This window comes from Mya arenaria, chromosome 15 (genome assembly GCF_026914265.1).
Source record: "Mya arenaria isolate MELC-2E11 chromosome 15, ASM2691426v1".
In the NCBI taxonomy this organism is placed as follows: Eukaryota; Metazoa; Mollusca; class Bivalvia; order Myida; family Myidae; genus Mya; species Mya arenaria.
In genome coordinates, this window is record NC_069136.1 from 34180149 (window position 1) to 34252237 (window position 72089).

A 72089-nucleotide genomic window follows, 5' to 3' on the forward strand; every position below is an offset into this window, starting at 1 on the left:
TTTATAAGTGACAATATCAACATTTAATGATTAGTTCTCTTATTAGTTGTTTTCTTTTTAATAATCACAGTCATACCACACACGACACATTACAGTCATGCCACATACAAAACAACATAGTCATACCACATACAAAACAACACAGTCATACCACATACAGAACAATACAGTCATAACACATACGACACAACACAGTCATACCACATACATATCAACACAGTCATACCACATACAAAACAACACAGTCATACCACATACGACACAACACAGTCATACCACATACGACACAACACAGTCATACCACATACAAAACAACACAGTCATACCACATACACAACAACACAGTCATACCACATACAAAACAACACAGTCATACCACATACATTTCAACACAGTCATACCACATACAAAACAACAAAGTAAAACCACATACAAAACAACACAGTCATACCACATACAAAACAACACAGTCATACCACATACATATCAACACAGTCATACCACATACAAAACAACACAGTCATACCACATACATAACAACACAGTCATACAACATACAAAACAACACAGTCATACCACATACAAAACAACACAGTCATACCACATACAAAACAATACAGTTATATCACATACAAAACAACACAGTCATACCACATACATATCAGCACAGTCAAACGACATACATATCAACACAGTCATATCACATACAAAACAATACAGTCATACCACATACAGAACACTACAGTCATACCACATACAAAACAACACAGTCATACCACATACGACACAACACAGTCATACCACATACAAAACAAAACAGTCATACAACATACATATCAACACAGTCAGACCATATAAGACACAACACAGTCATACCACATACAAAACAATACAGTCATACCACATACAAAACAACACAGTCATACCACATACAGAACAATACAGTCATACCACATACGACACAACACAGTCGTACCACATACATATCACCACAGTCATACCACATACATATCAACACAGTCATACCACATACATATCAACACAGTCATACCACATACATAACAGCACAGTCATACAACATACATAACCAAACAGTCTACCACTTACATAACCAAACAGTCATACCACATATATAACCATACAGTCATACCGCATACAAAACAACACAGTTTTACCACATACAGAACAATACACACATACCACATACGACACAACACAGTCATACCACATACAAAACAACACAGTCATACCACATACATATCAACACAGTCATACCACATACGAAACAACAGAGTCATACCACATACAAAACAACACCGTCATACCACATACGACACAACACAGTCATACCATATACGACAAAACACAGTCATACCACATACAAAACAACACAGTCATACCACATACAAAACAACACAGTAATACCACATACAAAACAACACAGTCATGCCACATACATATCAACACAGTCATACCACATACATATCAACACAGTCATACCACATACGACACAACACAGTCATACCACATACGACACAACACAGTCATACCACATACGACACAACAGAGTCATACCACATACGACACAACACAGTCATACCACATACATATCAACACAGTCATACCACATACATATCAAAACAGTAGTACCACATACGACACAACACAGTCATACCACATACATATCAACACAGTCATACCACATACGACACAACACAGTCATACCACATACAAAACAACACAGTCATACCACATACGACACAACATAGTCATACCACATACGACACAACACAGTCATACCACATACAAAACAACACAGTCATACCCAATACAAAACAAAACGGTCAAACCACATACATAACAACACAGGTACCCCACATACAAAACCACAGAGTCATACCATATAAATAACAGCACAGTCATACCACATTCAAAACATCACAGTCATTTTACACACAAAACAACACAGTCATAAAACATATGAAACAACACAATAAAAACACATATGAAACAACACAGTCATACAACATACAAAACAACACAGTCATAACACATACGACACAACTCAGTCATACCACATACAAAACAACACAGTCTGCCACATACGAAACAACACAGTAATACCACATACATAACCACAAAGTCATACCACACACAAAACAACACAATTATACCACATACAAAACAACACAGTAGTACCACATACAAAACAACATGCTAATACCACAATTATAACAACAAAGTCATACCACATACAAAACAACACAGTCATACCACATAAAAAACAACACAGTCATACCGCATAAAAAACAACACTGGCATACCACATACATAACCACACAGTCATACCGTATAGAAAACAAAACAGTCATATCACATACATAATCACACAGTCATACCACATACATAACAACAAAGTCATACCGCATATATAACAACACAGTCATACCGCATACAAAACAACACTATCATACCACATACATAACCACACAGTCATACCGCATAGAAAACAACACAGTCATACCACATACATAATCACACAGTCATACCACATACATAACAACACAGTCATACCACATACATAACATCACAGTCATACCACATACATAACAACACAGTCATACCGCATATATAACAACACATTCATACAACACACATACCCACACAGTCATACCACATAGATAACCACACAATAATACCGCATACAAAACAACACAGTCATGCCGCATACATAACCATTGAGTCATACCTTATAGATAACAACACAATCATACCACATACATAACCACACAGTCATACCACATACAATACAACACAGTTTTATCACATACATAACCATACAGTCTTACAGTATACATAACCACACAGTCATACCCCATAGAAAACAGCAAAGACATACCACATACATAACAACACAATCATACCACATACAAAACCACACAGTCATACCTCATACATAATCACTCAGTCATACCACATACAAAACAACACAGTTATACCACATACGTAACAACACAGTCATCCCACATACATAACCACAGAGTCATACCACATACATAACCAAACAGTCTACCACATACATAACCACACAGTCATACCACATACATAATCATATAGTCATACCGCATACAAAACAACACAGTTTTAACACATATATAACAACACAGTCATACCACATACAAAACCACACAGTCATACCGCATACATAATCACACAGTCATACCACATACAAAACAACACAGTTATACCACATACGTAACAACACAGTCATCCCACATACATAACAACAGAGTCATACCACATACATAACCAAACAGTCTACCACTTACATAACCACACAGTCATACCGTATATATAACCATACAGTCATACCGCATACAAAACAACACAGTTTTACCACATATATAACAACACAGCCATACCACATACATAACAACACATCCATACCACATACATAACCACACAGTAATACCCCACATACATAACAACACAGTCATACCACATACAAAACAACACAGTTTTTCCACATCTATAACAACACAGTCATACCACATACATAACCACACAGTCACACCACATAAAAAAACAACACAGGTTTTCCACATTTATAACAACACAGTCATACCGCATACATAACCAAACAGTCATAACACATACATAACCACACAGTAATACCACATACATAACAACACTGCCATACCACATATAAAACAACACAGTCATACTACATACAAAACAACACAGTCCTACCACAAACATAACCACACAGTAATACCACATACAAAACAACACAGCCATACCACATACATAACAACACAGTAATATCACATACAAAACAACACATCCATACCATATATAAAACAACACAGCCATACTACATACAAAACATTATCAGTTATATGACATATCCTTCATTATTCCAAAAAATCTTGTTTTTAAATCCATTTGAAATCATTGAGAAATGACCAAACATATGTATTATACAGGATAATACATGGTTGACATATATTGTCCCAACGTTAGGAATGTGGAGATTCCTCAACGTTATTACAGCGTTAGTTTGACAATGAAAGCACAACATTCATGTAACCTTGTAACAAGCATTGGGTGCGGAAAACAAACCGAAAACAAAACGCTTGTCAAATGCAGTCGTAACAATGAAATAACACACATAGCTGATAATGTATTTTACTGTTTTATTGCTCGTTTGGTAGATGATTTATTCTACTACAACTCTGGTAAGACGCATATGTCAAACACGCTCGGCAAATAATAGGGTGCGTGATTAAGAATGCTAGATTATTATTATTTACTTTTCTATCCTCTAAGCAAACAACTTGTTTTAATATCATTATATAGTAATTACATTCATGTTATACAATATTCTATTAAAACAACAAATCGAGAGTATTTACTCATATGTTGTTGTTTTTTTATTCTTAACTGCGTCTATTAAAGGGACCAGGACAAGGTTGTCAGCACGATTTTTTAAAGTTAAGGGAATCAGCGAAAACATGACCTTGAATTTTTTTTTGATTACTCATCGATCATTTTAACAATAGTTGGTGGAAAATATGTACACATTATTGTGGCACTAACGTTTTGACATAGTTACTACAACGTTATAAAATAACATTAACATGACACAAACTCCACACAAAGTAAAACTAACTATATTTGTATACTGAACTAGCAGCGTCCTCCTTAGTCGCCATCAAGAAATAAAAACAAGTAGCGCGAGGCCATCAATTGATATCTTGTATGGGAGGTTTAAGGCTAGCAAGATTGGCAAACACATTTTCTATACACCGCTTTGCCGGGGTGCATGAAAACTTGTATCATAATCCAATAAACACGCTCATCAATCTGTTCAGCCCATAGTACCCTTATCTCATTGCGACTTTACGTAAACAAATTTATTTAGAAAATCCGTTTTTATTTTCCTGTTTGACATCTTGACATCCATCGTGACCGTAGCTCTTTGGAATATAATAATTAATCACTTAGATTGACAATGGGGAAAACATCGAAAAAAGTTATCCTTTTTTAATCGTACATGAAAGAATTTAATTTCATTGGTTTTAATCGAGAACTAGTCCTACATGGGCATCTGTTTTAATAACAACGTACAAAAAATGTACATAAAGGAACTATTATTACAACACAGTTTGAATAATGATATTCGAATACATATTTGCATCAACTTCATTCATGAAAACCATGACTATTTCTACAACACCAATATTGTGGGTCCAAGAGACATAACGTGCGCATTTATTTTATTGCATGTGGGAGAATGTTTATCGTTTGTCCCACATTAAATATATATATATACTATCATCCTGGTGATCAAAGTTATTGAGTGGGATCCCATTGGGTTTCTAAACATATCTTTATATAGCACGGGCTTGGTCATCAATCGTAATCTTGAATAACAGTTTAACGTCTACCAAAGTAAACAAATACATTTTCTATACTCCACTGCGCAGGGTTATCAAATTGGGCTGACAGACTACTTATATTACAAACACGATCAGTTCATGATTAGACTAAACCTAATGATAGTTGTTTCGTTATGTAATCCTTATTTATACACCTTCTTAATCGTCACCGTTGCCTGTTGGGATACAATCTTTAATTTATTCAGATATGGGAAAAGCACAGGGTAACCGTGCCAGTAAGTGTTTTATTTTACTAATGCAACTTTTGTTATTTTAATTGAAAGCTATTCCTATATAGGCATTTGTTTTATTTACAACTACTAAACGCATGCACGCAAAGGAACATAAATATTATTTTAACTAGGTTTAAACAATGATATTCGAATACATATTTGTATGAACTTGATTCAAGAAAAACAGCAGCAACAATAAGTTCACTTTTAAGTATTTTAATATGAATTCCGAGATTTACTTACTTATATTTAAATTTATTTTGAATATGTCTATTATTTGTCAACGAGTTTAAATACTACTTTTCTTCACAGTAAAGCGGTTTTTGTATTTTCTGGAAACTGAAATTCGATGGGATCCAGTTGTTTTCTACATATTTCTATTTATAGCACGGGCTTTGAAACTGGGTATTGATGAATCGTTTAATAATGTGAAGTTATTTTTATGAATTCACACATGGGATTTTTTTTTGTGGTTGTATTGGCAAACAAATTACCAATTAAAATCCCGTTCAAACAATTATTACGTAAGATATAAACACTTAAACAAGTTTAGAGCTACGGCCCCAGGGTTCCAGTGTTTGACACACTCCGACTTCTTTTATTTTCATATTTCATGGTCCGCTTCGACTGATTTGTATGTTCTTTTAACTTTATCTTTTCTATTTCTTTTGATCTAGGTCGTTCCGTTCGCAAACGAAAGTCAGGATGCAAGGGAAAAGAGAAAAAAGGTAAGAACTGTTAAAACCAAAAGTACTTTTTATAAATTGTTTCAGTGTTAGTGAATCAAATCGTTTAACAATCAAACTCAAAAAGGACGGTCTAGTGGTATTAGTATCTGCCTCTCATTCAAATGGTTCGAGCCACATCAGGGACGTTCCTTTGGCCTATAAATATGGGGCATGTTTCTATCAAGAAAACGGACCGGAGGTTGATTGATATCAAATGATAGATTGGTCACACACAAGCTGAGCGTCATACGATAACAGATTCAAAACAGAGATGAAGAAAAAGAGAAGAAAAACCAGCAGGCATATTATGTTAAATAGTCCAAGTTAAATTGCTATTTGAGCTTAACGATATAATGAAAAAAACATAAGATTTCCATGGACTATCAAATAAATAGTCAATTTCAGAATAATCGTTGTTTCAGCGGAAACCACACAGGTCAATATTCATATTTTTCAGGGACATTCAAATCCGATGCTTTCCAGAAAAAAATCAGGTTGGGAGTAAGCACTAAAGATGAATTTAGATGGAAAGCGAAACGGTACATAAACGCTTTAATTTATATCTATATATTAAGACTGTGTTTTAATAGTAACTTAGTATATGAAAGCCTGATGGATACATGATGCAAAGACACATTAATAGTGAATTATACTAAAATAAAAAACAGCGAACCTTACAAAGTCTTCTTTAAATTTTAATGTGCTATAGTATTAATTAAGGGCACACCTTTAAAATATTATTATAATATGTTCAGTTTAAAATATTGAGGTGATTAGATTTATCGGAGCAAACACCAGTCCAAGGCGACGACCAATATATATTATCTCATTAACTCCTTTATACCCGCATACAGAATTATTTAACTCTTGAGATACATAAATCTCATTCAGACATACCGTAAATAGGTGTCCCGGTAAATCATTTTTTATTTATATATGCATATATATATAAATACTCTTATTCTTGACCGTTGCCTTGTTGAATTGTAGCGTTTACACTAGTCTGATTGGAATTTTAGGTGTACAACAACGAAACGCAAACTATCTGAAAGAATTAGGTATGGAGGTGGAAGGTCCGAGAAGAAAAAAGGTAGGGACAGTTAACATCAGAATTATTAGTATATAGTCACAACACTAAGCAAGTTGAAACTAAGCAATAACTAAAAAAGTTGTCTAGTGGTATGAGTGTCTGCCTCACAAACAAAAAGCTTTAGCCTAACCTCTGTATAAGTTTCTACTAAGGAAACGGCCCGGAAGGTGGTAAATACCTATCAGCATATAGATCAACACATTCAAGCTGAAACAAGCTAATTTTAAGTCTAAAACAACAACTTAATTTTAGAATTCACATTTTTCATTTTCTCATATACCACGAATTAATGCTACTTGTAGTTAACGACTTCACGATAAAAATAATCAGATTTTCATGGACTATGAAATAAAGGAGGTTTTGAAATAAACAATGTTTCTGTCGACATAATACATATTATATAATTCAATTTTTACATATTACAGAGTCCCACAAAGGGTATGCACGACCATTTAGACCCAGGTCAGGCCCTCAGCCTGTGCCGATTGACAATTTTCGGGGCGGAGTTTCACGTCCATGGACTAGTCTACCGAAAGCGAACTTACCGACATCGTTCGGAGGTTTCCGGTTAAGTTTAAATTAATATATCCAATAACAAGTTCTTTAATGAATGTTTAAAAGTGAAACAAAATCATATCAATCACTTAAGGATGTGTCTTTCTGCAAAATAATTGAGAGTACAGGTATGTCAGCCACTTGAATATACAATGTTTTGTTTATTACCTTGTACATACATATTGACATATTTCATTTAATATATTTTATGAGTAATTATCGATGTACAATGTATAAGTCGGAAATAAACATTTTGTCATGTGATCAATGTAATGGTGTTGGTTGGTTATTTGACTGCGTCGGCCCCAATGGGAGTATCAGTGTTGTTTGGTTGTCAAGCATAATTCACAGACAGAATACTGGTATGAGCTACACTGGTTCATTAACGTGTCGTATTGTATAACGTTGACACACGAGACCTTCATTTAATATCCCTCCGGTACGGTTAGAGGCAAGCCCTGGGTCGAGACATAATTGTTCTGTTACTGGACCAAGGATCCTACAGATGGCCGGATGTGCGTAAGTAAGCTCTATATTGGTTCTTCTAGTATTTTTGGTTCGAAACAAGACAATCAAACTTACACGGGAAAACAGAAGGCTTGGTTTCTTTCGGGCAATAAATATTTTTGAACATACCTCCCCTAATGCCCGGTATAACTGAGACTTCGTTGATTCATATGGAAACGCTGTCAATGCCAAACAGCACTGGCCTCAGTATTAAAAGATGAAGTAAAGTTCAACGACATCGAAGAACCATCATTGCGGACCTTAACGCCCCTGCAATATACGTTTTCGCAAGATTTGTTAAAGATAAACAGCACGGTAAATGCAGTTACCATCTTGGATAAAAGTACTTCAAACCAACTAAAGCATCCAACGTATGAAACAGCAGCCTCTGTGTAATCTAAACTGTTTATTGTACCCAGTGGTAAGTGCAGAACTGACCACGCCCGCTAGTGTATACAGCAGAAGCCTCGGTTTGATCGAGACAAATCATTGTCTTCAAGAATAAGTAATACATTGACCACGCCCGCTCGTGCATGAAACTGCAGTTGTAGTTTAATCGAGACAGTTCATTGTCCGCAAGGATAAGTGCTGCACTGACTACGCCCGCTAGTGTATGAAACTGTAGTTTTAGTTAAATGGAAACAGTTCATTGTCCGCAAGGATAAGTGCTGCACTGACCACGCCCGCTAGTGTATGAAAAAGTAGTTTAGTTTAATTGAGATTGTTAATTGTCCACAATGGTAAGTGCAGCACTGACCACGCCCGCTAGTGTATGAAACAGCAGTTTTAGTTTAATCGAGACAGTTCATTGACCGCAATGGTAAGTGCTGCATTGACCACGCCCGTTCTTGTATGAAACAGCAGCTTTGGTTTTATCGAGACTGTTCATTGTCCACAAAGGTAATGGAAGCATTGTCCACTCCGGCTTTCAGGCTAGCATCGGCTTTCGCGTTTATCTATACGAGCCGAAATAAGTAACCGGGCATCAAACAATAACTGGTGAGAGTAGCCAACAGAAATATCATTATAAACAATTACCATTCAAATTACACATTAATTACTACACATGTGATTTAAAGGATTATGTCCAATTAAACTATCACTCACAGTTGCTATATATTCCGATTTGTATAAGTCTGAGAATATCTTAGTCGTAAACCACACGGTGTTTAAGAGCGTAAAGGTACGGGCAGAACGTGTTAAGTTCATACATTTTCTTGAAACGCAGGGGCGTAACGCCTAGAAATATACGACCATACATACAATCTGTATTCAAAAGGATGTACATGAAGTTAGCGGCCTAGCGCTCAAGCGGCCAAGCGACATAAAGTTAGCGGCCTAGCGGCCTTGCAGCCTGGCGGCGTGAGGTTAAAGGCCTAACGGCCTATCGGCCTAGCGGCATGATCTTGGCGGTCTTGCGGCCTAGCAGCTATTTTTTTCTCTATTTCAAAGCAATTGCTAATGCATTTTCTTTGAAAACAATGGTATATCAACGTGTTTTAATAAATTAGCATAGCGGCCTTAAATTGTTCTCTTTACCAGAGCATTTCTCTTCTAAAAAATAATAAATGTACTGCTTTAATACACAAATTATCAATCTGAAGTGATTTTAAACATTTTTTTTCAAAACAGTCGATCAAGCACTTAAGCACTTCACAATGGCTAGTACATTACGCCTGGAAATTAACGATCAGAAGCCTTAACATCTGTATTGAAACGGGGCCCAGCACGGTTACTTTACTTTGCTGGTATCATTTAAGTAGAAGCGAAGTTATAGTAAATGATCCTGAAATGTCACAGGAACCAGACTTATTAAAAAAATGCATAAATATCGAAAGTAAAAATGAACTCTTATATTGATGCAAGCCACACTTATAATATAAGAAATATTAGAATATATCTTTTAATAATGATAATAATTATATTTATGAGCTTTTGCAGAGCAAACGCCATTCTTAGTCGACGGACAAATATACTTAAGTACGGCAGCCAAATAAGGTATTTCAACTAGACCTTGCATGGCGGTGAATAGAAAATGTTCTGGTAGCCTAGACCTTCTTATACAATAATCCGATTGAAGACCTCGCGCCCCCTTTGGTGATTTATTTCATATTAAAGATGGTGTCCAAGATGACCGCCGAGTTTTACGAATTCCACAATATACATTGAATTGTGTGTTAATGATTTCCTTTTTTCCAAATCTATAATTGATATATATGAACCAATACATTCTCATTAAATCTAACATATTTCAGCCGTCTAAATAAGCAAAACTGACATATTAGTTTGGTGTTGTTGCTAATACCGTTTTTAATGGAAAGTCAGTTTTTTGTAAACATTTATAGCCCATTGTTACACTACTTGCATATAAATGATATCGGCTATAAATAAACCAAAATGGTGTCCAAGAAAAACACCCACATAACCTTAGAGTAAATAAAACGTGCACTATCATTCTGTTTTGCATCGAAAACCATGCCAGTATATTATGATGTTTGAATTGAGAGCTATAGCATATAATTCATCGAAGACAACTTGATAATATTTGCTACTATTCTGTATCTTTAATGCCCTAATTGTATGCCTTTTTGTAAGATCTTATGAATTTATTAGATTGCGTTGATAAACATATAAGTATTCGAACATTATTTTGGAAGTAATAAAGTTTAAAATGGTATCCAAGGATAAGGATGAACACCGAAGGTACGATTATTTAAAATTATATCAACTGATTTAAGACTTAATGCGATGTCAACGTTTCCATCAAGTTCTTATGAATATTTACGTATCTCTCACAGACAACGTAGATTCAAACTTAAGTTTATAGGTTAATGTTTGTCTCTAAATAAAAATCATCACTTCACATTTTTCTACGCATTAAGCACGTTTTTAAAAGTCGTTCAGGGCTTTTCTTGAGACGCGATTTAATACGACAATTAATTTGACTACTTTATCAATACCCAGCTACTTGACGATATATGACGATGCCTTCACGGTTAATCATGGCCTTTCCATAGCAGAAACGTACCGTTAGAACATCAGTCCAGATTTTGAGCGATTCGAGACACTTTCTTGATCCTGTAAAACATTATCATTTGAACATTATCGTAGTAGCAAATACGTAAAAACGTATCAGTAGCAGCGTTGTCGATCGTGCTAATAGTCGTAGCTGATCATTTATTAGTTTGTATATTCAAGATAAATTTCATAGTAGACAAATCTGAGGTCGCGTCTTAACCTTAGCCAAACGTTGTACAGCGTTTGAATCTGTCTTTGTGCTCTAACAATACGTAACAAAACGTATTTCATTTGTAGTTATTCAAACTTTATTGTGACAAGGATATCAGGCACAATTGCCACTGAAGACAACGAAGGTGGTATATTTCAGGTCATATTATTTGCTTATTTGTACTTCTTTTCAGTTTGGTCAAAATCAGTTTGTTACAGCCACGGCTAATTTGAAGAGAAAAACAACAACAGATTGATGGCCCCTCGAGATATGAATTGGCTCGTATCCATTAGTGATCAATACACGTGACATTAGGCGTAGCAAGTTTCCTCGATCATGGATCCCATTATTATTCTACGAAGAGTGTACGATTAATGCGGATACTAACGACTTCTGTTCGCGTACCGATCTATTTTGCCCATATATTGGCCTAGCATGACTCTGTTATGGAGTTGTTTCGTTAACTCCACAGTTATAGACGTCGAATAGTCGTTGTTTGTCATGTATTGTTGGGACTTGAACTCTCATCGTATAATGGAAGGGGGCCATTGTCGTGACATATTAATAGTCGTTTATATATTGATGTTATTCGCATTATCGTCGAGGATAAACCTCCTGCTATAAATGACATGTTCTTCCTATTTCACCTTATAAACACCTCACTGCAATTGTGTCGCTAGTGTGGCGACGATCGATCCTATTCTGGTATTTTCTCACACGATCTTATCGTAAAGAAGCAAATCGTTACTTCAAATGTGACGGCATGCCATCACTATGAATCTTCTGCAGTCTTTTCAAATCATGAAATATCAACATTGCTCGTAAATTTTAAAATATCTTCAGAAAGGCTGTCACTCGGGGCCAATCGAGGCAAAATCTGTACAGTGTGAGTCATGCTTAAAAGTTCAACAAAGTACAATGAACTTATGCCAGTCTTTCTTTATATCACCATACTATCTTCTTGTTGCCATCTTACCATTTTCATTGCAAAATTATAATAACTTTAATATGTCATCTCTTAAAGGTTCACACTGAAGCTTGTTACATTTTTTTATTATTTGATTGCATTATTATTTTCAACTCATTTGGCTTTAATGATCAAAGCAAAAAAAATGTGTAATGTCGTATTAGAGCGTCTCGGTTACCTAGATATGCAAACTCATTACACCGCTGCAGGGTTCTTAACTTCGGCTGCCGGACTATTAGCATATTCCCATTTAAACGCAAAAACTCTTATCTGCTAATAATACCCCAATCACATTACGACAATACGTAAATATAGCTTTTTGGAAAATCCTTATTATTTTCCTGTTTCACATCTTTTTAATAAGTTTACATATTTCACATGTTTCGTTGCTTGTTAAATTATAGTTTTAATCTAATCATATGGATTTATAGCTGTTTCCCAAACATGGGAAAAACAACCAAACGAGGTAACCTTTCTAATTATAACTTTAAGTATTTTATTTTGCTGGTGCAGTGTTTTCTTGTTTTAAACGAAAACTACTCCTAAACGGGCATCACTTTTAATAACAACATACAAAATAGCATGAACAATAAAGGAACACAAGTAATTTAACACAAGTTAAAGAACGATATTTGGATTAAACTTAACATTACTCATCATTTAGTTATATGTGGTAGAAGGTTTATTATTGCCCCAATATATACATATACTACATTCTTTGCGGTGATCAAAGTTTATACATTTTCTGAAAACGTAAATTTTGTGGGATCCCATTGGGTTTCTACACACATCTTTTTATAGCACAGGCTTGAAAATGAACATTGATGATTCTTCATAGTTAATTTAATGAATTTATACACGGTTTCTTGGGGGGGATGGGGGGAGGGTGGCCAAGCATTAAAATACCGGGTTAAATATTAAAATCAATCTGCATTAGTGCCAGTATTGCAATTCCAGTTCAAACTATGATTTTGTATAGTATCGATATTTAGCATTCTAAAAGTTAGGGACTACGATTTAAGGATCAAATGTTGGAAGCGTTCCGACTACATGGTATATTTTATATTTCGAGATTTCCGCTCCGATAACATTGTTTGTTTTTCAACTTTATTTTTATTTCTTTTAGATCCAGGTTGATCCGTACGCAAAAAGCTACCTAAATCAGGGAGCAAGACTGATAAGAAAAGAACAGGTAAATCAAACAGTTTAAGCCAACATGATTTTTAAAATATTGTAATAAAATGGATAATTGCTTTTTCCCGTGGAAGATCGTAATCTATTTCACCAAGTGAGCACCAACAATTTTTAAACTCGAGGTGAAAAATATTGCAATCTTACATTGATACTAACTTGATTTTATTATATGCCTAAAATAGGAGTAAAAAGTCATTTACTTACACTTTAAGAAAAAAAACAACAAGCACCAGTTATCCATGCACACATAACGGCATTTATGAAATGACGTCGTTGAAATTGTACCAGAGCCCTTTGCATGGTGACGTTTTGATTTGGAACTGAATGCAGGATAAAATTTCAAAACATGGAACAATGTCAATTCGATATTTTCACTGTTTCAATCTTTGAAATATCAATTCTATTTTACTGATGAATCTATATAAACCACAGAAAAACATATAATAAATTATTATTATATTTTAAGTTTACAGCGTGAAATTGTCAAATATTCAAACCCAGAAGGGTGATCTAGTGTTATAAGTGTCTACCTCTCATTCAATAGTCTCGAACCGTACCAGGGACATTCTCCTTGGCCACTAAATAAGGTCAGCTTAAAACTGGTTTCTACCAAGAAAACGGACTTTAGGTTCTGCAAGCTAAATGATGGTTCCATTCGAGCTGAAATATTTAGTATAAAAAGTATACAGTTCCAAAATGAAGGAAAACGAGGTTCGTGAACACCAGTATGCAGATTGTGTTGAACATTCCAAGTCGAATAGAATTTCTGTTGAACGATATCAGGATAAAATCCGATTTTCATGGGCAATCCATTAAAGCCGGTTTTAAAACATATAAGGTTTCAGAGTCCACTGCACATATCATCTTAGCCAATGTTCAAATATTTCAGGGACCAACAAATCTGATGCGGTCCCGAAGCGACCCAGGTCTGGTGCTGAACATGTTCCCTCTGCCGATAAATCAAGACGAAGATCAAAACGGTATATTGAAAAGTTTTGAATGGTTACTTTGATCCAGGAGTATAAAATGAAAAACAAATGTATGCATGAGGCAATGACGAATAAATGAAGAATTCTGCCAAAATTATATCCAATCCTATATACCTTACCCTTTCTCTCTGCAGTGCATGCAGTTACAGGAACAAGAGTTATTTCCCTTTTGGCCTCTAAAATTAAAGTAAATGTTTTCATTATATTCATGTCGGACACACTTTTATAAAATCATATATTTTAATAATTATAATATGTATAAGTTTTATCGGAGCAAACACCAGCTTAAGTCTACGATTAATATACTTCTATCATAAACAAATATAAACGTGTATACGTGCGACACGCAAAGATAGCTTTATGGGAAATCGTTATTTATATAGTATATACATTTTCACCATTGACCATTTGATTGTATAAAATAGTGTTCACATAATCAAATTTGTTTTAGGTTTGTTCCAACTATTGAAAAGAAAACCGCAAAACGAGTTGTCCTTTCTGGTCGTAAGTATTTTATTTACATGTACAGACTTTGTTGGATATACTGAATGCATTCCAAACAGATTCAATTCTATTTAAGATCCATGCCCTAATGGAATCAGTTTTAAAACCATTGTTCAAAATCAGCCAAAAGGAATATGTACATTTCAACACAGTTTAAAGAATGATACAATTTGCATCAAGTCGTAAAAACACCAATATTCTGAGAAGAAATCGGAATTTTCAGTGACGTTACACACACATTGCGTATTAAAGAAGAAAAGCGCGTTCAAAAAGTATAAAGTAGATACTGAGATGAATATTTACTTGTCGTTTAATTTTATCTGAGAGTATGTTTATTATTTGTCTCAGATTATATATACCACATTCCTTCACGGGAATCAAAGTTGATAAATTTTCTGAATGGGATCTCGTTTGGTTACAACACATATATATTTGAATCACGGGTTTCGAAATAAACGTGGATTAGCATAAGCATAGATACGCTCCGAGTGAATGTAATTTGTGATTTGCGATGTGTATGGCAAAAAAAAAATATATCAAAATAAATCTTAAGATAAATCTATGTTATTGCCAACAACTTTAACTCTAATTAAAACAATCATTTTGAAAAATATCAAAATTCCAAATACTAAAAGTTAGGGACTTCTCCAAAGAACGCTCTCTCTTGCACCAAGTCCCGGAAACGCTCCGACTACTTTGTTTATTAAAAATCAGATCATCAGTTCATCTAACTGTTTTAGATGAAGGTCGTTCCGTACGCGAAACACAGTTCGCGTTAAGGCACGAAAGGGACAAAACGACTGAGTCAAATTATAAAAACACGAAAAGGTTGTTTTGTGATACACTTGTCAGTCTCTCACTCGAGATGTTCGAGACATACTTTTTTGGCTTCTGTGAGGACACCTCGGTACTGGGGTGGTATTCAATACACGACATAAGTTGATCTTATGGTCACACATAATTGACTTAATTCACACAGTTGGTCAGTTATTGAAAATATTTACTCCGATTACCTACATCGTTCTTAGATCCAATTAGGACCAATAATGAATACCAGTCCAGACTTCTACTAAAACAACGGGCCCGAAAGCGATTCATATCAGCCTGTATATGGCTTACAATCGAACTGAACTGAATTAATACATAAATATAGTAAACAACAACCAAAAACTCATTCAGCCATGCACATTTTGATAATATAAGTTTCCATTGATTTTCGTGCTTAGTGAAGTCATATAAAACTATCCGATTTTCAAGGTATGTAAATTAATGGAGGTTTGAAAATCATCCATGTTTCAGAAACATCAGACAAATCATAATAGTCAACGTCCACACATTTCAGGAGACAAAAAATGTGATGCGACCCAGAAGAGTCCCCTGTTGCTTGAGTTTGTTTCCCCAGTCGACAAAAGAAGAAAAGTCAAACGGAAAACGTAAGAGCTGACAGTGTATTAATAGTAACTTTGTATGCAAATCTAATGAACGCATCAAAAAGCACGTAAATTAAAAAGATATATTGCAACTGTACTTAAAACTACTATTCTTTTTCTGACATGAACACGAACCAGATTGTTTTACCTGAATCATGAGGAAATCTCTTATGTAAATGTATGACATAATTATATAATATATTTTAAGCTTGGATTGAGTACATACCAGTAATTTCATTTTAAATAATATCATATTTTGTGGTATAAGTATAAGCATTTGCCCCATCATCACCATTGGATTGTAGGAATACAGTTATTTATTTGTTATTGATTGGGTTTTAGCAGTTCAGTAACCACGCAAGGCAAAAAGTCTCAACGGAAGGGAGGTAAGTATTTTTTTTTACTGGTGCAGATTTTGTTGGATAAACATGACGTCTAAAAGGTTTAAGTTAAAATCAAGAACTAGACAACCGTTTTGAAAACAAAGTTCTGAAAGCCATGAACGCACAGGAACATTAGTATAACAACACCGTTTAAAATGATGTTCAGAGGCACATTTACATCAACTATCACGACAACACAAATATTTTTACAATAACAATTGAAGTATAACACAACATGTGCATGAAGTAAAAGACACGTTTAAATGGTATAACTTGTATAATGAGGAAGAACTTAATGAACTTGGTGGGAGGTTATGGTCCAAGGGTACTACATCCCTTACGTCAAATCCCAGAACCACCCCTACTGCCTTGTTCATGTTTACATTTCGCGTTGTTTTTGATTGATTTAGGCCAGTCTCCCTTCTTTACGGCGTTTGCTGAGATGTTCAAATCAGAGCACCAACAGCACAAGAAAAAGAAAGGTAGGAACAGTTAAAACCAGAATTACGTCAAATATATTGTTCAATTGTTAAGATGGTGTACAATCAAAGCCCCAAAAGGTGGTATATTGGTCTTTATAAAGGGTTGAGTCGTACCAGGGAGGTTATCAAGACCTCTATATATGACCACACTGTACCGGTTACTACCAGAAACAAACCCGAGAGTGACGCTTATCAGCCTATAGATGGCACAAAATCGCGTGGAAAAAAAAAATCATCCGATTTTCATAAAATATTACATAAAGCAGTTTATTAAATAATCAATGTTTCAGGCGACAACAAAACATTTAATGCTTGTCAACGTTCACACATTTCAGGGACTAAATCTTATGCGGTCCAGAAGAGTTCCCTGTTGCTTGAGTTTGTTTCCCCTGTCGAAGAAAGAAGAAGGCAAGTCAAACAGTATACATAAATTTGAAGCTGATAGTGTTTAAAAAGTAATTTAGAATGGAAAAAATAATGCATGTTTCATGCAAGAGCACCTTCATAAAATTGTACACTGATATTTGCCTAAATACTACATTTTTGCCATGTACAGGACACAGATTTAGTTTTTTTTCCTTAATCATGACAACAAAAGTTTGATATAGGTGTAGAACACAATAATATATATAGTTTGATCAGAAAGTATTGAGAATTACAAGGGGGAGTCAATAAGTTCGTGAACGACCACTTTTTGTCGCTTATTGTACATCTTTTTTTTCTTGAATTGTTTTTAACATCATAGTTCACATGTGATTTAATAAATATGGAAATTAATTACTAACTTATTTCATATTTTAAATATTTTATATTGATTTATTATTACACACTGTCAACAACGCGGCGCACTTTGAAATGGCGCTGTATCTAACATAACAATGTTATATAAAGTACGTCATTTTTGCGGGAAAAGAGCGTGTGATTCAGGCGAGACTTTTACTGACGTCACTTTGACTTTGACGTATATACGAAGTTTTGACGTCATACCATAAACGACAACGGTGCGCTGACCTTTTAAAATACCCACACTAGGATTATCTTCAAGTAAATGACGTCAATGGATAACGTTGAGAAGCGGGCTGTCATTAAGCATGGCGTTAGAGTCGGAATGACGCCCACCGACAAGCTCAAGTTCATGAATCGGACCCTCTTCACCGCCACCAAAAAAAGCAAAGGTCATCAAGTCAGCGAAAAAAGTGATGTTCCTCGTCTTCATGGATCACCGGGGCATACTCCTGTCACATGCCATCCCCACTGACAAGACCGTCAACGCGGGTTATTATCAGAAGGTAAACAGTATTAAAAGTCTAAAAATATTGTTTTATTAGTTGGATTTAAATATTATATTTTAAATAAATGCTTATTTACAAAAATAATAAAGTGTTTCATGTTTGTTTCTTTTATGATTAATTCCCTAATTTTATTTTACAGGGTCTGCGCCGTGATCTCGTTCACGCCATCCAGAAGAAGCGCCCGGATCTTGAGATCGAGAATCTCATCTTTCACCAAGATAACGCCCCTGCCCACCGTGCACAGGAAACACTGATGACGATTGACTTTATAGGATTTGAGCGTCTCAATCATTCGCCGTACTCACCTGACCTCGCCCCTATGGACTTCGCGATTTTTCCAAGACTGAAGGCCGATCTTCGCGGGAGACGTTTCGAATGTCTGGCAGAGCTCGGCAGCGCAGTCCAGTCATCGTTCGCGTCCCTGTCCGAGACATGGTTTACAGAGGTGCACCGGAAATGGGTCGTCCACCATCAGAAATGTGTCCAAGAGAGTGGAGAGTATTTTGAGAAACAGTAACGCCCATAACGTAAACGTCATGACATTGTTTCGAAGTGCGCCGCCGTATTGCAGATGGGTATTTTGTATTTTTTATTTATATTAGTAATTGTTATTGTATTCACATTTATTTTTTGTACATGTTTTGAAAACATATTTGTTATTGTGTATATTAAATTTCATTACACGCAAACGCGCATTTGTTTTTGTTTTAAACGCTCGTTCACGAACTTATTGACTCCCCCTCATATGTTTTTGTACATAAAACTAGAACCGAATATAGCATCAATTATTTGTTTATATCATGATATTGAACATATATTCACAATATAAAATCACCAGCTTTCAATATTTTGTAAGTCCGCCTTCCTGAGTAATACATGCTTCAATCCTCCTGGGCATACTCCCTATCAAAGAAGTTATCAAATAAGGGTCCATAGTGTCCCAGAAACTGACTACCTCTTGCTTCATAGCATCTATGGTAGTTAGGTTTTTCTGGTTGATATTGTTCTTCATTAACCCCCAAATGTTCTCAATAGGATTCAGATCAGGACAGTAGCTTGGCCACTCCAAAACGTTGACATTTTCCGCTAAATACCAGGATTGTGCATGTTTGGCAGTATGTTTTGGATCATTATCTTGTTGCAAAATCCATTCATGTCCATACAAAACCTGGGCTGTTGGAACAAATGTCCATGAAGAATGTCTGTATACCGCTCACTGGTAAGATTACCCTCGAAAACACACAGTGGCGTCACTCCAAAGAGACATACCCCCCCCCACATGGAACTTGGGACTGTGTTCTGGTCGCTGGTAAAGTGGAGATTTGTCGTCTTTAGTCATGGTGATAATTAAAGAAGTCCAACTTCAACACAAATTATTTAATTTAAATAAATAAATTTATTTATTTATGAAACAACGTTTCGGCCATTCGGCCTTCATCAGGTTGTATGTATATAATGAACAGGAAATGACGTCAACATCAAATGACGTCAACGTTGATAACGTCAAAATATAGCATACATATTTGCGCAAAATAATGTCTTATAGGATCTAAAGAGATACAATTATACTGGTAAAATGCAATATAAATATTAATAAATATAATATCTCGTCTTTAGTCCACGTTTTCATACCATTTTGGGTAGAGCCAGAAAGAGCTTTCATCAGAGAATATCACATTATCCCAGTTAAAGTCTCTGTGACGCAAACACTAATCCAATCTCTTCTGTTTTTGCTCTGGCCTCATGAGTGAGGATGGCGTTGCATTATTTTTCCCAGCCTATGGAATGGAGCTCTTTCCTCATGGTCTCCTTGGATACTGGCACAGTCCCTCTGTGAATCATTTCACCTCTGATTTTGGAAATACTCCATCTCCTGTTTTGGGACTACACCCAACCTCCTCCGATCACCAACTGTCAAACTTCGAGGCCTTCCTGCTCCCTTCTTATGCTCTATTCCCTGTCCATTCTCAATATTTCTAAAAACCCTGTATACAGTGGATAGAGGAATGTCTACAGTTTCCGAAATGGTGCTTGTAGTTGTAATTCCATCACTCTAAAGCTCATTAACAATCTTTCTTTTCTCAGAAGTTCATTTCAACACTCAACTTTCAAGGACGTCTGCTCAAATGTAAAGGGAGATCACTCTAAAAGACTACTGGAAAATTTAAGGAAATAGTTTCATCCCCTTATATAAAAAGAAGTTAATTGATGTTGAGCACAAAACAAATATGTTGCCACATCAAAGTTGTTAATAAAATTCTCAATAATTTCTGGTCAAACTATACATTAAGATATTTTTAAGATTTTTTAGTAAACCCTTATAAATGCACATAAGTATGATATTTCTACCAGTCTGAAGGTGAAACTTTATGGTACAGAAAACTCCTTAAAACAATTCGTTAAATTTGCTGTTGGGGAAATCCTTATTCATATACACGCAATCGTAAACAAATGATAGATGAATTATAGTAATAAACTTAGTCAGATTGTATTTCCAGCAGTTCAGGACCCAATCGGGCCAAAATGTCTCCACAAGTTTCTTCTGATTGTAAGTATTTATTTTACTGATGCAGATTTAGTTGATATACTTTTATTCTGAACAGTTTCACATTTAAGCAATAGCTTGACTCATACGGCCATCAGTGATAATAGCAAACATGCACCAATTTAATGGAACCTGATTATTACAAACAGTTTTAATAATATTCCGATACAGCTTGCATCAGCTTGATTCGTGAAAAACACCAATACAGGTAAGGAAACCTCAGTACTGGTTACTATCAAGAAAATGGTATCTAAGAGTGATTGATTAGCATATACATGGCTCAGAATCATCGAGCTTTAGCCATGTAATGATTAAACTTCTACTTCTATGAACTATTACATATGGCTTGTTCTAAAATTAAAAAAAGGTTCAAAAGGACACCACGTATTTCATGTTAGTCAATGTTCACATATTTCAGGGACGCATGTAAACGATGCGGTTCTGGAGATACCTAAATTCAATGCTGAGCCTAGTCCCTCTGGGGAAAGACGAATGGTCACACGGTATGCATTTAAGCTGATTTAATGGTAACTTATTGCGTGAAGTGTCAAATGAAAAACTAATGCACACATTAGGCAAATAATTAATTATAATGAAAAATAAATGGTATTCTTCTAATAACTTCTTTTTCTTTAGGCATGAATAGGAACAAAACATAATTATTTCCTTGATATTAATCATAAACGTAAAAACATACTTAAGTTTGATATTAATATAAATAATAATATCAAGTAGTTATAAACTTTTTGGAACAAAACCCATTTCTTTGTAGACAGCAACAATATTTATATAATATATTAAAGCCTTATAAATGCGTATACATCTAATCAACTCATGATAGAGACATCTATTGAGACAACATTCGTATTTATATATGTTAATATCTTCACCATCGTGACCATTGGGTTGTTGAAATGTAGTGTTTAATTTACTATTAGTCTGTTTGGTGTTTTAACAGTTCAGCAACCAGGAAAAACAGAACGGGTGGACTAGTTTGCGTTTGTGATGGTAAGTATTTTATTTTACGAATGCAGATTTTGTTGGATATACATGTATTCTTAACAATTTCAGTTTAAAGGAAGAACTAAGTCTTAAATGGGCACAATTTTTAATATCAAAGTACAAAAAGGCATTGACACAAAGGCAAATAAGTACATGTATAACAATACCGTAAAAAGAATAGTATTAATTCGGATACATCTCTGCATCAATTTTATCCATGAAAACCTCAAATATTTTTACAACAACTAGGACTTCAAGATAAATATTTCACACCCTGAGCACTAAATGGAAGTAGGCTTTTAAATGGTATATCATGTATATCGAGATAAACTTACTTTTCATATAAATAAGTCCGGGGGTATGTTTTTATAGGTCAAAGGTTATATACTCACCAAGGCGACCCGGGTTCGATTCCCGGGCGCATGTGAGTTTGATTTATGATCACCAAGTCGGACAAGTGGGTCTCCTCCGGTTAGTCAAGACTCCCTTACAACACAAGACCACAATCTCGCGCAAGATCGTGCCGACGAGAGTGATTAATAAATATTGCAAAAGCTTGTTTCACAATCGTTGTAGAATAAAAAAGTTTAAACTAAAAAATAAACTATTGTTTTCAAAGTTTATTCAAGTTTACTTGGCCGTACTTTGATAAGATTCAGTTTTTTTATATAACTTAGGATGTTCGTCTTTATAGCATGAACTTTGAAGTCCACTTTGATAAAATCGTTTAATAATGTAAATTATGATTTCATAAATTTCGCACGCGCTCAATGGGAGTATGAATAGGGGACGGGCGCATAAACTATATTTGATTGATTATCTAGATATTTCTGGAAAAGTGTGATACTTTAAATTCAAGTTCAAACTATAATTTCGTAGAATATCAAAATTTCAAATTATTCTCACGGTTAAGGGCTACGGTTCAAGGGTACGCACTCCCTTACGTCGTTTCTCTGAGCCGCTGACTACTTATTCATTTTAAGATTTGTTTATTGAATTGTTTTCGATCCAGATGATTTCTTTATGGTCGGGGCTGGGTGGCAAAAGCCATCGGACGCAAAGGACAAGAAAACAATAGGTATAAACAAGGCAATCCAGAATTGTTTATAATATTGATATATTGATAGTATACTGAGTCAATTCAAGTTGTAAAATAAACACTCACTTAAGGTGTGGTCTAGTGGTATAAGTGTCCGCTTCTCACTCAGGCGGTTCGAACCGTACCAGGGTCGATCTCATGGTTTCTCAATAGTGACTCCTCAGTATCCAGTAAACGGATCCGAGAGTGATTAATATCAGCCTACAGGTACTCTCAATCGAGCTGAAATAAAGAAACTACTGGTAAAAATAATAAAGAAACATTCAACAATGCATATCATGTTTAATTTTCCAAGAGTTATTGCTATTTGATTTTAACGCTATAATAATAAAAAGGAGCCATATTTCAGGGACCTCTGATGCGCACCCAGACGAACCGAGATCAGCCGTTCAGCCTGTTCCAGCTGACGAAATGCCTGACGGAGTAGATCAGCCGGCAGACCTTCCAGATCCAAACTACCGTTCACTCGAACAAAAACTATCTTGAATACAGCTAATTCAGACTTTTTTAAGTTTGTTCAAACACAAACTGAACAATTAAAAAACGGCTCGATCTTACTAACAGCCTGAAAGTAGAGCGTGAATTTAAAGAAAAGGAAGATTTTATCAAGATTGGAAAACGGCCATATTATATTTCCAACAGAAATGGAAATTTTATTCAAATATGTGTTAATGTCGTTATAAATTGGCAATCAATATTATTGTTTTTCAAATATGCTTAAAGTTTGTATGATATAAAAATATGTTTGGTTTTTTTTTCAATTACGAAGATGAGTTCCAACTATCTTATACTTTTGCATGTCATTAAAATAAATCACAACCTTAGGCGCACATTATGCTTAAAAAACAAAGGAAAACACAATCAGGCGCACATTATGTTTTAAAATAAATCACACACTGAGGTGCTAATTATGTTTTCAAATAAATCACACCTTGAGGCAAACATTAAGTTTTAAAATGAATCACACCCAGAGTAAAGCATTATGTTTTAATATAAATCAAATCTCCCAGACGCATATTATGTTACCTGAGACGCACATTATAATCGATGTCGGTTCTGATAACATACCGAGGTATCAAAGAGAAAATGTTCCATCTGCTTTCACCCTTCCACTTGGTATCTCCAGGAATTATCTAATAAAGAGGCGGGCTCATACCCCCGCAAACTTCCATACATGTACAATTTACATTCAATTCATTTAAATAAATCACACCTTAGACACAGGTTATGAATTCAACTCGTAGGGAGAAGGCCAAAATATTTCCATCTGTTTTCAACCCTCCTCCTGCTATCACCAGGAACCCACTAATGAAGAGTTGGGCTCATACTCACACAAAGCATACATTCAGGTTCAGTTTATTTTCATTTGACCTATGAAATCGGACTTTGAGCCGCACATAATGTTTTAAGTCTGTTGTGACACTTAGTTAGTGTAAACATAAGTAAACCAAGTGGCATACACGGTAATTTAACGACGCTACTGGCTGTTCCGTCTTCGTTGGTTGCTATGGTAATTGAAACGCGGTCAATGCCTAACACAATTGGCCTAAGTAGTAACAATACAGACATATAAATAAAGTCCAATAACATCAAATGTCCAGAATCATATACATGTACTTACATTGTGGACGTTAACGCCCCTGCAATATCATTTTTGCCAGATTTATAAATATATTTTTAAAAAAACATGGTCAAAACGATGTACATTCTGGATAAGAGATCACCTGATCCCATTTATGCATCAAAAGTATAAACCAGCAGCCTCGGTTTGATGAAGACTGTTCTTTGTCCACAATGGTTAGTGCGGTACTGACCACACCTGAGTGTGTATCAAACAGCAGCCTTGGTTTAATCGAGACTGTAAATTTAACGCAATGATAAGTGCAGCACTGACCACGCCCGCTATTGTATAAAACAGTAGCCTTGGTTTAAACGAGACTGTTAATTGACCGCAATGGTAAGTGCAGTACTGATCACGCCCGCTAGTGTATAAAACAACACCCATTGTTTAATCGAGACTGTAAATTGACCGCAATGATAAGTGCAGCACTGACCACTGCCGCTAGTGTATAAAACAGCAGCGTTGCTTTGTTCGAGACTGCTGTATGTCCTCAATGGTAAGTGCAGTACTGACCACGCCCGCTAGTGTATAAAACAGTAGCCTTGGTTTAAACGAGACTGTTGCTTGAATGCAATGATAAGTGAAGTACGGACCAAGCCCGCTAGTGTATTAAACAGCAGCCTTGGTTTTAACGAGACTGTTAATTGACCGCAATGATAAGTGCAGCACTGACCACGCCCGCTAGTGTATAAAACAGTAGCATTGGTTTAAACGAGACTGTTAATTGACCGCAAGGGTAAGTGCAGTACTGACCACGCCCCCTAGTGTATACAACAGCAGCCATGGTTTAATCGAGACTGTAAATTGACCGCAATGATTAGTGCAGCATTGACCACGCCCGCTAGTGTATAAAACAGCAGCGTTGCTATGTTCGAGACTGTTGTATGTCCACAATGGTAAGTGCAATACTGACCACGCCGCTAGGGTTTAGAACAGTAGCCTTGGTTTAAACCAGACTGTTGATTGACTGCAATGATAAGTGAAGTACGGACCACGCCCGCTGGTGTATAAAACAGTAGCCTTGGTTTTAACTTTAAACGAGAATGTTAATTGACCGCAATGATAAGTGTAGTACTATCCACGCCCGCTAGTGTATAAAACAGTAGCCTTGGTTTGAACGTAACTGTTAATTGACCGCAATGATAAGTGCGATACTGACTACGCCCGCTAGTGTATAAAAAAGCAGCCTTGGTTTCATGGAGCATGCAAATTGACCGCAATGATAAGTGCAGCACTGACTATGCCCGCTAGTATAATTATAAAATAGCAGCGTTGCTATGTTCGAGACTGTTCACAATGGTAAGTGCAGTACTGACCACGCCCCCTAGTGTATAAAACAGTAGCCTTGGTTTAAAAGAGACTGTTTATTGACCGCAATGATAAGTGCGGTATTGACCACGCCCGCTAGTGTATAAAACAGCAGCCTCGGTTTGATCGAGACTGTTCATTGACCGCAATGATAAGTGAATTACTGACCAAGCCTGCTTGTGTATAAAACAGCAGCCTCGGTGTGATTGAGACTGTTCGTTTTCCACAATAGTAAGTACAGTAATGACCACACCCGCTAGTGTATAAAACAGCAGCCTCGGTTTGATCGAGACTGTACATTGTCCACAATGGAAAGTGAAGTACTGACTACGCCTGCTAGTGTATGAAATAACAGCCTCGGTTTGATCGAGACTGCTGATTGACCACAATGTTAAGTGCAGTACTGACCACAACTGCTAGTGTATAAACAGCAGGCTCGGTTTGATCGAGACTGTACATTGTCCACAATGGTAAGTGCGGTACTAACCACGCCTGCTAGTGTATGCAATAGAAGCCTCGGTTTGATCGAGACTGTTGATTGACCTCATTTGTAAGTGCAGTACTGACTACGCCCGCTAGTGAAGTAAACAGCAGGCTTTGTTTGACCGAAACTGTTGATTGACCACAATGGTAAGTGCAGTACTGACTACGCCCGCTAGTGTAGTAAACAACACCTTTGTTTGACCGAGATTGTTGATTGACCACAATGGTAAGTGCAGTACTGTCTACGCCCGCTAGTGTAGTAAACAGCACCTTTGTTTGACCGAGACTGTTGATTGACCACAATGGTAAGTGCAGTACTGACTACGCCCGCTAGTTTAGTAAACAGCACCTTTGTTTGATCGAGACTGTTGATTGACCACAATGGTAAGTGCAGTACTGACTACGCCCGCTAGTTTAGTAAACAGCACCTTTGTTTGATCGAGACTGTTGATTGACCACAATGGTAAGTGCAGTACTGACTACGCCCGCTAGTGAAGTAAACAGCAGGCTTTGTTTGACCGAGACTGTTCATTGACCATAATGGTAAGTGCAGTACTGATCACGCCCTCTAGTGTATTAAACAGCAGCCTCGGTTTGATCGAGACTGTTAATTGACCACAATAGTAAGTGCAGTCCTGACTACGCCCACTTGTGTATAAAACAGCAGCATTTGTTTGATCGAGACTGTTGATTGACCACAATGGTAAGTGCAGTACTGATCACGCCCGCTAGTGAAGTAAACAGCAGGCTTTGTTTGACCGAGAATGTTCATTGACCACAATGGTAAGTGCAGTACTGACTACGCCCGCTAGTGAAGTAAACAACATGCTTTCTTTGACCAAGACTGTTGATTGACCACAATGGTAAGTGCAGTATTGACTACGCTCGCTAGTGAAGTAAACAACATGCTTTGTTTGACCAAGACTGTTCATTGACCACAATGGTCAGTGCAGTACTGAGCACGCCCGTTAGTGTATATAATAGCAGCTTCGAGTTGATCGTGTGTTATTTTGTAAAGCTGCTTGTAAATATTGCTTGTCGTTGTTACATACAGAAGGGAACTAAAATAAGGAGTGAATCTACTTGGCAAGTCTTCTTTAAATGTTTGTCTGCCAATCATATACATGAATGTACAAAATTATGCCTATAATGAAGGAGCTATGCTCCTTATGTTCCTTCTTGTGATTTCTTTGCTGTATCAATTCTTTAACAATATCAATAACATTTTTTATGTATGTACACATTATCCGTAAACAAAGCAACATTCTACCATGGGCGCCATACATTGTCTTTGGACACTTTACGGACTGCATCATCATTACTTCGGCCAAATGAAAAACAATCATCTGACCCCAAAGATTCAAATCGAGTTTGGGATTGACTGTCAGTGGACATGTCGAAATCTGAAAATACAGAATCGCTACTCTCGAATCTCAAACCGGAGGTGATTGAATAATGTATGGTGGCCTTTTGTCATCCGCGAGATCGGCGAACACTCTAGAATACTCATAGAGGATATTGTACTTTGACTAGTTTATCAACTCAACCGTTCGTCCGATCTTCTCGTCGTTGATATGAACACGGTCTATATTAGGTTGTGGCCTTGATGGCTATATGTATAAGGCGCCCGATCCTCTATATGCGGTAAACGATTCTCAAATTCCTAAATCCGTCCTTCAGAAGCACCACTGCTAATCTGCTTCTATTAATAGACGCTCCTCAAATGTCCACTCACATTTGTCGCAACTACCGGATCCCAAGCGCCGTTTGCAGCTATGTATGTGATCGCCTCCCATTTGCAATCCCGGAAACCGCTGTTGTAGGACGTTGCGAAGGAGGCTTTTTCTGTGGCTTAAGTGGAATCTGCTGATGCTGAAGTGCGATGGAACGCGGTGAGCTCCAGGATGTCCGTTTTGTCAACAAGCGTCATTGGTGACACCTAAAATAGAATATAATCTTTAATTTTTAAAAACCTGACATTACATGATGAGGTTTTAGACTTATTCCACTTTTCTTATTGTTATATTTAGGTCATCTTAATTAGCAATGTAAATAAATAGGACGCATACAATGCATTTTGTCGAACTAAATTGGAATTGAAAGTGCTAGCAGATGTAACAGATGAAACACTAACAGTAAACTACATTAAATAAAATCATTACAATATGGATTTGTAATAGAAACAGTGCAATATCAGATTGTTTAATCGCTTTTAAAACATTTCATGTCGAGGCGGTACCTGTTGTCGAATGGTTTCCGTGATAAGGAGCTTGAGGCGGTCAATGCTTGCGTTCATCCTCTCACGGCGTTGACGCTCAACTAGGGGCTTGCTTACCTACAAGGGACACAAAATGAAATGAGAAATACATGTAGGTATATAATTATATATAATGTAAGACACGATATGTTCATTCTCACCAGGCGTTGTTGGTACATTTAGACGGCTTAGGCTATCGGTGATTATATTCTTCACTTTTACAAACTTTGAATGTTCTTGAAAGTATTAATAAATATTTTTCTTTAATTTTATCATTCATTTTTATTTGTGTTGATGAAACTTACGCATGAGTTAATGTAACTTATTAAAACTCAATTATGTTATTTTGATTACGTTTAAAAGTAAGCTTTGAGATATCTCTTGTTGGGATTAACTTAGAAGAGACTAAAGCAAATATGCAAAGACGCATATTTCATCTTCAAGAACATGCTTTAGATAATAAACTGATATAAACAAATATATGATGCCATTCAGCAAAATTTTGATATGAAAGTAATTATGCTTTCTGTTTTATTCATGTAATAAAAAATACAAGTTCTTACATTAACTATAGATAAAAAGGAAAAAGACACAACAAACTAACCATTCTCAGGTATGAAGCAACGTCCCCTAAAGAATTTTGCACGTCTAGATCTATTGAACAAAATATGTTCTCCGTTCTTGCAAAATGTAAGGGTCAAATGAATCAACTCCTTGTATTTGTGAGAGTAATTGTTTAGGGCTTATGTCTAACGGTTGGAGAGTTTTGCGTGTATATAAAGCTTGGGTTACACGTGTCATTTGGCACGAGATCGTAATTATATCTTCACGTGGACATCCTTAATTGACGCGATTTTTGAGTGAACTGGTGTACAACTTTAAGTAACTGTCAATCTAATTGTTATATTATTATTATTTGATATTTAATTTACCTCATGTGCCCATGCATTAATTGGAATGAGTGAATAAAGGAAATTAGGCTGACACTATTTGTCCATTATGTAATTTACGCTGCAGCCAATTGTATAAACAATGGTAAATAATTACCTCGGTAAGTAAAACCACCGGTAAATTCCGTGGTAATATTACCATGGCGGTAAATGCGTTGTATAAAAGAAATTACCAAGGCGGTAAATTTACCAGGGTAAATTTTACCAAAATGTCCCATAATGCAATAGAGTGACGTCATTTTCCCGCACAGCTGTCAGATTGGAGGTATCTTTTTTATAAAAAAAATAATGTCCACATTCCATTTTTATAAAAAAATATATCTAAAAGGCAGGTTAATGACAAAATTCATTAAATCGGCCCAAGAAGTATTCAACAAAACAGTACAAAGTATTATAAGCTACTCCCGTGGCTGATCAATAAAACACATGTATGCAACACTGCAAGGAGTAGGTTTATTCTGAATTCAGGGGTGTTACTCTTTACTTCATACAAAACGGTCAACGAATACCGCAGAAAAATGCGAACATTATTGCAATGATTTGCAAGTCATAATGACACAATATATCTGAATAATTTAAAAACAGAAATTAACTGACAATAAATTATACTTGCTAACACAAAATTCAAAAAAATATCTTTGAATGGCATCTTCCTTTTTTCTCACGCTGACACCTAAGGAATTTATAGTCAGTTTCAACTTGTCATAGAAATGATGCACTGAGTTTCATAGAATTGATTCTCATTAAAGTGATCAATAATTCATATCTTTAATCTAATATGTACCATTGTTTCAGTATTCCATGTATTTGTTAATTAAAGCTGGGGGTCCATTGTTATATTTTAAACTGAATTATTGCTGAAATTAAGAATATATGTAAGAAAACACCACTGATTCTTTTTTTGTGTCAATACAGACACATATTATAAATGTACTTGATATTTTCTATATCTTCTATGTGAAATGTCATTTCTTGAAGAATTCCATTTATTAAATGCTGCATCCAACCACTTTGCAAATTCATAAGATTGTTAAACTACATGCGACATTTGTATAATATATCAGTTATGTTTATTATTAATGACCAAATGATCTTGAATCTTTTTCTTTGATCTGGTTTGTAACATATATATATATATATATATATATACATATGTTTGTATAATTATGTCCCTACCCATAGGCTTGCAGTAACCTCAACTTGGCACTAAAAATGCAATCATGTATAATTAACTTAATGAACTTATTTTTAGTGTCTGCTTATTTATGTCATAATTGTTTCTGTTTAAAATAGAATGTTACATGATCTCTTCAGTTATTGTCAGCACTATTTAATAATATTTTTTAACTATTTAAAAACTAATCTGTCCCATTGTGGATGTCAAATTGAAGTGTTAGAAGTACTTACTCATATAGTCACCATATTTTCATTTTACAGGAACATATTAAAAGTCAATATACAAGGAGTGTAACATTTATTTTCTATTTTCATTTAACTATAAATGGTCTTAAATTCAAAATCAAAGTCGATTCTTATGTATATACCAATAACCAGAATCAGCAATGTTAAACAGCATATAATTCACTAGCGGCTCCATGAAGTTCATGTTGTGATGTTTTCTTGACGGCACATTTGTCATATAACCTTGGTCTTCCACTGGTAGCAATCTAAAGATAAGTAAAATTATTTTGTAATCTTTAAAATTATATGTTGTCTGTGAAAATCAGCTTCATATCTTAAATGGCTGATTAATGAATATTGGATGCGGATATGGAAATATGCATATGAGGGGGTGGGGGGTGGTGGTGGTAGGGGGGGGGGGGTGACGGCGTTCCCTAGAGGCCAATGTTTCTATAAATTTGAAAGGTAAGTTAACAAGATCGTCGGTAAGAGATGATGGCTTTCACAATAAACAAACAAGTTAATGATATTTTGCTTTCATTCAAATGACAGTACACTGTTAATTTACAGAAGAAAAAAAAACAACCTTATTTTTACCTCACTGCTCTTGGTGTCTTTAATCATGTGCCTGTTATATGTTCTATCATCACACTGGCTCTGCTGGCTTTCGCTGATGAAAAGCCTAAAATGATTATAATATTCATTATCACAATTATGAAATGGTTGTGTACAATTGAACATAAACGTGCTAATCACAGAACTGTATATGTAACAGTATAATTTATATACATTTTAACAAACTCAAAAAATCATACTTGGGTATGTTGTCATACCACAGCTGTTCAAGTTGTTTTTATCAAATATACAGTAAACTTTTATATTATCAAGGCACTTCACAGTATTTGGTTAGCAGTCACCCCATTGTGTGCCTCTATATAAAAGAAAACTGTGGAAATAGACTATAGACTGAGGTATATTTCATAGAAAATGACGTCATAGCTGTCATTTACAGTATTGTTCAATGTTTACAGGCGGTTCAATTTGATTGTAAATATTTATGTGCAAAATACTCAAAAAATGTGCAAATTGGGATACATTTCAACAAAGTAAGGTCGAGACCTGCAATCAAGTGTTGGTCTCGAACCATTGCATTGAGCTTTGAAAGATTTTGGAATCATTTAAACGCGAAACAAGGTAAATAACTTTCTTAAACTTCAGATTTCTTGTGTCACTGTGTTTGTACATGAAATTTGTTCGTTGGAATATTTATAATGCATTTATTTGTTCACACAGTGAGTTATTGGCGATTTCTTACCTCTGTATTCCTGTCTTCTATTGATATGGACGTAATGGAACAGTTTTCTAAGCACGAAGTTTCAGTTTGTCTTTAAAAGCGACAAAATGAGTTGTGAATCGAGCGTTTGTTTATGTCTGGTCGGCCATCTTGATTCTGGTAACTGAGACGGTAAATCAATTTACCCACCTCTTGGAGGAGGGTAAATATTACCGCGGTAAATAGCTTGGTAAAATCTTAATTTTGTTTTATACAATTGATTACCGCCAATTTACCAGGAAAATTACCGCCGGTAAAATATTACCCTGGGTAAATCTGTTTATACAATTGGCTGCAGAACGCATTGTGTATTAATGGCAAATCGCTAATAAATGATATTTACTAAAACTAAGCTCATATTCATATCAAAAAAGAAATATTGAAAAATAATTAGCGGCAAAACAGCGTATCGATGGTCAGTGCCCAAAAGTTAAGTATGTTTATGTAACGAGCGTTTTGATCGGTCGAAGATGATATCAGGAAAATGACCTATTTATAGTTTTGCACTCGATTTTGCAAAGAATGAATCAGAGGTAATATTTAATATTATCAAACATTTGATTATGAGAATGGACTTCGGCTGCCGTAAAGAAGACGTATAAACATATGGAAGGGCATAGAAGAAAAAATACATCTTGACTTACTGATTATACATCGTGCATTCTGAGGTGAACATCTTGCATTTTGATTTGTACATCTTGATTCCTTACATGTACATCGTGCTTAATTGCATCCTTGTTGTTTGATATATTTATAGCAGTTGATATTTTAAACCTAATATCAAGTTTTTTTGTGTTAAAATTCGCGTAAAATATGATATCGATTAACAATTCCTAGCCAAAACTTCGTTTCATTTGGGCGAAAGTTCGGAAAGTCGTACAGAAATAAACGGAAGGTTTCGACATAATATGACAATCGGAACTCCTCGGTCAAAATAAATTTATTCCGAAGTTTGCTGGAGATGGCTGAGTTGTTACGATTGATAAAACCTATTTTTTAGAAACTCACAGAAATGACCGACACTGTAAGCTTATTTTAAGCGTATGGCTATGTGGAATTCGTCCTGGCTTGCTGACATTTTTTATTAGTCATACTTAGGTTTGAGAAACAAAGCCAACAAAAACAGTAAGCCAAAAAGTAAGCTACAAATGTATAAAGACAGTAAGACTTATAGATAGCTTAAACACGATAATAATGGAGATTAATAAATAAACATTCACCAAGCTAGCAATGCAGTTGCTCGGATAACGTATTCAGGGTGTAATGGAAAGAAGTACAAGTAAGGAAGCAGGATGTACAAGTCAAAACGCAAGGTGTATCATTTGCTTTAATGTCCTTCAATATAATATTAACGCACATAAATGTTATCAGCTCGTCATACCCTTATCTCATTGCGACTAAAGGTAAACAATGCTTTTTGTAAAATCGTTATTTAAATTCCTGTTGAACATTTTGTCAATCTAGACAATTGCTAGTTAAAATATAATCTTTAATTTATTAAGATTGGATTATAGCTGTTTCTAAATTATGGAAGAAACATCCAAACGAGGTGACCTTTCTAATCATACTAGTAAGTGTTTTATTACTGATGCAATATTCCTATATCGATCTGATAACAACGTAAGCAAACACAAGAACACAAAGGCACGTTAATATTACAACACAGTTTTAAAGAATGATATTTGGATACATATTAGCTTTAACTTTATTCATAAAAACCACGAATATTTTTACAACAACTGGGGATCGTTCGTCGTATAACACACACTGAACATTACACAAAAGTACGTTTTTAGATATTTAACATTACTACTGAAAGGAATTTATTTATCAATTAATCATACGTGGGAGTATGTATATTGTTTGTTAAAGATTATTGTATACTTCATTTCTTAACGTAAGTCAAATTTGATTCATTTTCTAAAACTCATTCCGGTTTTCTACACACATCTTTTAATTGCAGAATCTTTGCAATGAACATTGATGATTAAATAATTAATTTCAAGTTACTTTTATAAACTCACACACGCTCGTTGTGAGGATGATTTGTTATGGCAAGTTGTAATACCAAGTTAAATATCTAAAACCATTTCTAATAGCTCGATCAGTTTAAATCCCTGTTAAAACTATATAGCAATCTATCGACATTTAACATTTAAAATGTTGAGGGCTACGGTCCCAAGGGATGACCCCCTTAGGACAAATTCATGAACCACTCGAGTGCCTTGTTTATTTTTCATATTTCATTTTATCCGCTCCTACTGCAAAATTTAAAACTTTTTTGATCAAGGTTGTTCCGTAAACGAAGAGAAGTCTGCGTCAGAGCGCGAGAGGGGCAAGAAAAGAAAAGGTAGGAACCTTTAAACCCAGAATTTATGTTTAAATAAACAGACCCGAAAGTAATTCTTATCACATTGTTGATGACTTACACTCGAGCTAAGATAAATAAGTTTATAAACTTAAACATAATTTTATCATGCACATTGTGCAAAATTAACCACGTTTTCTTGCTATTTGCATTTAGAGAATAATGGTAACACATCCGATGTTCATGGACTTCAGACGACATCACACTTATCATGTTTGTCAAAGTTTACGCAAATACACACTTGAAGCAAAGGCGCATTAGTATTAATATGGAAACCTTACACTATTCTCCTGAAATTAATAATAATACAGTTTATTAGTTTTATCGGTTCAAAAACGTTTTTTTGTAGACGAAAGTTACTTTTTTATCAAAAACTCATGTAAACGCGTATACATTTTATTAGCTCATGATACAGACATCTCCTTATTTTGATATATATATATCATTAAATGTATATTTATTCTCAATCTTCCTCATCATGCGGGTTGGAATGCTGAAATATAATGTTTAACCTAATGATATCGGATTATTTTCAGTTCAGCAACCACGGAAACCAAATTGACTGAAAGATATGGCCCCTATGTGCGTAAGTTTTTTAATTTACTGGTTGGATGTTCTTATTCAATGCCAGGTTTCAGTTTTAAAAAGGATATGGCGCCGGTGCTAATAGCGTACATTATTTGATAATGTATTTATAGCACGGACTTGAAAATCATCACTCATGTGTTTGTATAATTATGTCCCTACCCATAGGCTTGCAGTAACCTCAACTTGGCACTAAAAATGCAATCATGTATAATTAACTTAATGAACTTATTTTTAGTGTCTGCTTATTTATGTCATAATTGTTTCTGTTTAAAATAGAATGTTACATGATCTCTTCAGTTATTGTCAGCACTATTTAATAATATTTTTTAACTATTTAAAAACTAATCTGTCCCATTGTGGATGTCAAATTGAAGTGTTAGAAGTACTTACTCATATAGTCACCATATTTTCATTTTACAGGAACATATTAAAAGTCAATATACAAGGAGTGTAACATTTATTTTCTATTTTCATTTAACTATAAATGGTCTTAAATTCAAAATCAAAGTCGATTCTTATGTATATACCAATAACCAGAATCAGCAATGTTAAACAGCATATAATTCACTAGCGGCTCCATGAAGTTCATGTTGTGATGTTTTCTTGACGGCACATTTGTCATATAACCTTGGTCTTCCACTGGTAGCAATCTAAAGATAAGTAAAATTATTTTGTAATCTTTAAAATTATATGTTGTCTGTGAAAATCAGCTTCATATCTTAAATGGCTGATTAATGAATATTGGATGCGGATATGGAAATATGCATATGAGGGGGTGGGGGGTGGTGGTGGTAGGGGGGGGGGGGTGACGGCGTTCCCTAGAGGCCAATGTTTCTATAAATTTGAAAGGTAAGTTAACAAGATCGTCGGTAAGAGATGATGGCTTTCACAATAAACAAACAAGTTAATGATATTTTGCTTTCATTCAAATGACAGTACACTGTTAATTTACAGAAGAAAAAAAAACAACCTTATTTTTACCTCACTGCTCTTGGTGTCTTTAATCATGTGCCTGTTATATGTTCTATCATCACACTGGCTCTGCTGGCTTTCGCTGATGAAAAGCCTAAAATGATTATAATATTCATTATCACAATTATGAAATGGTTGTGTACAATTGAACATAAACGTGCTAATCACAGAACTGTATATGTAACAGTATAATTTATATACATTTTAACAAACTCAAAAAATCATACTTGGGTATGTTGTCATACCACAGCTGTTCAAGTTGTTTTTATCAAATATACAGTAAACTTTTATATTATCAAGGCACTTCACAGTATTTGGTTAGCAGTCACCCCATTGTGTGCCTCTATATAAAAGAAAACTGTGGAAATAGACTATAGACTGAGGTATATTTCATAGAAAATGACGTCATAGCTGTCATTTACAGTATTGTTCAATGTTTACAGGCGGTTCAATTTGATTGTAAATATTTATGTGCAAAATACTCAAAAAATGTGCAAATTGGGATACATTTCAACAAAGTAAGGTCGAGACCTGCAATCAAGTGTTGGTCTCGAACCATTGCATTGAGCTTTGAAAGATTTTGGAATCATTTAAACGCGAAACAAGGTAAATAACTTTCTTAAACTTCAGATTTCTTGTGTCACTGTGTTTGTACATGAAATTTGTTCGTTGGAATATTTATAATGCATTTATTTGTTCACACAGTGAGTTATTGGCGATTTCTTACCTCTGTATTCCTGTCTTCTATTGATATGGACGTAATGGAACAGTTTTCTAAGCACGAAGTTTCAGTTTGTCTTTAAAAGCGACAAAATGAGTTGTGAATCGAGCGTTTGTTTATGTCTGGTCGGCCATCTTGATTCTGGTAACTGAGACGGTAAATCAATTTACCCACCTCTTGGAGGAGGGTAAATATTACCGCGGTAAATAGCTTGGTAAAATCTTAATTTTGTTTTATACAATTGATTACCGCCAATTTACCAGGAAAATTACCGCCGGTAAAATATTACCCTGGGTAAATCTGTTTATACAATTGGCTGCAGAACGCATTGTGTATTAATGGCAAATCGCTAATAAATGATATTTACTAAAACTAAGCTCATATTCATATCAAAAAAGAAATATTGAAAAATAATTAGCGGCAAAACAGCGTATCGATGGTCAGTGCCCAAAAGTTAAGTATGTTTATGTAACGAGCGTTTTGATCGGTCGAAGATGATATCAGGAAAATGACCTATTTATAGTTTTGCACTCGATTTTGCAAAGAATGAATCAGAGGTAATATTTAATATTATCAAACATTTGATTATGAGAATGGACTTCGGCTGCCGTAAAGAAGACGTATAAACATATGGAAGGGCATAGAAGAAAAAATACATCTTGACTTACTGATTATACATCGTGCATTCTGAGGTGAACATCTTGCATTTTGATTTGTACATCTTGATTCCTTACATGTACATCGTGCTTAATTGCATCCTTGTTGTTTGATATATTTATAGCAGTTGATATTTTAAACCTAATATCAAGTTTTTTTGTGTTAAAATTCGCGTAAAATATGATATCGATTAACAATTCCTAGCCAAAACTTCGTTTCATTTGGGCGAAAGTTCGGAAAGTCGTACAGAAATAAACGGAAGGTTTCGACATAATATGACAATCGGAACTCCTCGGTCAAAATAAATTTATTCCGAAGTTTGCTGGAGATGGCTGAGTTGTTACGATTGATAAAACCTATTTTTTAGAAACTCACAGAAATGACCGACACTGTAAGCTTATTTTAAGCGTATGGCTATGTGGAATTCGTCCTGGCTTGCTGACATTTTTTATTAGTCATACTTAGGTTTGAGAAACTAAGCCAACAAAAACAGTAAGCCAAAAAGTAAGCTACAAATGTATAAAGACAGTAAGACTTATAGATAGCTTAAACACGATAATAATGGAGATTAATAAATAAACATTCACCAAGCTAGCAATGCAGTTGCTCGGATAACGTATTCAGGGTGTAATGGAAAGAAGTACAAGTAAGGAAGCAGGATGTACAAGTCAAAACGCAAGGTGTATCATTTGCTTTAATGTCCTTCAATATAATATTAACGCACATAAATGTTATCAGCTCGTCATACCCTTATCTCATTGCGACTAAAGGTAAACAATGCTTTTTGTAAAATCGTTATTTAAATTCCTGTTGAACATTTTGTCAATCTAGACAATTGCTAGTTAAAATATAATCTTTAATTTATTAAGATTGGATTATAGCTGTTTCTAAATTATGGAAGAAACATCCAAACGAGGTGACCTTTCTAATCATACTAGTAAGTGTTTTATTACTGATGCAATATTCCTATATCGATCTGATAACAACGTAAGCAAACACAAGAACACAAAGGCACGTTAATATTACAACACAGTTTTAAAGAATGATATTTGGATACATATTAGCTTTAACTTTATTCATAAAAACCACGAATATTTTTACAACAACTGGGGATCGTTCGTCGTATAACACACACTGAACATTACACAAAAGTACGTTTTTAGATATTTAACATTACTACTGAAAGGAATTTATTTATCAATTAATCATACGTGGGAGTATGTATATTGTTTGTTAAAGATTATTGTATACTTCATTTCTTAACGTAAGTCAAATTTGATTCATTTTCTAAAACTCATTCCGGTTTTCTACACACATCTTTTAATTGCAGAATCTTTGCAATGAACATTGATGATTAAATAATTAATTTCAAGTTACTTTTATAAACTCACACACGCTCGTTGTGAGGATGATTTGTTATGGCAAGTTGTAATACCAAGTTAAATATCTAAAACCATTTGTAATAGCTCGATCAGTTTAAATCCCTGTTAAAACTATAAAGCAAACTATCGACATTTAACATTTAAAATGTTGAGGGCTTCGGTCCCAAGGGATGACCCCCTTAGGACAAATTCATGAACCACTCGAGTGCCTTGTTTATTTTTCATATTTCATTTTATCCGCTCCTACTGCAAAATTTAAAACTTTTTTGATCAAGGTTGTTCCGTAAACGAAGAGAAGTCTGCGTCAGAGCGCGAGAGGGGCAAGAAAAGAAAAGGTAGGAACCTTTAAACCCAGAATTTATGTTTAAATAAACAGACCCGAAAGTAATTCTTATCACATTGTTGATGACTTACACTCGAGCTAAGATAAATAAGTTTATAAACTTAAACATAATTTTATCATGCACATTGTGCAAAATTAACCACGTTTTCTTGCTATTTGCATTTAGAGAATAATGGTAACACATCCGATGTTCATGGACTTCAGACGACATCACACTTATCATGTTTGTCAAAGTTTACATATTTCAGGGTCCCACGAATCTGATGAGGTCCCGAAGAGATCTCGGTCGGGTGCTCAGGCCGGTCTTTCTTCAGAGAAAGGAAGAGAAAAGGCCACAAGGTATACATAAAGCTGAATGTGTTTTGATAGTAGCTTATTGCAAAAAGTGTCAAATAAAAAAACGCAAATACACACTTGAAGCAAAGGCGCATTAGTATTAATATGGAAACCTTACACTATTCTCCTGAAATTAATAATAATACAGTTTATTAGTTTTATCGGTTCAAAAACGTTTTTTTGTAGACGAAAGTTACTTTTTTATCAAAAACTCATGTAAACGCGTATACATTTTATTAGCTCATGATACAGACATCTCCTTATTTTGATATATATATATCATTAAATGTATATTTATTCTCAATCTTCCTCATCATGCGGGTTGGAATGCTGAAATATAATGTTTAACCTAATGATATCGGATTATTTTCAGTTCAGCAACCACGGAAACCAAATTGACTGAAAGATATGGCTCCTATGTGCGTAAGTTTTTTAATTTACTGGTTGGATGTTCTTATTCAATGCCAGGTTTCAGTTTTAAAAAGGATATGGCGCCGGTGCTAATAGCGTACATTATTTGATAATGTATTTATAGCACGGACTTGAAAATCATCACTCATTTATCATTCAATAATGGAAATTTATTTTACAGGTTGGAATGGGATTTTGTGTGTGTGTTGGAGGGGGGTTGCGGGTAGTAACCAATCAAATTATCAGATTAAATAGCTAAATACATCTGCAATAGTACGATCTATTTAAGTTCTAGTTAAAACTTTGATTTTTGTAAAATATCAGAATTTCAAAATCTAGTCACGGTTAGCGGCTACGGACTCAGGATATCCTTACGACAAATCCAAGAGCTGCTCTGTCTGCCTTCTTTATTTTAATACTTCACTTATTTCAGGTATGCACTCTCCTTGGGTGCCCGAGGATAATAAAAGAAAGGGTAAAAACACAATAATTTTTATTCTATTTTTCAATTGTTATATTGATACAACATCGATTTAAGCTTTGAAATAATTAAACACAACAAGGTGTTCTAGTGGTATAAGTGTCCGCCTCTCACTCAGGATGTTCGAGCCATACCAGGGACGTTCTTATGCCTCTAAATAAGGACACCCCAGTACTGTTAATTACTCGGGTAATGAACCGGAGAGTGATTCATATCAGCTTAAAGATGTCCAACATCGAGCCGAAATGAATTTGGATATTAAACTAAATAAAGGGCAAAAACAACTTTTTACCGTGTTGAATAATTGGAGTCTTATTGCTTGATTAGAAATTTCGATGATAAGGACTATTTAAACTCGTATCATGTATGTCAATGTTTCAATTTCAATGACATATTTCAGGGACACCTAGTGCGCTTCCAGACGGACCCAGGTCGGGTGTTGAGCCTGTTCCCACTGACGATGTACCAGACGGAGTAGAAAAACCTTTGTCTGGCCTTCCAGGCGCTAACCTACGGAAACCCAAACGATAATCAATCGAACTCGTTTTGTTCCTTTGGTGAAGTATTTGAATAAGGTGAAACCACATCATATGAATTTGCTGAAAATAATTGTGAATACAGCTATGTCAGAGATTCGGTAGATGCAATAATTTGAGTGGAAAATACAAACGGAACTTACAAAAAACGGCTAAATCTTGCTGACAGCCTAATTGCAGAGCGTGTATTAAGATATTATTGTTAAATTACATTGGAAAAAATAATGAAATAATACCAACAGATCTGAAGAGCTGATCAACTCTTATTCAAATAAGTGTTGATGTCGTTTTGAATGGGAAATAAATACATTTTCAAATATGTTGTCAGACTATATATTATAAATAGCATTTTTCGAACTTAAACTAATATTATACTTAACCATGTGATTAAGATGAATCACACACTAAGACGATGATCATGATTTAAATAAATCACACCCTAAAACATGATTAATGTTACCTGAGACGCACATTTAGACATCAAGATTTTTTTTGGTGTGGAAGGAAGGATTTATTCTTACTTAACAAAATTTTAAACATAACCGTTTTCCAGCCATTTCCTATAATAATTCAATATACCAAGTATAAAAATAACAGCCCAAAGGTTAATCAACGATGAACTAGAAATGTTGTTTTCAAAGCGCCGCCTTCGAAAATCAATGTCTCTCCTTGAACTGGAGGTTATTTGAAGCGAGAGTTAAACTGAAGGAGGGGGTAAAATAGCTTATTAAATTTCTTCAAGTATTTTTGAGTAAGTCTGGACAAATGCATTATACAAAACAAACAAGGGGAGATCACTTTGTAAATATGAGTCCCAAAGTTATAAATCTTGTAAGGTGCAAAACTTTCCATCACCACCTATGCATAATATAAGGTTTACTGAATTCGAACTCCTTTGAGTAATCTTTTAAGTAAGTGTCTTGAGAAAGGATGAATTATGAGAAACAAACAATGCGAGTTAGTTCTGCAATTAAGTGCCCCCAGAGTTTTTTCTTGCAGGTTGAACAACATCACATAACTATCACATAACTATCTGTCTTTGTTCCATATTTCAATAAATTCCTTATTGTATTTTTGATAAATGAATATATAAATATAACTCTGAAGGAAAATGCCCCGGAGTTATGATTAGAAGAAGAAGAAGAAGAAGAAGAAGAAGAAGAAGAAGAAGAAGAAGAAGAAGAAGAAGAAGAAGAAGAAAGGAAAGGAAGAAAGGAAAATAAGAAAGGAGAAAAATAAGAATAATAATGCCATATACAGTGCTTCTCCCTTTTAGTCGAAGGGGAGACATAATTTACATAGCATAAGACTTTATGCATAACTTTGAGCATGTTCTGACCAAACATGTGTTGCAAGTATATTAAAACTTAATGTAGCTTTTAAAATGTTCGACTAATGCTGCCGGTATTGCAAGTATTGTGAAACTTAGTGTATATTTAAACTTGTTCTGACCAATATGCTCATGTTGGAATTATATTAAAGGCTAAGGTAGTTTTGAACATGTTCTGACCAAACATGCCCGTGTTGCAAGTATATCAATACTTAATGTAGCTCTTAACACGTTCTGACCGAACTTGTCCGAGTTGCAAGTATATTCCAAGTTAATGTAGCTCTTAACACGTTCTGACCAAACATGTCCGTGTTGCAAGTATATTAAAGGCTAATGTAGTTTTGAACATGTTCTGACCAAACATCGTCGTGTTTCAGGTATATTAAAGGCTTATGTAATTTTGAACATGTTTTCACCAAACATGCCCGTGTTGCAAGCATATTAAAGGCTAATGTAGCTTTGAACATGTTCTCGTTAATCCTCATCGAAAATATAGGATAGAAGTAGATACTGATGTGCCAAACTTCAGTGTACTGTAATAATGAATATAAGATGCAGTGCAATGCAAAAATTATGTCTGTAAGTCCCTTGATTGCTTGTCAGTGCCCGCACATTTCAGTTACACATAGACCCCTGATAGGCCGAAAATCTAAGGCCAAATCCTTGACCATGTCTTTAATTATAATAGCATTTGCTAAGAAATTGTGTGGTTTGTCCGTATGCGTATACAAGAATGCAAAAAACAAATGAAACTTGTAAATACATCACTATACTGGTACAACTTATTAATCTTCGGATGTTTAATTTTTCTGCATTACTTTTTAAAAGCAATTTCGTAAAACTGTTTGTGATTTGATTTTTAAGTGTTTTAATCAAGAAAACTGCATAGTTGTTTCTGTTCATATTGCATTGTATTCATTTCTTGACCGATATAAGAAAGTATTTTGAACCACATATATTCACGACCCCGGTCATTATTCTTTTGAAAAAGTGACTCCATTTCAGTAAAATATTGACTACATCTTGACAATAATGACTCCTTACGTGTCTATAGATTAGTGACCCCAACCAAACAGAAACGAATGTATTATATTGTAGTTAAATATATATTTGATCGCCGTTTTGGGCTTTTAAAGGCTTGTGCTCCTAATTGTTAGTACTACAGCTGGTGCTGCTGCAGCTACTACGTCTTTAGTGCTGCTGCTACTATTTCTTTGGTGCTGCTTCTGCTGCTTATCTTGCGATAGTAGTTCTATATAAAGGGATTTTATTTTCATCAGCGTGATGACCCTTCATTTATTTTATTATAGTGATGAAGCCACGAAGTAAAATGAACCCTTACGAAGAGTTTTGACATTGAAAGAACAACTGCCCGCAATTAGTTTACTTTGTGTACAGAGCTGGTAATACTATCACCCGCATAACGATATAGTATGAACAGGGGGTCACCTTCTCTACTAAAAAATAATGACCGGGGGACCGTGATTCTTAGGTGTCAAAATACATCCTTACACCGTCCAAATCCTGATAGCCTCTTATACAACAACACCGTCATCAAATTGTTGAATCAATCAACAAAATCGAAGTTAAACGGGTTATGTCAATATTTAGATGTTGCGTAAATTATAGACATTTAAATATGCACTTGATGAATACAAACTTTAAACATAAGTGAGAGGTCTAGAGAGCTAAATAGCTGCACTCTAACAGATTTACCGTTTTTACAACTCTTTTTTTAAGTCTCGGAATGAGCCAATTCTTGCGTAAATATATGCAAACCAGTAATTAAAGACTGCTGACAAAAGATCAGATCGCAGGTTTTCATGTTTCTGTTCGAAAATTAATGATTTATGGCTAAAAGCGTTACCATCGGTTCAAGAAAAATGCATAAAACATCATCAATGTTGATACAAACTGGATGTAGCCGTTATATCGTGCAAAAACTGAAAGTTATTAAAGAACTTCCAAAGGGAGATGTGCGAACAAACACTCGTAATTTACCTAGATTTAGTTTTCAATATCCTGACAATTTGTACGGCATCAGATATGGTTGTGAAGATAATGATGTCTATATTAGGCGGCCATTTACAGTTGAGGAAGCCTTTTCCGCTATAGAAGTCGTTTTAAGTTTGTTTACCCATTTGATTGGTCAGCGTTCTACCGAATTCAATACTTTGGGTATCAAACTGATAAAAACACATGGCAATGCTCCCATAGGTCTTACTATGAAGAGTGCTGGTTCGACCAAGGTTATGATTATTAATACTCAATTTAAGTGGTATTTCTTGTATTGACCATTTGATAGTTGTTTTCCTACATGAATTGAGTCATGTACTCGAAGGATTTAATGGAGAGTCTCACCGTTTAGAATTTTACTCTCTGTTTATCGCACTGAAAACTCTTTTTTTACACCATATGCCTGAAGGTTACAACACTGATATCATTCAAAAGTCTAAAGTTTCAACGTATGCTCCGTGTCCCGTTGGACCTTCTAATACACCACCCACCATTGACTTAACGGATGACAACTAAATAGTTAATAACGGGACTAGTGGCATTTTATGTGATTGTAACATGTATTCTGTTTTACCAGTTTGATACTTTTAAATATGTTTGCATTGAAACAAAAAGAAAAACTATGGGGTGTTTCAAACCTCAGACCTTACAGGATCAGAGTTAATTACTCAAAAGTAAAAGTGCGATAGACCACTGACCTTGGGATAATGCATTTTTCATAATTAATCAGAAAGCTAGTTTGTATTTACTAAAAGGGGTAAACCATACTTGTTTGAATATTTGACCTTTTTTCTTTGTCTTATGACGTGTAAGGCTCCAAAGATTAACAATATCTAGTGATTATCTGAAATTTTGTTTGAAATACGTTTTATAAAACCATACAGTAGAAATGTAACAAAGACTTTTGTAAATGGTCGCCTAGATAACGTTTTATTGCTTCAAACATTTAACCAACATTATTACTTATGAATTCAATGTTACATTACTCTTATCATTTTTTTTAATTAAAACTATCAAGTACATACTCATATTTATAACATACATCTTAGTAAATTTCCTTGAGAAAATGATTATTGAAAATTATGTACAACGTTTAACATTTTGTTCATTTTTTTTCAAATTTCACATTTAAAGTGTTTAATAAAGACGAACCGTCGATGATCAGCACATATCAGGATTGTAGTTTCCTTTACAGGCGCAAAATACCAGTGTTGAATGCATATCATGTTTAACACATTATTTAGGTTCAGATAAAAAATATTAGCCTTTCAAATGTTTTTTAATGAATAGCTACGTGGCCACGTATTCCACAGTTAAAATGTCGCTGATATTTTTTAATCTGTACATAAATCATATGCAATTTCTTTTGTTTTAATCATTAAATTCAAGTAAGTTAAATACAATAATACATTAAAATAGAAAAACAACAACAACAAAACAACGTTTATTTCATCAATCTATATTGCGCGGCTTTAATATTGAGACATATCCAATAAAAACCGGCTATGTCGAACTCATTTTTCTCGATTTTCTGGTTGTTTCGAACTTTTTCAAGTGTGATTGGTTAAGTAAGATAAGTTTTGTATTTCGGTTATCTCGAATGTTTGTTATCTCGACTGTATATACTATTGGTTGTATGTTTCATGTACTTTAAATCAAGGTTTACATAAACCGTTATATGTTACTATGTAAACTAATCAGATAATTGTCTTATCAAACCTTTCGCTTTACGACCCAACCCTCGTATACCAGATACATCGGTAAAGATTTTTAAAGAAAAATTAAACAAAAAAAGGGTATTTTCTTATATCTTTAACATTGCTTTATTTTCCGATTGAATCCTTACACAAATATTTTTTTGAGATAATTAAACAGCGATTTTTCTCTTGATGTTGTTTATCTGGATAATCAGATAATAATAAATGTTTCACAATTTTAAAAGGAAAAATCGCCCATCTGTTTTTTGTTCAATACGGTGCATTGTCTTGTAATTTATTTCTTTTAAGGAATACAAATAAAATGTATAATTATGTGATTTTTTTATGGAATGTGATACGGTATTATATTGGTATCATTTCAAAGGGTTTAACGGGTAGAGAAATATGTAAAACACAAACAAATATATCATAGAACAGACCGTATTTTACTACACGTAAACATTACAGTTTTTGGTGCTAAATATAGATAATTTTACAAATATATTAACATTACAATTATATAATGAAGTGAACGGCATCAAATGCATATTATACTTGACATATAAATTCTTCATTAAATAAAAACAAGTTCTTCATTTCCACTAACATCTCCAAAATTAAAAGGGTAGCTGGTATGCATTTCTTTTGTTCACTTTTTATTTTAGAGAGCCGGGATTCTGTACCAGGCCAACCTGTATCAGAGTATATCACGTTTGAAAAAAAGAACATGATTATATAATGCTCAAATTTTATGTTGAAACAAACATAATGTTGCCTGAGATCAACATTATGTTTATATATGTTCTGTTAACCCTTTGAAGAGTGGAAGCGAAAAAGTTCCATTTGTTTTCACCCGTCCATCCGGATAACCAGGAATTACTAAATGAAGAGGCGGGCTCATATCCCTGCAAAGCATCCATACATGTACAAATAACATACATATCACTTAAATAAATCACACCCTGATTTAAGTCTGTTTAGATGACGCTTAACAATTTCAACGTGGTAAAATTTTGTTAACATAGTTTGGCCCCAGTGGGTTGTACATTTTACGATGCCACTGGCCTTTCCATGGGAGTCGACACAAGTGTGAGTGAATGTACCCCAGTTGGAACTACCTTGTTTATTCACGTGCGTCTTTTCATAGCACTGACACATAGGATCCTCCTTTAACGTCTCCAGAAGACCAGTTTTAGTTTTAGTTGCGAGTCTTGAAATCGAACATGCAACCCTTCCGTCGGTTGGGAGTCAAGTGTTTTATAACTAGACCACGGGATCCGCCGCATGGTCCAATGAGTGTCAGTGGGCGCTACGTTGGTTCTGTCTAATATTTTGGGCTCGATGCTCCACATAAGAACTAAAACGACAAGAACATTTATGTGATCATCTTAAAACCTGGCCCCAATTTCTCGAACAAGTTTAAGTCTCTTATTATAGGAATAAGCTATACATGTATAGGTATATACTGTGTAATACAGGTATTCTTATTTTGAAGATTTTAAAGATTTGTAAGGGATTTTGTTATGATAAACACAACAGTTTTTCTTTATTTTGCAAATTCAACGTTGAGTAAGTATTGTTCCTAAATGAATAATGAAAGGCATATAATACTATCAGATTAGATAGAAATTAAAACAATCAAATAATGTTGCGGAAAGGTCTTTCCTTTGTTATGTGATTTAGGTTAAGACTTATTTTATAAAACCAGGCCCAAATATCAGGACAATACTCTTATTTCTAGATCTCAACATCACATCTTATTTCCAAATATAAGCATGAAAATAATTATGATGATACGCATTATCATGTCCGATATATTTGATAAAAATAATCTAGAGCAAAAAAATGTACTTGAATAATAATAAAAAAATAACCAATTTGTGTTCTAATATAATGTTGCCATTGGATATTGACCATCCATTATTGTGCAAAAATCAAATGGGTAATAACGAGTGTGCACAGTCTACCGTAATATAAATTGTTTGACTAGAATGAACTAATTTCTAATACCCCGGAATGATTGTTGCATATATAGAAAGAGAGAAAATCGTGATATGTGACTAAATTTGATCTTCTCGTTTTCATTTTAGCTATGATATTACGACATTGAAGCTTTGGCTATGACATTTCGACGTTTTCAATTAAGCTATGATATTACGACATTGAAACTTTGGCTATGACATTTCGACGTTTTCAATTAAGCTATGATATTATGACATTGAAACTTTGGCTATGACAATTCGACGTTTTCAATTAAGCTATGATATTATGACATTGAAACTTTGGCTATGACATTTTCACAATAAAATCTTGGCTATGACCTTTCGACGTTACGATTATATAATTGTTTTCATTATCAATTCCATTCAGTGAGACTGTATTTATTGACACCACATTGAGAAGCAACTTTTTTTTCGCAACACAAGGAAACAACTCAAATAACATTTACAATTTTTTATTTCAATAACTTCAAAAATTATCAAAGCAGACAGTCCTCTGATTATTCTTAGGTAACTAAATAAATCCATATGCATCATACAAACAATATTAAATGTAAAAAGAGTGATTGTATTTCAAACAGACATCCTATTTACACTTAAGCAAGAAATAATAAAATCGAGAAGCATAAAACTCTTTACTGGCGGGTAGCTTTACGGGAGTCGAGGGTAGGATATCAAAAAGCTCACAATAACCACCGACACCATCATCATCATCAGCATCATCATCATCATCATTATCATCATCATCATCAGCAGCAGCAGCAGCCGCAGCAGCAGCAGCAGCAGCAGCATGATAACGCATGGAAAGTGATACAAAAGGAGTTGTCCGATTAACTGCATCATGTAACAACGATACACTGTAAATGTTATAGTTAGTAGTAACTATTTTGTGAGGTTAGGTTCTAATAATTTAAAACTTTATAAATTATATTATAGGCTTAGGATATTGTACTGTGCAGAATTTGTCGCATGAATGAAATTAAAAATGTGTTTTTTTACATCATATTATTACAATTAACTTAATAATCTGGAATTCTATAATAAGTAATGCAGTCACAGCCACGGTGATTAAAATAATACACTTCAGTAGTAACAATAATCTGGAAGGCGTTCCATTAAGAATATTAGGAATTGTGTTCGTAAGTAAATACGATTTTCTATCATCAATGTACCTTATCTCTCTTAAATCAATTGCATTTAAAAATACTTTATAAACATATCAATACAAGTCAAATACTGGTCTTTGTTTCAAAAAACAATATATAATTTACAAGAATCTTATTTACAAACTATTAACAAATACATAATATTCAAGCATAACGTTATATTTCCTTTAATTATAAATATTACTCTACACATTTTTTTTTATTTCTGAGCTTATCGAATACACTTTTATTGTATTATTTTAAACAGTTTCAGTGTTTCCACGCCAGTCACACTGTTGGACACGGCCATTCTCGAGCCATCCCTGGAGACGGCAACGGCGAACGGATGCTTAATGTCGACGTCACATGACGCCAATATGTTCCCGTCGGGCGATATTTGGATGACGGAGTTTGTTTTCCCACTGCAAACAAATACGGATTGATCTGGGCCAGCAAATGCGCCTCTGGGTTCTCGTATACGGCCATCGTTTACCTCTCTGCTCTTGCCGGTCGCCGTGTTGTACATATAAACGGTATGAGCATGCCTGTCAGTAAGGACAAGAACATCCCGGGATTGTATGTAGGTACATTTACTTTCACCAAGCTTATACGTCTTTCCAGGAAACTTCATATTATCAAAGTTGCTCTCCTTACCGTCCACGTCAATCATCCTGGCAGACCGCGGGTCGTTATAAGTGCTCACTACGAACGTGCGGTCGTTCAAGGAACAGATGGAGACGCAGTAGGTGGACGTGGTCAGCGTCTTCATCAGCGTGATCGTGTTGGCACTGCCCACTTCCAGCAGGCAGATGGTTCGGTCATTTAATGTTACTGCAATATTGATATCAGAGTAGGAAGTTACGTCCCTAGGAGATGTCTTAAATTTATAAAAGCTGTCGAGCCTCTTCAGTGTGTCACTTAGGATAAAACTTTTACAGTTGAAGGTATCAATGGCTACCATTCTCCCGTCCGGCAGAAAGTCCAACCCACTAACATACGGCTCCCTCTTGTCGTCTCCTGTCTTCATGAGCTCCATGGATTTCAACAGCTCCAGACTCATCGGCCTTTGTTGGTTTGTCTGTTTCTCGTCAGTAAAGCTTTTTGCTGTTTTGCTTACATCGTCTGCATTTAATGATTGTGTTTTAAGTTCTTGTGTTTTATTTAATGAGAATAATGCGACATCAGTAGTTGTCATTTTTAAAAAGTGTTCGTCGATTTTTAATCTTACTTTGACCGTGCAATCACTCTTCAATAAAGTGTTCAGTGTTTGTGATGCCTTGTCTTGCGTCCTTTTGAGAATGTGATTCAGAATGAATATTTCCGTTTCCGTTCCATTCTCGCTAACGCTATCCGACATTGCCAAGTGCGTGTCAAGTTCTTTCTTCAGGTTTTCAGATGCATTTCTCCTCGTATTCAGACGTTCGTCTTCCTGTGTGTTATGGTTAGTCATTTCGCTGACAATTCGCGCTTTGGCTTCCTCAATTTTCATCAAAATATCTTCCTTGTAAATATCAATTTCTTGTATGATTTCTTCCGCTCGCGCAACGTTGTTCAATTGATCTTCCTCGCATTTCATTATTACTTTTGAGGCAGTAATAATGGATGCACGTATCTTTTCCCTTTCAACATCTTTCATATTCTTAGCGACCTTTGCTATTTCGTGGATATTATCGCATCTTCGATGACGAGAAAAGGCACAGATTTCACAGCACAAATCTTCGTGGTCTGCACAGTGAAACATGAACACTCGTTTATGTTCGCAACACTGATCCAGTCCCTTCATGTCGACATCTGGCTTGACACAGGCTTTATGGGCAGCCACGATATCATGTTCATCTACCTTTGTGATGTGCACCTTGTGTACGTCACAGCAGTCGTCGCATAGATATACCTTGCATGTATTACAAAACAACGAAGCCACCTCTGACCTGTCCCGACGACAACAAGGCTCACATTTGCTCCCGACTCTTCCACCGACGGCGTCACTAGCACATTCCTGAATGTTATCATCAATTTCTCCTGTAGCCATGTTTTTCTTGTTTAGTGTATATCCTCTTATGTAGAGAACTTAAATCTTCCGTACCTTTCTTTCCGCTGTGATAATACAAATATCAATCTACTTTCGTTTTAGTGTAGTTCACTATGCATTCACCTGCAGGTAAAATGCTTTCAAAAACATCTACTTTCGATTTAGATATGTTCATTGTGCTGTGACGTTTCATGTACATGTACAGTGTTTATAAAGGTCGGTTGTGAGCTAGCGTTATCTATCATGTACGTTAATATATGATATGATCAATATAAAAGGATCTGTCTGAAGTATAATTGGGTGAAACTGAACGTTTAAATTATGTGTATCCTGTGTTGTATGCTTGACTTTCAAAATATTCTAAGCTGTACTCGATAAAGAAATGTTATTATCTTTATGTGCGTAACGCAGTTTATTTTTTATCGCTAGTTTCATGAACTATATTTTACGCCCCCATTAACAGTATTATATTCCTAACAAGGCCTATTAAATAGTAAAACCCATTAACATATATTTCAGCATAGTATATGAATATTTTGTCAGGGAAAGGGAAGACTCAACGTATCACTTTCGAATCAAGGCTGGGAAATTAAAGCCAGGAGTACTCAAACTATTCCGAACAATCTAATAACTATTACTATTCCATCAAATCACGTTTGGAACCTTTCTCCAGAAGTAATCAAATCATTTAAAGTGATCTCATCTTTTTCTAGTGACGCCTTGGAATCTCACTCCAGAGACACTCAATCATTTAAAGTTATGGCACACATTCAAATCAACCCCATTATCACACGTAACATTACGGTTATATCACATACAAAACCATACCGTTACACCACATGCAAAACCACACAGTTAAAACACATTCAGAACAACACAGTTGTACCACATAAAACGACTCAGTAATACCTCATACAAAACAACACAGTTATTCCACATACAAAACACACATTTATTCCACATACAAAACAAAATAGTAATACCACATGCAGAACAACACAGTAATACCACATGCAGAACAACACAGTCATACCACATACAAAACAACACAGTCTTACCACATGCAAAACAACACAGTCTTACCACATGCAAAACAACACAGTCTTACCACATACAAAACAACACAGTCATACCACATGCAAAACAACACAGTCTTACCACATACAAAACAACACAGCTATGCCAAATGCAAAACAATACACTACCGCCATATTCAAAACCTCACTGTTACACCACAAGCGAAACGACACATTTATACCACATACGAAACAACACAGTCGTTCCACATAGAAAAATATACAGACATACCAAATACAAAACATCACAGTTATACCAAATACGAAACAGCACAGATATATCACATACGAAAAAACACAGTCATCCCACATACAAATCAAAACAGTCAAACCAAATACGAAACAACACAGTGATACCGCATACAAACAGCCCAGTCATACCACATACAAAACAACACAGACATCCCACATACAAACAACACAGTTATACCAAATGCGTAACAGCACAGATATACCACATACAAAACAACACAGACATCCCACATACAAAACAACAAATTCATTCCAAATACGAAACAAAACAGTGATACCGCATACAAACAGCACAGTCATACCACATACAAAACAACACAGTTATACCAAATACGAAACAACACAGTTACATCGCATACAAACAGCACTGTCATACCGCATACAAACAGCCCAGTCATACCACATATAAAACAACACAGACATCCCACATACAAACAACACAGTTATACCAAATGCGTAACAGCACAGATATACCACATACAAAACAACACAGACATCCCACATACAAAACAACAAATTCATTCCAAATACGAAACAAAACAGTGATACCGCATACAAACAGCAGATTCATACCACATACAAAACAACACAGTTACACCAAATACGAAACAACACAGTTACATCGCATACAAACAGCACTGTCATACCGCATACAAACAGCACAGTCATACCAAATACAAAACAACACAGTTATACCAAATACGAAACAACACAGTTATACCAAATGCGAAATAACACAGTTTTACAAAATACAAAACAACACATTTATACCAAATACGAAACAACATAGTTATACCACTTACAAACAAGACAGTCATACCACACACAAACAACACTGTTATACCACATACAAAACAACAGAGTTATACCGCATACAAACAATACAGTGATACCGCATACAGAACAACACAGTTATACCACATACAATACAACACAGTCATTCCACATACAATCAACACAAATATACCACATATGAAACAACACAGTTATTCCACATAAGAAACAGCCCATCGATCTTACCACATAAAAAGCAACACAGTAATACCAAATTCAAACAACACAGTTATACCAACCACTTACAATACATCACAGTCATACCACATACAAACAACACAGTTATACCACATACAAAACAACACAGTTATACCACATACAAAACAACACAGTTACACCGCATACAACAAACACAGTTATTCCACATATAAAACACACAGTTTATTCCACATACAAAACAAAATAGTAATACCACATGCAGAACAACACAGTCATACCACATGCAGAACAACACAGTCATACCACATACAAAACAACACAGCTATGCCAAATGCAAAACAATACACTACTGCCATATTCAAAACGTCACTGTTACACCACATGCGAAACAACACATTTATACCACATACGAAACAACACAGTCATTCCACATAGAAAAATATACAGACATACCAAATACAAAACATCACAGTCATAAAACAATCAAAAAACACAGTCATACCACATACAAAGCAACACAGTTATACCACATACAGAACAACACAGTCATGTCACATACAAAAAATCACAGTTATATAACATACAAAACAACACAGCCATGCCATATGCAAAACGAGACAGTGCTGCCACATCCAAAACCTCACTGTTACACCACATACGAATCAGCACATTTATACCACATACGAAACAACACAGTCATTCCACATACAAAACAATACAGACATACCACGTACAAAACAACACAGTTATACCACATACAATAAAACACAAGTATAGCACATACGAAACAACACAGTTAAACACAAACGAAACAGTACATCGATCTCACCACATAATAAGCAACACAGTTATACCAAATACAAAACAACACAGTCATTCCATATACAAAACAACACAGTTACACCGCATACAAACAGCATAGTCATACAACATACAAAACAACACAGTCATACCACATGCAGAACAACACAGTCTTACCACATACAAAACAACACAGCTATGCCAAATGCAAAACAATACACTACTGCCATATTCAAAACGTCACTGTTACACCACATGCAAAACAACACATTTATACCACATACGAAACAACACAGTCATTCAACATAGAAAAATATACAGACATACCAAATACAAAACATCACAGTCATAAAACAATCAAAAAACACAGTCATACCACATACAAAACAACACAGTTATACCACATACAGAACAACACAGTCATGTCACATACAAAAAATCACAGTTATATAACATACAAAACAACACAGCCATGCCATATGCAAAACGAGACAGTGCTGTCACATCCAAAACCTCACTGTTACACCACATACGAATCAGCACATTTATACCACATACGAAACAACACAGTCATTCCACATACAAAACAATACAGACATACATATGAAACAACACAGTTAAACACAAACGAAACAGCACATCGATCTCACCACATAATAAGCAACACAGTTATACCAAATACAAAACAACACAGTCATTCCATATACAAAACAACACAGTTACACCGCATACAAACAGCATAGTCATACCACATACAAAACAACACAGTTATACCAAATTCAAAACAACACAGTTACACCACTTACAAACAACACAGTTATACCACATACAAAACAACACAGTTATACCACTTACAAACAACACAGTCATACCACATACAAAACAACACAGTTATACCAAATACAAAACAACACATTTATACCACTTACAAACTACACAGTTATACCACATACAAACAGCATAATTAAACCACATACAAAACAACACAGTCATACCACAAACGAGACAGAACAGTTATACCGCATACAAACAACACAGTTATACCAATTAAGAACAGCACATTTATAACACATACAAAACAACACAGTTATACAAAATACAAAACAACACAGACATCCCACATACAAAACAACATATTCATCCCACATACGAAACAATACAGTCATGCCAAATACAAAACAACACAGTCATCCCACATACAAAACAACACAGTCATACAACATACAAAACAACACTGTAATACCACATACAAACAGCATAGTCATACAACATACAAAACAACACAGTCATACCACATACGAGCCAGAACAGTTATACCGCATACAAACAACACAGTTATACCACACAAAACAGCACATTCATAACACATACAAAACAATACAATTATACAAAATACGAAACAACACAGTCATACCAAATACAAAACAGCATAATCATACCACATACAAAACAACACAGTCATCCAACATACAAAACAACACAGTCAAACCAAATACGAAACAACACAGTGATACCAAATAAGAAACAACACAGTGATACCGCATACAAACAGCACAGTCATACCACATATAAAACAACACAGACATCCCACATACAAACAACACAGTTATACCACATACAAACAATTCAGTGATACCGCATACGAACAATACAGTCATACCACATACGAAACAACACAGTTATACCAAACACGAAACAACACATTGATACCGCATACAAACAGCACAGTCATCCCACATACAAAACAACACAATCATCCCACATACAAACAACACAGTTATACCACAAACAAACAATACAGTGATACCGCATACGAACCACATACAAAACAACACAGTTATACCAAATACGAAACAACACAGTTATACCACATACAAACAATGCAGTGATACCGCATACAAACAATCCAGTCATACCACATACAAAACAACACAGTTATACCAAATACGAAACAACACTGTGATACCGCATACAAACAGCACAGTCATACCACATACAAAACAACACATTTATACCAAATACGAAACAACACAGTTATACCACACACAAACAACACAGTCATACCACATACAGAACAACAGAGTTATACCGCATACAAACAATACAGTGATACCGCATACAGAACAACACAGTTATACCACATACAATACAACACATTCGTTCCACATACAAACAATACAATTATATCACATATACAACAACACAGTTATTCCACATAAGAAACAGCCCATCGATCTCACCACATAAAAAACAACACAGTTATACCACATACAAACAACACAGTTATACCACATACAAAACAACACAGTTATACCTCATACGAGACAGAACAGTTATACTGCATACAAGGGGAAATCACTATGTCAATATGAGTACAAAATTGATAAATCTTGCAAGGCGCAAAACTTTCCATTACTACCTTTGCATTATAAAAGCTTTACTGAATTCGAACTCCTTTGAGTAATCGTTTAAGTAAGTATCTTGACAATGGATTACTTATGAGAAACAAACAATGCGAGTTAGTTCTGCAATTAAGTGCCCCCAGAGTTTTTTCTTGCAGGTTGAACAACTTCACATCACTATCTGTCTATGTTCCATGTTTCAATCAATTCCTTATTGTGTTTTTGTATAAATTAACCAGGGGATATAACTCTGAAAGAAAATGCCCCAGATTCGAAGAAGAAGAAGAATGCCATATACAGTGTGTCCTTCTTTCAGTCGAAGGGGAGACATAATTAACATTGTATAGGACAGTAGCTTTGAACATGTTCTGACCAAGCATGGTGTGTTGCAAGTATATTAAAACTTAATGTAGCTTTTAACATTTTCTACCAATACTGCCGGTATTGCAAGTATTGTATAACTTAGTGTATATTTGATATTGTTCTGACCAAACATGCACGTGTTGTAAGTATATCAATACTTAATGTAGCTTTTAACACGTTCTGACCAAACTTGTCCGAGTTGCAATTATATTAAAAGTTAATGTAGCATTGTACATGTTCTGACCAAACATGTCCGTGTTGCAAGTAAAATAAAGGCTAAGGTAGTTTTGAACATGTTCTAACCAAACATGCACGTGTTGCAAGTAAATTAAGGGTTCAAATAGCTTTGAACATGTTCTGACCAAACATGCCTGTGTTGCAAGCATATTAAATGTGAAAGTAGCTTTGAAAATGTTCTGACCAAACATGCCTGTGTTGCAAGCATATTAAAGGTTAAAGTAGATTTGAAAATGTTCTGACCAAACATGCCTGTGTTGCAAGCATATACAAGTAGCTTTGAACATGCTCTGTCCAAACATGCCTGTGTTGCAAGCATATTAAAGGGCAAAGTAGCTTTGAACATGTTCTGTCCAAACATGCCTGTGTTGCAAGCATAATAAAGGTTAAGGTAGCTTTGAACATGTTTTGTCCAAACATGTCTCTTTTGCAAGCATATTAAAGGTTAAGGTAGCTTTGAACATGTTCTGGCCAAACTTGCCTGTGTTGCAAGCATATTAAAGGTTAAGGTAGCTTTGAACATGGTGTGACTAAACATGCCTATGTTGCAATCATATTAAAAGTAAAAGTAGCTTTGAAAATGTTCTGACCAAACATGCCTGTGTTGGAAGCATATTAAAGGTAAAAGTTATTTGAACATGTTCTGACCAAACATGCCTGTGTGTTGCAAGTATATTAAAGGTTAGAGTAGATTTGAACATGGTCTGACCAAACATGCCCGTGTTGCAAGTATATTAAATGTTTAGGTAGCTTTGAACATGGTCTGACCAAACATGCCTGTGTTGGAAGCATATTAAAGGTTAAGGTAGCTTTGAACATGGTCTGACCAAACATCCCCGTGTTGCAAGCATATTAAAGGTTAAGGTAGCTTTGAACATGGTCTGACCAAACATGCCTATGTTGCAAGTATATTAAAGGTTTAAGTAGCTTTGAACATGCTCGGACCAATCATGTCGGTGTTGCAAGTATATTAAAGGTTAATGTAGCTTTGAATATATTCTGACCAAATATGCCCGTGTTGCAAGTATATTAAAGGTTTAAGTAGCTTTGAACATGCTCTGACCAATCATGTCGGTGTTGCAAGTATATTAAAGGTTAATGTAGCTTTGAATATATACTGACCAAATATGCCCGTGTTGCAAGTATATTAAAGGTTTAAGTAGCTTCGAACATGCTCTGACCAATCATGCACGTGTTGAAAGTAGCTTTGAACATGTTTTGACCAAACATGTCCGTGTTGCAAGTATATAAAAGGTTAATGTAGCTTTGAACATGTTTTGACCAAACATGGCCGTGTTGCAAGTATATAAAAGGTTAATGTAGCTTTGAACAGGTTCTCATTAATTCTCCTCGAAAATGTAGGACTGATGTAGATACTAATGTGCCCAACGACTTCAGTGTGGTTGAGTCCACTGTAATTTTGAATATAAGATGCAGTGCAGTGCAAAGATTATGTCTGTAAGACCCTTGATTGCGTGTCAGTGCCGCATATTTATGTTACACATGAACATCGGATTGGCCAAGAATGTTAGGTCAAACTCTTGACCATGTGTTTAATGAAATTATCATTTCTAAAGAAATTTTGTGGATTGTTCGTTTTATTTGGAATTTATATAGGAATGTAAACTGCATTGCATTATTTATGAATCTTTCCGTTTTATTCGGGGTATGCTAAACTATTGGTTCTTAAATGTCAGATCGTTGCGTTCGCATATTATAAAAAAAACAAACACAACCACACACTACTTAAATTATTCATTTCAATAGCGTTGTTTATCACTGTAGAAATATGTATTGAATTCGTATGTATGCGTATACAATAATGAGAAACCAAACTTAAAAATACATCATACTGGTGAGACTGAATCTTCTGATGTTTAATTTACTTTATCATGAACACATTTCGAAGCATTTTAAAAGCAATCTCATCAAACTGTTTGCGATTTGATTTTTAAATGTGTTTTATTTAAGAAAACTGCATAGTTGTTTCTGTTCATATTGCATTGTATTCATTTATTGACCGATTTAAGAAAGTATTTTGACCCACATATATTTACGACCCCGGTCATTATTCTTTTGAAAAAGTGACTCCATTTCAGTAAGATATTGACTACATCTTGAAAATAATGACTCCCTACATGTCTATAAATTAGTGACCCCAACCAAACAGAACCGAGTGTATTATATTGTAGTAAAAATATATTTGATCAACATGTTTGGGCTTTTAAGGCTTGTGCTCCTAATTCTCAGATGTATAGCTGGTACTGCTGGAGCTACTACTTCTTTGGTGGTGCTGCTGCTTATCTTGCGATAGTAGTTCTATATTAAGGGAGTTAATTGTCATCAGCGTGATGACCCTTCATTTTGTTTTTTTTAATTATGAAGCCCCGAAGTCAAATGAACCCTTCACATCCACACAAACACATTTTATGGTATTTCCTTCGATACCTTTGATATCTGAAGATTAAAGGCAACTAAACATGAACTCATAATGTGGTATTTCCTTCGATACCATTGATATGTTTAGGTTGAATGCTCGTACACACATACTCATGATATAGTATTTTCTTCGATACCATTGATATGTTTTTGTTGAATGCTCATACACACATACTCATGATATGGTATTTTCTTCGATATCATTTATATCTGTAGGTTAAAGGCACATACACACGAAAACAAGCACAAGTAAATAGATGGATAACGTTTTGTCAGTATCTTAGTATTAACACTTCTAATGATTTGTCACACTTCGTATTGAAATTAAGAAAGTGCATTTTACAAACCATGAGCGAGTCCCTTTAATAACAAACGTAGTACATTAGCTTAATTTGTTATTCGATATCGTGTAAAATTGAATTACTGTATGCATTAAGGACAATACAGTCTTTAACTACTTTTGAGCGAAAGGATTTATTTGTATATGATGGAGTAATTTGATTATAAAATTTTGATAAATGAGAATGCAACTTTCGTGTTAGATTTAATGAACATTTAAACTAACTGAATTCATTAGTGAAATAACTTTTGAAACAGTCTGATATTTGGGAAAAAGTTAACATCTTATGCTGGGAGGCGGCTATTTAAACTCGATATGAGTCCTAACCTTTCTAATTGATACGCATAAATTAACTTCCTCTTTATTAGTAACCATGTAAAACATTTTTCCTTATCAATTGGTGTCTCATCCAATTAACAGTGCAACCGTGATGGTTTTACCTCGCGAACAAAGCTTTTTTTTCGAGTTAAGGTTATTATTAAAAATCATATATCGCAATGCCAAGCCATCTCATTAATATTAATTAGGTATTATGAAAACTAAAAACAACCACAATGTCATTGTTTTTATGGATTAAAAAATACACACTATTTAGCTTAGTTTATTTAAACCATATTCAATTAAGTGATCAGTACTTATCAGGTCGGAGTTTTCTTTAAAGGCGCAACAATATGGTTGATACATCTTTTAGATTTATTCCTTATCAATTGATTTATCATCTCATTAAAAATACAACAATGTTGGTTTAAGCTCGCGAACAAAGTGTTTTGTCGAGTTGAAAAGTTATTATTAAAAATCGTACATCGTTCATATCTCATTAATATTAATAAAATATTAAGAAAACTAAAAACTACCACAATTTTATTGTTTTTATGGATTTAAAAATAAACATTATTTAGTTTATATCATTTAAACCATATTCAATTAGATGATCAGAACCAAAGGTGGCCATCACATGATTAAGATGGTGTATATTTGTGAAATATGACTCCAAAAATGTATTTAACTGAAAAACCCACTATATAAACATAATACACTAACAAGGTTTCCAGCTTCAAAACTGCCTGTTTTCCACATGACTTTAATTAAGGCTATTTTTTAAAGAGCATTTTCCATTAAATTAATAAAACTAAGCATTATTACATAGCCAACAAACGTCTCTACCAAAAAACATTTACCTTAAAAACATTTGTTCACGCATATTTCCACAATCGCCGAACAACCTTGGAAATACAGTCTAATTTTGGTTAGTCCATCGAGAAGTCGCAACACCATTTTTCGTCACTAAATCAGTACTTGACGCTAGTATCCGGGTTAACTATCGGTGCTTTTCGTTAAAACTATACATACACTGTTAATCGCACTAAGCCTGGCGTACAAATATTGTCTTAATCCAACATACTAACGTCAAATAGTGTTTCTTTCAATAAAATAAACACATCGGTATCAGCCATTATCACGGGACCTTTTAAAGTCTGTGTTTGAAACGTGTCGTTTCATTGGTCGACTGATTTGCTCCCAGTTTACTACGCTGTTCAACAAAGGTAAGGATTTGAAGCCGGGACAATTTTATTGTAAACAAATATTTCTGGCGGCGCCAAATTCATGTTTGCTTTTTCGGCATTGCATGTTTTGATTTAATCTTTAAGCGTTCTTTGACAACAATCATATACAATGATTGTCAACTGATAAGAATAATAGGGAAGCACTTTGAGTAATGGTTAATGGTGATTTGTATGTGTTTACCTTATTTACGGGTCAGAGAAGACATGGCTGTTTGACCGTTTATTTTGTAAATGCTTTGATTTTAATTAAAACCAGATATAAAAATAAATAATTTAATGCCAACACCACCCACCCCCTACCCCTTTTATTTTTCTTGTGTTGGTTGTCAATACTGACTTATGGTATTCCTTCTTGGCAACAGCTTGTTAGTATTGCACACACACCACGGGTGGATCCAGGATTCGCTGTACATAAGAGGGGTAGTTATGCACCAGTCAATTATTACCACGCCCCCCCCCCCCCCCAGGTTCGGGGGGATAGCTGGGGAAATGGGCCGTGTCTTTTGAATGCGGTGGTTTTGTCTTCGCGCAAAATATAGCGGTGAAAGGGCCTAACCTAAGGTCACTTGGGTGCGGGGGCATTTGGCGGGGATTGTACCATCAGTTCATCTCAAAGTCAAAGTCCCCACTATTCCCCGAACGGGGTGGGGGCGTGGCTACAATTGACTGGTTCATTACTTAATAGGATGAGTGACATTTTGACTTGTGCCCCCCCCCCTCAGAAACGAAATTTAATTGGTTTAAAGTGATGGCAGGGGCGTTCAGGGTCCCCCACACACAAAATGGTGCATTTTTGGCATAATGTATTAAATGTATTACATTTTATCATTTCATCTCCTGTATTTAAACAAACATAATGATTTTTCCTTGGGGGGGGGGGGGGGGCGGCACCACCCTCCCCAATCCCCCCAAAAAAGAAATTCCTTGTTTCTGTTCACTTATTCATACCCGACCACCCCCCTCCCTCCCCCACTACACACACACATGGGGGCACCCCACCCCCACCCTACCTTGAATCGGTTAATGCAAACTGCACTTTATACAGTATGATCATGTCCCTAATGCATTTCAACTTGTCAGACTTTGTAAATCCAATATCATCACAAGTGCCTTAATTAGCGTATTTCTAGACATTGAGCCTGTATTTTCAAGTCACTGGTGACTATAGGATTCATCAATTTACTTCTGTCTGCAAAACATTTAATTAAATGTGAGATGAAATGCAATTTCATAAGAAAGCCACCATAGAAACAAACAAGTTTTAAAATAAAAATGTTAGCTCAATCCATTTATATTATATCTTATAAAATTGAAATATATGTGAACTACACTGATATTTTTATTCATATGCATTTTCTGGTGTAACTTTATAAACCGTATAAACTGAGAATGAGTCTTATTGATATAGAATATTACAAGTCATTTACAAAAATTTTAAAACAGACTTCAAACCAAGAAATTTCATCTTTAATGATTTTTTTTCCATAGTGTTTGATTTTTTAATCCAGCACATTTGTCTGTGGAACCAACTATTGCATGAATCACATTGAATCCATTCCTCTTCTCTTTCCGAAAAACACTTTTGGCACAAATCTGTATCATCAGATATTGTTTCATGTGTATGGTCAGGCTGTGGTTCCTTTGATGGACCTGGCTGTGGCTCAGTAGACGGACCTGGCTGTGGCTCCTTCGATGGGCCAGGTTGTGGCTCATTTAAAGGGCATGGTTGTGACTCCTCAAATGGGTCAAAGTGTGGCTCATTAGTTTGGACAGATCCTGTCTTGGTACGAGATTTTGCGACCTTTTGGCGCTTTGAAGGAATTGTCTCTGGCACTTTAGTTTTATCCTTACTTGCTTAGAAACCTTAATTTGTTTGCGATGTGCCATCGTTTTTTTCTACTCTAAGGGATGATTTAAAGTTCTTACGAAATTGTGATAGTAAAACCATTAGATATTTTTGTATCAATTCATTGAATATACTGCATGTCTGTGATGAAATCAGAACCATTTTTTCAAGAATACTGTCGATATCCTGATCTTCATCAAATTCAACAACTCCTGCCATTGAGCAACTGTTCACAACCACAGAAATGAAAAGTGGATACAAACTCTGGTTTCGCATTATGTGATCAAGACACATTTTGTACATTGATTTTCCAAATGTCATTAGATTTTCATGTACAAAAACTGCCATACACTCCTCTGTTAACTTAACAAAGAAAGTGAACAGAATATCAGTGACATTTGTTAGGCCCCTTGATGAATATTGTCTTCTTTCAACATCAAGAAGTGATTCAGGTTCATTTGTATTGGCCTTTAAATAGTTTTCCTCTTCTTTTAATGTATTAAGGATTGAGACAGTGAAATTGGCTTCACTGTAAATGTCTTGACCTTCTTTTGTTTTAGATTACAAATTACTGTGTTGAATTTTAGTGTATTTCTTTCTCAAAGATGCAAGACAATAACCTGCAACATATCTGATCCGTGCTTACGATGCATCAGTAACTTGGCGTTTTGGTATATTTCCTTTGGTAATTTTCAAAAGGTCAACTTTTTGTTTCAAATAGAATAGTCTAACTGCTTCAACAATATTATAGCAAACAATGCGTTGATGGTCAGAAAAGAAACATTCATCTCCAAACAAGTCAATACAACTTAATGTATAATCTGCACTTGTAGTGAACTCATGAGACAATCGATAATATTTTGCTAAACATGCTTCTGGTACTCCTGTAGATGATTTCTTGTTTCCTGTTAATTTTGTTACAACCTCAGCAAATTTAAGGAATATTTTTTTCACGAATATTGATAATTTTGGCTGATGAATTTTGTCAAGAATTTCATTAATGCATTTATGATTTTCAGTTACTTCTTTTTTCATATTTCATATTCTCTATTACTGTGGTGATGTTGAATTGTTCAGGAATCTCGAATTCTATAGCCACAGCTTCAATAGATATAATTGATGCTATTATCCTGTTGAAGTCACCATCGAGATTTTCAATATCTTCGGTAGCCTCTACATCAACATCTTCAATCTGTGGCTGGTCCTCATTGTCTTCCGGAAATTCTGTTGTCTCTTTGAAATCAGAGTCGTCATCGCATGTTAAACTGAAATGAGAGGTACAAAACATTTATTTTTTGTAATACTATTGAAAGTTATATTTATGTCAACATGATATCACAAAAATCCCATCTTATATGCAATCGTTTGGGTCCGATAGGAAACAATAAGATCCGTGCATAAGTAAATTTACAGTATCTTTTAAAGCTGCATTCTCACTGATTGACGATTTTTACACATCAATATCAATATTGGTGATTTTGGAATCAGTGCTTTTAATTCAAATAGAAAAGATCTCAATTGTTTGGGTAACTGCCATTTTTTTTTAATATCAAAAGCGTTTCTAACACTTTTAGCCATGATGACATAAATTTCTGTATGTCAATATAAACAACTGCTACATGGATTATTGTAAGCAGTGCAACCAGACATTTATGCAAAATAGTCTCATTCCAAGACAAAGATTTTTTTTTATCAAAACATTCAATCTGTGACAGTGCAACTTTAAAACTACTATCATCAACCTTATTTTAATGGAATATAATTGTATTGATATATTCACATGCAATTTAATATCAAAGCAGTCAATTTATGAGATTACAACCTTTAATGGGGGGAGGGTTAAAACATTGTTGTATTCACATTTATTTTAAATCAAAACTTTTGTTTTCAGGTTGATTGAAACGCTAAGTGTGGAGGCAAAGAGTGAAATAGAGGTAAATGCGCTATATAATAGATTCACTTTTGAAATGAAAGAGTCTGGATGTATTGAAGCCATTCCAGAAATGCGAATATTTCTCGACAATTTAGTTTCATTATACCCGCAAGTGAAGCGTGTCAGAAAGCGACTTAATAAATCATGACTGACATGTTACAGAGGAATTGCTATTAATCCTTTGAATGAACTGATTACCAATCACTCTCAAAACTTTCAGGAAAATGCTGAATATATCCATAAGTCATTTGCTGTTACTAACATTTGTGAAAAAGAAATCAGCTGTTCAACAGAAAGTGGCTGTTTTTCAAATGGCAATGCAATTACAAAGAAAATAACATTTTATAATGACAGAACATGGGAATTATCTGTCAGTGGCATGAGTGTTAACCTTGAAAATGTTCATGTCACAAACAAGTATTTCTTTGAAAAAGATAGTATTGAAAATACTTGCAAAATCGTTGAAACATTACAAAAATGTGAAGGTGTTAAGATAAATAAAAACATAAGTCGCTTCCATATTCTCGAACAATTTCAGAATAATAGCATTACTCCATCAGTCAGGGCCATCAGATCTGTTTCATGCAATAGACTGGTATCATTTGGGACACAATCAATGACATGTAAAATTTGTCGAACAATGACCTTTTCTTCTGGAAGTGAAAACAAAGAAAATAGAATACCAGAGAATAGTGAAAATGAAGATGTTGAAAGGATTAAGCATCTATTAAAACATGCAAATCCTGAACTTGTGAAGTTATTCTTAGAACAGTCCAAAAACATTTCCAGGGACCCAAGGGGCCGTAGGTGGTCAAAATCGTTCATAGGAACATGTCTTCAACTTTATAATAGAAGTCCCCAAAGTTATGAAATGTTAGTATTTTCAAAAATGTTGGTTCTTCCATCAGCTTCTACACTGATCATGTACAAAAACAAACTAAACCAAGATCCTGGATTTGACCACACCATGTTTGAGTGGATGCTAGATGAAGCAAAGAGAAGAAACATACCAGAAAGTGAAATGATAGGTGGGATCATATTTGATGAGATGTCAATTCAAAGTGATGTTCAAATTAATAAAAATGGTGATGTTGTTGAATTAGTTGGATTTACCGATCTTGGAGAAGAAGGAGATTGTGTAACACATTGAGAAAAGGAAGTTCTGATAAACACCTGGGCACGCATGTCCTGCAGCTATTATATCTTGGGATAACAGAGTTTCGCTTCCCCATAGCACATTTGATAACACATAACATTCAAGCTTCTGAACTTAATGGATTATTTTGGAAAGCAGAGCAACTTCTATGGACATATGGATTTAAAGTATTGTATACATGCATGGATGGAGCATCATGCAACAGATCCTTCATGCATATATGTGTAGAAGAAAACAATTACCAAAACTACAAATTCCTTTCACTTAATCCTTCTACATTTCAACCAGTTATTTTGATGATGGACATCTCACATGTCATAAAAAAGGCTAGAAATAACATCATTAAAAGTGGTATTACTAACAAATCTACTCGACTTTTAAAATTTCCCAGTGGTTATACTGTACACTGGCAAATGTTCATTGACTGCTACAAATGGGACCAACAAAACAGCCTTCAACTTCATCGAAAGTTAACCAATGAACATATTTTCCCAGATTCACAATTGAAAATGAGGAACCAACATGCAGAAGATGTGTTAAACACTGAAATGCTCCATGTACTCAATCAATTTAAGAACAGTCTTGGAGAAAAGGGAGAAGTACTTAATGGGGTAATAGAACTCTTAGAACAAACTTCCCTGATGGTATCAATATTTCGGGACATGCGACCAATTAAAACATACGATGACACTCGTTTAACTACTTTAAAAGACGTGAGCCAATGGTTTCTAGACTGGGAAAGACACACATATGAAAGTTCTATAGGCAAGACAGAATTGGCCAAAAAACTAATGTCAACACAGTGTCATGAAGACATACAGTCTTGTATTCAAGGTTTTCTAATGCTCTGTGAGTATGTCCTGAAAATGTCAAGAGAAATTTACATTACACCAGGACTGATAAATTCAGATGTTATTGAAAACATTTTCAATCAACAAAGGTCCACCTATAATGGTGCCAACACAAACCCCAATGCCCTGCAGTACAGAAAAACCATTAACAGTATATTGGTGGGACAAAATACAATATCCATGAAATCAAATGCTGGGAAACCCATCTCTAGCACCATTCCATTTACTGTTGAGATGAAAACTGAAAGGATACCAAAAAGAAAAAAAGCAACAGGGCAATGGTTCCAGTATTAAAGTCATCAGGGTGTAAAAGGTAAATTGAAAAATAATGTTCCTATAATCAATTAATGTCTTTGGTCATTATATTAAATCTAAAATGCAATTAAAATGATTTTTGGTAACTTAGAACAATCCTTGTTAAGCCGGGGATCGAACCTGAATCCCTCTGCGTTGAGAGGTGGACAATCTTTGCGACTCTGCCCCACTAATTGCACTGCATTACATTTATTTGTTACAACCTGTGATATTATGTACATTTTGTATGCATTTCAAATAAAAATATACCTTTTTACAGCTCTGCAACAACTAATATCCGGAGTTGTGGCTTGGGAAGGCTCGTTCATGAACTCCATAACAGACTGTGGAGGGGGAATGATATATCGGGGGTGGAAGTTTATCACTCGGAGACCAGAAGATGCAGTTGCCCTAGATATTGCCACAGCGAGCTGACCGGCCTTGAATATATCCCTACAGTCAACCTCAACACTGAAATACGTGAAGGTATATTACATTTTATATGAGGATACCAATATAGATAATTATACTAAATGGCACTTGGATTCATTGTTATCCATGACACAATTAGACTAGAATCACTTTCTAGTCTGCTTCCTCTGTCTAACCATGACCAAGTGTCCATGTGTATGTTCCTTGACTGGGACTCAAAATGTGGTCTTCATGGTTAGGAGGGGGATATTGTACCTCAAAGCTGTCAGGTTTGTCTGAATTGAATTACTCACTGGATAAAATGTTCTAAATCTCAACTTCCAAACCTGGTCAATGTCATCCCTTGTGCTTTATGGATGGTGATGCCAAATCCAAGCTTCAGAAGATATTGCTCTCTTACAGCTATGCCTTTATTCAGCTCCTGACTATAAACTGAAATTTAAAAATGTGATCATGTGATAAATTACAAACGCTAACATTAAAAACCGAGCTTTTGTTTATTCCTAAACTGCAAGAAATGATTAATAGTGTTGGCAAGCCCAACCCTTTTACACATAGAATATATAAAAATGGAATTTATAAGGATTCCCCATTCAGGAGACTTGAAATTGTCTGAATGCTATAATTTTTCTTAAAGCTGCACTCTCACAGATACACTGTTTTTACAATTTTATTTATATTATGTCTTAGAATGAGGAAATTTGTTCATAATTATCTGCAAACCAGTGATAAAACTCTACTCACAAATCATCAGATCACAGCTTCTATTTCTGTTCAAAAATTTTTTTTTAAGGCTTTAAGTGTAAATATTGGTTTAACAAAAATGAATAAAACATCTTTTTTTGAACTTGAATATAGAAATGACTGGTTTCTATACATTTTCGCATAAATTGGAGTGTTCCAAGACAAAAATAAAAATAAAAGTTGTCAAAACGTTCAATCTGTGAGATTGCAGCTTTAATACTGTAAAATATTAGCTAACATTTTTCATTTTTACAAGCAAACATAAAAATATGCACAGCCAAAATTCAACATCTTCAAGGAAGGCTTTACCTGTAAATTTGACCTTGGGTATCCTTGTTACCAGGTTCACTGATGGAAAATTTATAACTAGTCCAGAATCATCTACTTCACTAACGTAACCACTCAGTCCATTGACAAGAGTCTTAGACAAATTCCTCAGAAGTATAACTGGGCAGCTTTTCTTTATCCATAATAGCCGAGGGCAGTAAGTTTGGCAAGATCTTTTGCTCTGAAACTCAAATATCGTTTCGGGAAAATTGATCAGACATTTCCTATATAATCATCTACATAATCATTTCTTGAAAAGAGCTTTACACTTCTGGACCCCTCTTGTACCGTTATTGGCCTGCTTAATTCCAAAATAAATTGTTCACTCTCTTGTGATGATTTTCCATGAGAGATCTCATTTATTGCCTTAATGAAACTTTCCTCATTTTGCCTTATTGTTTCTTTAAGAATAACACGGTTAGGAAACATTGATTTAAAGTATTTTGACTGGAAACAGTATTTCCCTGTGTCGCCATAGGATGTATTGGCGACAGGTGAAAGTTGGAAAAAAATCCCCACAAAATATGATTTGAACTCCACCAAAGATAGCAGATGGGTCTTTCATTTGAAAAACTTGTAGAATAGTGTTAAACACTTATTCGCTAATCATTGAGCACTCATCAAGAATGACAGTATCAACCTTGTTTATGTTGTCAATAACATAGTCATATTATGGATTGTTTTTTAGTATTATTAGTACTATTTCAGTAGGCCCATCAGATATGCCAGTGAACTGGTGAATCGTGCATGCATTTTCCTTTTAAACGTTGCAGGCAATGCCCGTTGAACAAGTAATTTGGACCGATTTTCCTCTTGCTTTCAATTGTTTAGCAATTTCATTTACGACAAAACAGCAAAAGAAGGTTATGACCTTCGAGCGTAATGTCCATTGCTGCTTGTTGAAGTTGATTTATTCTAGAGGCGACGATTATAACGCACTGTTATTGTTTATATAAATGTGTACATGTGCGTAATTGGCTTTATACCGTTTCTCAATATTACAGGTTAGACGTAATCGGGAACCAACGTCGACTCAGCTGAAATCACTTGTTACCGCTTATTGTGTTACCAGATGTCTTCAAGATGGGAATCAGTAGCAACCAATGAAATAGCTTGTGACAAATATTTTGATGATGTAATACTGAGTAAAATGTCAACTCAAATGATGGTGAAAGTAAAAGAAAAACTATTTTACGTTAGTATGTTGGATTAAGACAATATTTGTGCGCCAGACTTAGTGCGAATAACAGTGTATGTATAGTTTTAACGAAAAGCACCGATAGTTAAGCCGGATACTAGCGTCAAGTACTGATTTAGTGACGAAAATGGTGTTGCGACTTCTCGATGGACTAACCAAAACTGGACTATATTTCCAAAGTTGTTCGGCGATTGTGGAAATATGCGTGAACAAATGTTTTTAAGATAAATGTTTTTTGGTAGAGACTTTTGTTGGCTATGTAATAATGCTTAGTTTTATTAATTTAACGGAAAATGCTCTTTAAAAAAATAGCCTTAATTAAAGTCATGTGGAAAACAGGCAGTTTTGAAGCTGGAAACCTTGTTAGTGTATTATGTTTATATAGTGGGTTTTTCAGTTAAATACATTTATGGTGTCATATTTCACAAATATACAACATCTTAACCATGTGCTGGCCACCTTTGATCAGGACCAGGTCGAAGTTTTCTTTAAAGGCGCAACAATACATCTTTTAGATTTATAGATACGTGGCCACATATTCCATAGTTTAAAAAACGCCAAAATATCGCTAATATCTTGTATCTTTACCTTAAACATATGCATGTTTTAATAATTAAATTCAAATCAGTTAAATACAATAATGCATTCAAATTAAAAAGGCATCAACCTATGTTATACGCCATTAATATTCAAACATAAACAGTCGAAACTCGCTATCTTGTACTTACTCTGTCATCTCAATGTTCTGGTTATTTCGAACTTTTTTTTTTCGAATGCGTTGAGTTAATTGAAACAAGTTCTGAAT

General features: G+C 34.9%; 4 protein-coding genes and 2 long non-coding RNA genes across 6 annotated transcripts; 3 read left to right on the plus strand and 3 right to left on the minus strand.

The window, feature by feature from the left end:
- The first annotated feature begins 5547 nt into the window (after positions 1-5547).
- On the plus strand, positions 5548-8315 carry LOC128218708 (uncharacterized). Its single transcript, XM_052926385.1, has 5 exons — positions 5548-5677; positions 6352-6402; positions 6860-6941; positions 7422-7492; positions 7918-8315. The coding sequence occupies exons 1-5, from the start codon at positions 5650-5652 to the stop codon at positions 8073-8075; spliced, it is 390 nt and encodes a 129-aa protein (XP_052782345.1). The 5' UTR covers positions 5548-5649; the 3' UTR covers positions 8076-8315.
- A 4737-nt stretch (positions 8316-13052) lies between these two features.
- On the plus strand, positions 13053-24602 carry LOC128219310 (uncharacterized). The gene is made up of 13 exons (XM_052927119.1): positions 13053-13216; positions 13877-13942; positions 14834-14924; positions 15385-15437; positions 16737-16870; positions 17210-17253; positions 17661-17732; positions 18068-18140; positions 21523-21572; positions 21988-22072; positions 22528-22577; positions 23584-23649; positions 24020-24602. Exons 3-13 carry the CDS (start codon positions 14849-14851, stop codon positions 24154-24156), a joined length of 840 nt encoding a protein of 279 aa, XP_052783079.1. The 5' UTR covers positions 13053-13216; positions 13877-13942; positions 14834-14848; the 3' UTR covers positions 24157-24602.
- A 7232-nt stretch (positions 24603-31834) lies between these two features.
- Positions 31835-33103, minus strand: LOC128219539 (uncharacterized). Its single transcript, XR_008258571.1, has 3 exons — positions 33006-33103; positions 32288-32372; positions 31835-31956 (listed from the first exon to the last, which is right to left on the minus strand). It is a non-coding gene; the product is annotated as an uncharacterized LOC128219539 (long non-coding RNA).
- A 3351-nt stretch (positions 33104-36454) lies between these two features.
- Positions 36455-37775, minus strand: LOC128219557 (uncharacterized). The gene is made up of 3 exons (XR_008258579.1): positions 37679-37775; positions 36961-37045; positions 36455-36629 (listed from the first exon to the last, which is right to left on the minus strand). It is a non-coding gene; the product is annotated as an uncharacterized LOC128219557 (long non-coding RNA).
- Positions 37776-39159: 1384 nt separating this feature from the next.
- Positions 39160-41813, plus strand: LOC128219311 (uncharacterized). Its single transcript, XM_052927121.1, has 6 exons — positions 39160-39266; positions 39987-40046; positions 40303-40393; positions 40764-40813; positions 41235-41276; positions 41683-41813. The coding sequence occupies exons 1-6, from the start codon at positions 39224-39226 to the stop codon at positions 41811-41813; spliced, it is 417 nt and encodes a 138-aa protein (XP_052783081.1). The 5' UTR covers positions 39160-39223.
- Positions 41814-49319: 7506 nt separating this feature from the next.
- On the minus strand, positions 49320-52114 carry LOC128219994 (uncharacterized). Its single transcript, XM_052928222.1, has one exon. It carries the CDS (start codon positions 52033-52035, stop codon positions 50254-50256), a length of 1782 nt encoding a protein of 593 aa, XP_052784182.1. The 5' UTR covers positions 52036-52114; the 3' UTR covers positions 49320-50253.
- Positions 52115-72089: the final 19975 nt, after the last annotated feature.

What these genes read in the sequence shown, in the direction of transcription:
- LOC128218708 (XM_052926385.1), top strand. Translation starts at nt 5,650, where the DNA reads ATGGGAAAAGCACAGGGTAACCGTGCCA. An exon ending in AGCACAGGGTAACCGTGCCA is followed by an intron (nt 5,678 to 6,351) that starts GTAAGTGTTTTA and finishes CTTTTGATCTAG; the next exon opens with GTCGTTCCGTTCGCAAACGA. An exon ending in AAGGTCCGAGAAGAAAAAAG is followed by an intron (nt 7,493 to 7,917) that starts GTAGGGACAGTT and finishes TACATATTACAG; the next exon opens with AGTCCCACAAAGGGTATGCA.
- LOC128219310 (XM_052927119.1), top strand. Translation starts at nt 14,849, where the DNA reads ATGCGGTCCCGAAGCGACCCAGGTCTGGTGCTGAACATGTTCCCTCTG. An exon ending in ACGAGTTGTCCTTTCTGGTC is followed by an intron (nt 15,438 to 16,736) that starts GTAAGTATTTTA and finishes TCCATGTTTCAG; the next exon opens with AAACATCAGACAAATCATAA. An exon ending in TCCACAAGTTTCTTCTGATT is followed by an intron (nt 21,573 to 21,987) that starts GTAAGTATTTAT and finishes CACATATTTCAG; the next exon opens with GGACGCATGTAAACGATGCG.
- LOC128219311 (XM_052927121.1), top strand. Translation starts at nt 39,224, where the DNA reads ATGGAAGAAACATCCAAACGAGGTGACCTTTCTAATCATACTA. An exon ending in TGACCTTTCTAATCATACTA is followed by an intron (nt 39,267 to 39,986) that starts GTAAGTGTTTTA and finishes TTTTTGATCAAG; the next exon opens with GTTGTTCCGTAAACGAAGAG. An exon ending in CGAGGATAATAAAAGAAAGG is followed by an intron (nt 41,277 to 41,682) that starts GTAAAAACACAA and finishes GACATATTTCAG; the next exon opens with GGACACCTAGTGCGCTTCCA.
- LOC128219994 (XM_052928222.1), bottom strand. Translation starts at nt 52,035, where the DNA reads ATGGCTACAGGAGAAATTGATGATAACATTCAGGAATGTGCTAGTGAC.